This window comes from Mesoplodon densirostris, chromosome 8 (assembly GCF_025265405.1).
Source record: "Mesoplodon densirostris isolate mMesDen1 chromosome 8, mMesDen1 primary haplotype, whole genome shotgun sequence".
NCBI classification, from domain to species: Eukaryota; Metazoa; Chordata; class Mammalia; order Artiodactyla; family Ziphiidae; genus Mesoplodon; species Mesoplodon densirostris.
In genome coordinates this window covers 33283277-33355365 of record NC_082668.1, presented here as the reverse complement: position 1 = coordinate 33355365, position 72089 = coordinate 33283277, and the positions used below count along the sequence as shown (strand labels likewise).

The 72089-nt window shown below is 40.7% G+C and overlaps 1 protein-coding gene across 1 annotated transcript; it reads left to right on the top strand.

Annotated features, from left to right (window-relative positions):
• Positions 1–33517: 33517 nt before the first annotated feature.
• On the top strand, positions 33518–61530 carry CD28 (CD28 molecule). Its single transcript, XM_060107132.1, is given in 5 exon segments — positions 33518–33578; positions 33581–33703; positions 55097–55450; positions 55702–55826; positions 61402–61530. Coding segments are annotated over 5 exon segments (792 nt in total).
• Positions 61531–72089: the final 10559 nt, after the last annotated feature.

Sequence of the window (72089 nt, the reverse complement as noted above, 5' to 3'; positions counted from 1 at the left end):
CACCAGAATCTTCTGGATGACTTGTTAAAACGACTGCTGGGTCTCACCTGCAGAGTTTCTGCTTCAGCAGGTCTTAGGTTGGGCCCGATAATTTACATTTCTAACCAGCTCGCAGGTGATGCTGATGCTGCTGATCTGGGAACTTCACACTTTGAGAACCACTGATCCAGAAAACAGAAGATTGTTTTACTTGGAGAGTAAATTACTTTGCTATGCTACAGAAAACAGGAATTGGGGGCTTGAGACTTAGATTCTGACTCTTAGATTTTAGTTCTGGTACCTAAACACATTTAGCATTATTTTTAAACAATAATTGACACTAGTGTGTCCTTATGGCTTTGTGTTGTCTAAGGCCTGCTACAGCTGTAGCTGTAATAATCTAATCCTAACCTAGGACCCCTGATAAGGATCGCCATGAGAGCCAGTGAGATTTTGGCTCTTGATCAATTGTCCTCTTTCTCAGATGAGGGTGGAAATGAGAGGAAAATATTTCAGTAAAGTTCTCATTAGGCTTTGTGAACACTGGCCCATGTTTTGATAGCCTTTGCTGTAGGAAATGAATCACTCAGGTAATGGATTCTCTTTATGGACTTAACGGGAGGGTTGGTACATTTGGAGGACACACATGGTTTAAAGTATTCTCCAGGGAATTATTCCCAGCAAATCATTAAAAAAGGGGTGGGGTTCATCATACATGAGTGCTGAATTTTGTCAAAAGCTGTATTTTTTTACAGACACCCTTTCTGTTTATTTGTCAGACTAAGCCAGATTGTACATATATCTAAAAGTCTTCCTTCCTCCTCTATCCTTGCCATGGCTGAATGATGGGCAGAGTGTAATTCTCCCACTCTATTAACAGGTTTGGCCATGTTACTTACCTTTGTCCAGTGGAAAGTTAAAAGATGTGATGGGAACACAGGCTTTAAATCACTTGCATGGTTTGGCTTGACCTCCTGTGTTCCTGTCATCTACATTTTTACCTAGAATTCCACTCTGGGGAATTGATCCTACAGAAATACACATGTACACAAAAATTATACAGAGTGATGGTCATCATAGAATTGATTGTAAAGGCAAAACACTGGGAGGAACCTAATGGAAGAATGGGTAAATAAGTTATAGTATATTCTTACTGTGAAATTTTATGCAGTATGTCTTTAAAGGGAAAGATGTGAATGGTATATAAAATAGGAAAAGCAAATTGCAGAACTCTATATAATACTATTTTTGTAATAACAAAAATTATAATTGTGCATATGCAAAGATGCATATTTGCATCTTTATTATATACATATAGAAAAAACCCGAAAAGTATCTCTGGGTACTGCAATTGGGAGAAATAGAGAAAAGGAAACTGCTGCTGACAGTTTTTTAAATGTCATATATAAAACATGTATAAGATAAAAAATTTAATGAGTAAAAGATACAAAATGAAAGTGAGAGCTTCTTTCCTTCTCTTAACACCAGCTCCCATCCCACTGATCATAGTTTCCTGTAACTCATTCCAGAAAATGTTTTAATGCATATATTCACATAATATATGCATCTATTTATTTGTTCTAATAAACATGTTACACATTGTACTGCTACTTTTCTTTTGCTTTTGATGACACAGAACTACCTTATTCTTTCACAGAGGCATCCTTATTCCATCATATGGAATTACAGTCATTTAGTTAACATGTCCCCCCCATTTTTTTAATAGATCTTTATTGGAGTATAATTGCTTCACAATATTGTATTAGTTTCTGTTGCACAACAAAGCGAATCAGCCGTATGCATACACATGTCTCCATATCCCCTGCTCTTGAGCCTCCCTCCCATCCTCTCTGTCCCACCCCTCTAGGTCATCACAAAGCACCGAGCCGATCTCCCTGTGCTATGCTGCTGCTTCCCACCAGCCAACTGTTTTGCATTTGGTAGTGTATCTATGTTGATGTTACTCTCACTTCGCCCCAGCTTCGAGCCGTACTGCCCCATGTCCTCAAGTCCATTCTCTATGTCTACCTCTTTATTCCTGCCCAGCAACTAGGTTCATCAGTACCATTTGTTTTTTGTTGTTTTTAGATTCCACACATATGTGTTAGGATACGGTATTTGTTTTTCGCTTTCTGACTTACTTCACTCTGTATGACAGACTCTAGGTCCATCCACCTCACTAAAAATAACTCAATTTCATTTCTTTTTATGGCTGAGTAAAATTCCATTGTATATATGTGCCACATCTTCTTTATCCATTCATCTGTCGATGGACATTTAAGTTGGTTCCATGTCCTGGCTATTGTAAATAGTGCTGCAATGAACGTTGTGGTACATGACTTTTTGAGTTATGGTTTTCTCAGGGTATACTCCCAGTGGTGGGATTGCTGGGTCAAATAGTAGTTCTATTTTTAGTTTTTTAAGGAGCCTCCATACTGTTTCCCATAGTGGTTGTATCAATTTACATTCCCACCAACAGTGCAGGAGGGTTCCCTTTTCACCACACACTTTCCAACATTTATTGTTTGTAGATTTTTTGACAAAGGCCATCCTGACTGGCGTGAGGTGATACCTCATAGTAGTTTTGGTTTGCATTTCTCTAATGATTAGTGATGTTGAGCATCCTTTCATGTATTTGTTGGCAGTCTGTGTATCTTCTTTGGAGAAGTGTCTATTTAGGTCTTCTGCCCATTTTTGGACTGGGTTGTTTGTTTTATTGAGATTGAGCTGCATGAGTTGCTTGTATGTTTTGGAGATTAATCTTTTGTCAGTTGCTTCATTTGAAAATAGCTGCTGCCATCTCAGGACCTAATAATGTGGTACTCTTCCCCTAAATCTGAGTTAGTTTAAGGATATCAAGAGAAATCCCTGTTTCTATATAGACAGAATAATAACTAATAGGTGATCCCAGGAGATTTCAGTTATATTAGTTGTTACAACTGGTTTATAATAATATAACATCTCATATGTTGAAACTTAAATAGCAATATATATATGTGTGTGTGTGCGAAAAAGACACTAGTAAGAGAAACTTTGAAACTTTTTACTCTAATCATATGCCTACTTTTAGCCAGTATTTATGAAGGCCAACATTATTCCTCTTCAGTAACTGTATTTCCCTATTTTCTCCAAGGGTCATGTGAAAGACTGTGTATAATTCAGAAGAGTTATTTCTACACTGAGAAAAAAAAACCTCATATTTAAATCAATTCAAGTCTCTGCCTGACATCTAGGCTGTATCTAGGACACATCTGGACCTTTGGAAACATCCAAATTTGACTGAGTTTTCTAGTTTTCAACAGAATATTTAGTAAATAAAAGAATGAGGAACTTATACTAATCATTGTTTTTTTAAAGGCAAGAGCCTGTCCGTGGAGCCTCTATCACTAGAGCGCAGCCGTTATTTCTTGTCATACATCAGACTTCCCCCACGTTAGTGGAGGAGGCTTACATTCAACGGGTGTGGTTTTTGAGGTTGCCACATGCCTTGCCATGTCTTAAAATATCTCTCTCTGGTTGCCAGATGGCCTGGGGAAGCACCAAGCACAAGCCTCATTGACCGTAGAACTTGGTGTCTTAGGACTGAAAGCTCTTTCAGGATACCTCTTCAGTTTCTGTTTTTAAATATCTGGAGCATTTCAAGCCCTAAACCAAGATCTGGCTCCTCTTCCCCTCCTACCTTTAGTGCAAGCAGAGAGTAAGAATTGATTTAGGGCACAGAAAGTGAATGCTGACGTTGCACCATTCCCCTGAGAATACATTATTAGTCATTAACTACTTTCCGGAAGAAAGTCTCCCTTCTTCAGCCTAAATCCTTTGGAAATTGTGTGAATAAGAGATGTGGAGAAACCTCATGGGGCACCTCTTCTGAGAGTCTGCAATATGTATCTTAAGGTACCTGGCAGGGGTGGAGGAAGCAGCCTCATATATACTCTTCAGGTCCAATTCCCCATTGTGTGTAGACACATAAAATGCCATTTACTTCCAGTTATTGAATGATAATGTCTTGAAAATGAGAAAGACAACTGTCTTGAAGGCAAAGTCAAAGAGCATTATTTAGGGAGGGGAATTACTTTTCCTACTTATAGAATGGAAAAATGAGATAAATTGGTTTGAAAAGAGAAAAATAAATATATTGCAAGGAAGATTTTATTTATCAAACATTTATTGAGTACCTGCTACATGCCAGGGAGAGTTCTAGACTCTGGATATAAAATAGTCAGTGAGTGGACTAGGCCTCATGGGCTTCCCACTCTAGTGGAAGGGATGGCAGGAGACCTAACCCTGTGTGTGTGTGTTTGTGTGTGTGTGAAGAAGAATCAAAGGACATTCCCCTAAAGAGGTGATGTTTAAGCCAAGACCTGAAAGAGGTTAGATGGACAAAGTCCTCAGTTTAGTTCAGCTTCATTTTCAATGATCCTGTTACAAAACAAGACAAAAATTCAGTTCTAGATCTTTTATTTTTCTTACCCTTTGATGGTTGCCTCCCAGAGATACAATTCTAATTTCAACAGGAGATAATTGGATTGATATCTCTTTTCCTAACCCTTGCATAGATATTTATTATTTCTTGTATCCCCCTTGGCAACCACAAGTCTGTTCTCTATGAGGGGTGATGTCTTAATAGTCTCTGTTCAGGTACAATATAGCTCTATGATAAGTAAACAAAGAAGTCAAGATGGATGAAGAAAAGAAATAGCTGCTTTCACAGCATCATCTTGCACTGAGAAAAGTATATCAAAATATCCTTCTTCCCATACAACTTATTCAATCCTTAACAAACTTATTGAGCATCTACCATGTGCAGGCCCTGTGTTTGTCATGAAGATCCGATGGTGAGCAAAATAGACATTGTACTGGCTCTTGTGGAGTGTATAGTCTGATGGAGGAAGACAGATTCATATAAATAATCACTCAGGTATCTAGTTCTTAAGTCTATCAAAAGAGACAATGTAGGTAAAAGCATTGAAATAAAAGGTTTTAGCTGGGACTTCGCTGGTGGTGCTGTGGTTAAGAATCCGCCTGCCAATGCATGGGACATGGGTTTGATCCCTGGTCTGGGAAGATACCACATGCCTCAGAGCAACTAAGCCCGCGAGCCACAGCTACTGAGCCTGCGTGCTGCAATTACTGAAGCCCGTGTGCCTAGACCCCATGCTCTACAACAAGAGAAGCCCTCGCTCTCACAACTAGAGAAAGCCTGTGCACAGCAATGAAGACCCAACGCGACCAAAAAAAAAAAAAAAAAAAAAGATTTTAGCTAAATATAGCAGGAAAGTTTAAAGTTTTGTTCAATTTTTGTCTGTAACTCAGATTTTCTTCCTCTCTTCCCCTCATCCTCCTGCAATAATTATTTAAACTTAAGACTTCTATACTAAAAATATCATAAATTATTGTTTATTTTGGTTGCTTTATTACTTGACTTGCCTCGATGGCCAATGGCAAAATGCATTTTGGGGTAAACACCAGTCTGATTTACCCCCAAGTTGTTTTCCAATATTTAGTGAGTCAGAATTCTATTTTTGCATGGAAGTTTTGGAGCTCTGAAAAATTACCAACATCCATAATCAGGGGTGTATATTCTTGCACATTAAGAATATGAAAGGACAAATAGCTACAGAGGTATAAAATATGAGTAACAGTCATTTGCACTGCTATCCACATGTCAGGAAGACTACTCTTAGAAGCTTACGAAGTAATTATACATAGCCCAACATATTTTTTTCTGGCTCCAGATCTAAGAAAATAACTTAAAACAACTTTTAATTTTTTTAGTATTAGAAGGTAGACACTGGAGGAGAAAACTAACCTCTTTAATATGGCAAGACAACATACTACTAGTCAGTTGATGTTTCATAGTCTCCTTTGAAATTTGTGGACATAAATTAGAAAAAAAATCCCAGAATTAATTTATTTTCTTTCTATTTTTTTCTTGATTGCCTTCCTTCGTTTTCCTTCTTTTTCCTTCCTTTGCCTTCACTCCCCTCTCCTGCCCTCCCTTCTCCCTGCTTTCCCTTCCCTTCCTTTCCCTTCTCTTTCTTTTTTCCTGAATGCTGTCATGTGGACCTCTGAGCTGTGTTGCTAATATTCATGATACATATGATATTGATAGATAGTAAAGTATGGGGGTGAGAGGGCACACGAAATGGTGTGATGATATTGGAGAATACTTTCCACAGATATTTGATTTCTCAGGTCAAGGAAACTGCTAATAATCTGAAAAGGAAGGACTTATTTACTACTTTTGCTTAATGCTGTGAAAATATGATCTTTAGTCCTAGTCTGTTGTTAAATTGCCTACTGTTTTAATAAAAATACTAGAGCTGGATTGGTAAGAATAAAGATAGCAAGTTAAGAAAGATGGAATAAAAGAAATGAAAAAATAAAAGAGTGAAACACCACTGACATCATCACCACTAAAGTAGATACTTCCCCCAAATCAATGTCCCACCTCTGTTCATCTTCCTGGCCACAGATAGCAGCCAGATAAGAACTGTTTAAAGAAGCAGCGAATAGAACAGTGGTTACCACAGGCGGGGAGGTAGAGGAAGTGGGGAGATGTTGGTCAAAGTATACAAATGTGCAGTTATGTCAGATGCATAAGTCTAGAGATCTAATGCATGGCATGATGGCTGTAGTTGATCATACTGTAACGAATACTGAAAATTTGCTAAACGGTCTTGCCACATGTACACAAAAGGTGACTACATGAGGTGATGGCATGTTCATTAGCTTGACAGTAGTAATCATTTCACTATGTATGTGTATATCAAATCATGCCGTATGCCTTAAATATACATAATTTTTATTAAAAAACATATATAAGATGCACTTCTTATGCTCTAAATCATGCATTCTCTGCAGGTTGATATCATCGCCAAGGAGTTGACAATTAATTTATACACAGTATATCTATCACATTAACATTTCATGGAGGAGGGGAGTGATTTTAAAAAATGTCTAAAAGGTTCTTCAGGGGAAGGAAATAATGAAAACAAATGCTTGAGAAACACCGCCCTTGATGGTATGTTTGTGCTGTGTAGAGGAGATAACTTACTTCTGGTGAAATTACTTAAATCATTTTTTTTATTCTGCTGTAAGATTAGTCACTTATTCTTTTTTTTTTACTTACTTAATTCTTAAAGAATTTGATATTTATGTTACAACATCAACTAGGAAATGACCATGGTAGGATGAAGTCAAAATAGTAGCACAGCTAATAAATGACAGACAAGCCTGAGACAAATTGATAGGCTTCTCAGTAGCCTTACTATAAATCTAACAAAGCAGGGCCCAAACAGACTCGTTATATTGGCAATAAAGAAGGGGAAGGACGTAAATCCTTCTTTGCTTATTTACAGAATCTATAGTTTTCATGTGTACATGTACAGTAGCCATTCTCTAACTTGCCAGATTAACAGAGGTTCTCCATACTCTCTGTAATGCATCCTGGCTGAGGTCCATGGCACTTGGAAAACTCCAGGCTAGTAGGCTACTTGCTAGTACAGCTCATGCTTCTGTTCTTCCCAGTTAAGTCATATGCTTACCAAGAGTGAACTTGGTTTGTTCCCAAACCTGTTAATGCCATTTGCATTTGTTACCATCTTAGTTATTATTCAAGAAAATAGCAGGCAAGTGTAGGGAATCAAAAAGAAAGAGGATTATTGTTTCTACAAACACTGAGTTGAATGCTTTAGAAAGAACCAATAAAGAGAGTCACAAATTTAAATTGAGAGGAGTCAAGGTGGTTGTACACTTGTGCCCAGCCACGTTCAAGTTCAGGTATGGAGAAGGTAGAGCTTTGGATTTAGCCAATTTGGGGGTTTTACCAGAGGAGTCTGAAGGAGGAAAAGAAGACCTAGGGAGTTAAAGGTATATGTGAGTTAGTGAGTATAGTGATGGATATTGGACTTTAAGATGGCTAAGGAGGAAAATGAGAACATAAAGGTTGTGAGAGACAGTGAAAAGAGGGTAGGCTTGGTCAAATGGAAGGGGTTGGGGGTAAGAGAGTCATCTGATATATTGGAGGTTGTAACTGGAGAATGGAATGCTTGAAATTGAGATTACAGAGGGGGTGCAGTTAATGGTAATGACAAGGTAGGATTGGGTGATTGTAGTGGACAACTCAATGGGGGTGAATAAAAAGGATATGAGAGGCCAGGTTATATTGGCTGGATATTGAAACCACCAAGAACTATTCCAGGAATAGGGTTGGAGGGAGACAGTAAAGTGGCTCAAGGAAGAAAGAGTGACATGTGATTTAGTAAGTGGCAAATATATAAAAGACGGAGAAGGTTGTGGGCTGCCATAGCTGGGAAAAGCGTTGTGGAGGAATGGGGTTACCTCTGGGTGTTGAAGGCTGAAGAGTCAGGTTGGGATGGACAGAGAGAACAGAGGAAGGTGTTTCAAGCTGTGGGTCACAGAATAAGCAAAAACCAAATGGCAGGAAGGAGCATAGTATGATTTTGAGGTCGGTGAGTTTACCAGGTGTCACAGCTTCAGATTGTGAAACGTTTGGAATGTTGGATTGAGGATTCTTGTTTTTGTGCTTTTAACTTTTTCTGTAGAAAAGTAATGATCGTTTGGCTGCTGCCTTTTTCAAATTCTCTCAAAGCGCTAATCTTTACTGATGTTATCATGTGAGTCAGATTCACTCTTGCATTGAAGCATTGAAGCTGTGAGAAATTGCCTATACTTGTAAACAGAGGTAAATAGTCAAACACATTAAAATATAAAAGGACAGGTGGAAACAGATTAGAAAACAAAAATTTAGTGTACACTCAATAGGCTATATTTTCAGATGCTTGTGTCTGGTAAACCTCAGAGTCTTTACGTTTGAACCCTGATCTTAGAACTCTTTATCTTAGAATGCCACACCTTCAAATTAGTGGGGTTTTTTTCCACAGAACTAAAAGTAAACTAAGTTAATTCTGCCATTTCTACTTCCCTTTGGCTTTCCATTCACTATTTTTATAAAACACGATAACAATTTACTGATTTGAGAAGAGATATTGAACTTTCATGAGAACTTATATATAGGGATAGTCTGACCAGGGTCTTCTATTTCTTTAGCTAGAACAACATGGAAAGGCAAGTTACCAGAAAGCTTCTACTTGAGGTGTAATCAGAATAAAGGTAATTTTTTGACAAGACAAATATCTGGTGACATCAGGCTATGTGTTCCCAATGTGTCCATCTCCAAAAGGGTCTTTCATCACTTATTTCAATCAGGGTCCTGGTGGGAAAGAGATGGAACACTCAAAAGTTTCATTGAAGAGACTTTACCAAAGGGACTCTTTACAGGGGTGTGAACAGAGTTAAGGGAACTAACCAACATGAAGAAGCACCTAGGGGAGTAGCATATTTGGGATGCTGTTACTGTCCCTCAGCCTGAAGGGACAGGGAGAGTGAGTGGCATTAGGAAACCCAGCATGAGTTGTAGCCACAGAGAGGGGCAACCAACAGGTTCTGTGGCCCTAAGCAGAGGAATGCACCACTGCCAAAACCTTGCCAGTCAGGGGAGGTGCAGACAGAACAAATACCCTGGTCTCTCTCTTCTCACCCTCTAGTCTCATTCAGTTGGTGGAATCCAACTGGAAGCCAGAAGGCAAGAGAGCCTAGATGATGTAGCCAAAGTGGTCAGCCTCTTACAGCAAGAAAGAGAAAAGCCAAGAATAGATCTGGAGAGAAAAAAGAGAATGACCAACACCTTATTTTTTCAACCCTTTGATTCAACTAAAAATCTGAAAAAATAATTTTTGTTATTAAGCCACTGATGGGTTTAGAACTGGGCTCAATAAGTAGAACATACTGGGGAATAATCCAAATGAATGGCAGGTAGAAACCAAAATACCATGTTTGTGACTGGTCAAGTTAGGTTGAAGGGAACAGCTTGGTGGGAAGACCTATGAATCCACAGCTGAGCCCCAAATTTGTCAGTCTTCTCCACCCTGTCTCAGATGGCACCAAAGCGTGTGGGAGAGAAAGCAGAAATTTATGCTTTCTGTGGGCAATTTGCCTCCCCTCCTCAAAGGAAGATGGGGAACAAAGGGGCAGGCCCACCCACCGGGGAAAGCTGGAAGTGTAAAGCCCAGTGTATGGCCTCTGAGGGCAGCTCATGCCCAGGAGGAAAATGGGTGAGGCTGGACCACTTGTGCCTGGTTACTCTTCTCAAACTTACCAGGCAGAGATGTCTCTCCACTGCCTAGGAGCAGAGTGAAGGAAGGGCATTGGAGGGGACTGCCTTTTCTCCACCACAGTTTCTCATTCACTGACTCATTCAACTTAGATGCTTTCAGGAGTTAGGCATCCTACAGATTCAGGGAATGCAACAATGAAGAGGATACGATTTATCCCTAGATGGTAATAATAAGAACTGCTAATGGTTACTGAGGATGCTCCTTAAGGCAGGATGTATTTTTTATTCCTATCTCATGAAATATTCACAGCCACCATATTAGACAGATACTATTACTAACTTTATTTTACAATTTGAAGAAACTGAGGCTTAGCAAAGTTAAGGGACTTGCTTAAAGTCACAAATTAGTTAGGGGCAGAGCTAGGATTTAAATCCTGCAGTCTGGCTCCAGAGCTAGTGTTCCTAACTCCATCCCATGTCACAGGTCAGTGCTGGAAACAGGCTTATGAACAAATAATTACAGTGTAATGAATGAGGTAAGTGCAAAGGGAGGGATGTACAACGTGTGAAGGGAGAGAGGAAGGACTGACTACACAGGTCTATGTGTACGACATTTGTGCGATTTCCCTTGTCCATTGCCAGAAATGAACATAGTGGTGTCTTTATTGTTACTATACACGAAGTCAGATACAGAGCTCAATTCATGCTGCCCTGCTGTCCCTCCCAAGCATAACAGCACTTAAAATAATTTCTTCCTGACATCTTGGACCCCTTCCAAGAGTTCTCTTCCAGATTTTGGATAAGGCAGAAACAGGAAGAGGATTTCCTAATGTTCCCCGACTAGAGACCTAGGTTGGAATTCGGAATCATTTTGTAATTAAAATCATTGTTAAGATTCTGTTATCCTATAATATGTATATGTGTGTGTCAACTATATTATATAACAGCCGTGATACATGTGCTACAAAAATATCACTAAAATCAGCTGTGAGATTGGTGAAATTCCTATACCTCTCTCTCTATAGGTCTTATGTCAAATGAAGATGATTTTCTCTTTATAAAGTGGAATTCTCTCAAACGTTTATTTTTGCTATGAATTTATCATAATTTAGTAGTCATATATCACAACGTCTGCTAATAATGGAAGACAAATCTACTTTTCTATTTCATACCTCTGGGTAGAAATTTTTTCCACTTGGCCCCCTTTGGTGAATCATCTCACAGCTCATCTTTGACATACTGACCATCCATACCTTTGGTTTTTATATCCCTTGATCCTAGAGGAGGTTTCATGAGGTTTGTATGACCAGACTGGATACTGTAAACAGGTGCTGCCTGCTGCCGCCAAGTGATGGCCTATTCATGCCAGGATATTAAGCACATCCTGTAGTTCAGTGTAAACACCAGGTGGGATTCTAATCCACTCAGCACAGAGTCCCTTACTCTTTCCTCCTGAATGAATGAAAATCTCTGGAAAGTACCTGCTCAGAAATTCTCTAAAACTTTTGAAGTCAGTGAGTCTCACTCTAAAAGGATCCCAAAAGAGGGCTGGATCCATGACTCCCATGCCTCCCCTATTCACCGCATATTTCTTGGAGTGACATCAGAAACACACAGGAAAGTTCCAAGTTAACATGTAGCCCTCTTTTTTTGTACTAGGTTATACAGGGTTTCAGGGTTTCAAGGTTGGAGAACTCCTCCCTCCTTTCCAAAGGTGAAATTGCCTGGGAGTTTTGCACTCCTGACTCATTACTACTTTTTTCTCCTTTTAGGACTAGAGAGAAGACAAAGTGAGACAAGCTAATCCTTACAACAATGGGATAAACTCTGGTCTTAAAGCAGGGTCTTTGGTCTGTAGAATAAATGGTGACACTACTTAGACCCACCCAGATCCATCATCAAGGAAGTTTCCCAGGAGGAGGTACAGCCTAGCTTACTGATTGGCCAAATGTCAGCACACAAAGGTGCGTGGACACTGTAGCTCTCTTCTCATGGCCTTTTCTTCCTTAAGCATACCAGTATATCATACAGGCATAGGTGGTCTGATAAATGGAATAATTTTGGAGGGGGGCACAGTGCAATAGCTTTGAAGGAAAAGAGGCTAGGTCTTCTGATAACTTATCCATTGTCAAAGGAATAATCTGAAAATTGACCTTTGTGGCAAACCACTGGCTGTCTCCCAATATTGATTCTCCCCCTTTTTTTCTATGGTAACAGAATCCCCAATATGTAGCTGGGAACAACCTTGAAGTTCTATTGGTCATATGACTAAGTTTTGGCTAATGGAATATAAGCAGAAGTGATGCCATTTCTGAGTTGTGTCCTTAAAGGAAGGGGCAGGCCATCCTTTTCTCCATCTTACCCTCCAGTTGGCTGGAATGTGAGTGTGAAGGTGATCCATCTTGGATCATGTGGGTCCAAGGATGGCAAAGTTACATGATAGAAAGCACCTGGATCTCTGAGCCTCGAGCCACCACACCAGACCTGGGCTACTTACCCCCCAGACTGTTAGATGAGAAAGGAAAAATCATCTATTGTGTTTAAACCCTTATTATCTTGGGTCTCAGGACTATCCTAAGTCGATGACTTTGGATTTCAATAGAATAGAGTCTTTTAGTTGAGAACATTGCCTTGTTAATTTAACTCATCTGTTTCAACAGGTAGCCTTCCTCTTCTCAGAGCTCTGTAGCTTCCAATTAGGGTGCTGCCTTTGGGGGGGGTGGTTACACAGAAAAAGAAAGGGCTATGAAATTAGGCCTCAGGTAGAATAGGGAGTGGAGATATAGACTTTTCACTTAGACCCCCAAATCCTGTTTGATCCTGTTGTTAGGACATCTATGAAATTTCCATATTCTATCCCAGGAAAAGAAATTTAATTTTTCTTTGATGCCACATTCTTCTTTAGCCAGCAATACAAGAAAACCACTGTTTGCTGTGGCTTTTTGGCAGAACTCTGAAGTGTGGCCTGGATCTGGGAACCCACAATCCAAGAATAAGGCACCATTTACATACAAAATTGTTGAATTTGGGTAGAAACTAATTCCAGCTATGCTTGTGAAGCCACTGCCTTGCAGGGTTAAAAAAAGAGCTTATTTTTTAAAGTAAGTGTGTTTCACTGTTTACTGGTGACTACCAAAATAATTATTTCCTGTGTGGGTCACAGGGAGTGAGGTAATCCCAAGGAAAATGTTCCATTGTGCTTACTGGGCTGGGCAGTGCAGCAGCTCCAGACATTCCCTTAAAGGAAACGTAATTGTGCTGAATGATAAAGTCTGATTCATATGCCCCTTGGAGGGAGATCCATTTTCTACTTGATACTTTCAGGATCTTATGAGAGATGGCAAATGTGACCATACACATACACATACACATACACATAGAGTAGCATGTCTGTGGGTGCCCTTATCATGTTGGTTCATTTAAATAGTTTTATAGATGTTTTAGAAGGAGAATGTCTTTAGGAGCCAAGATAATGCTCTCTGCCCCTATCAATGTAAAAGAAGAAACTTACCTTGTACAAGTTGTTACTGGTTTACTTCTCTGTCTTGAGCCACTTGAGGGCATGCTTCATTTGCCTTTGTCTACCCAGCCCATACTAATGGGCCCATCACTGAATGCAATGCTCATTAACCATCTGTGGATGAAAGTATAGCTTGTAAAGGAAGTGAATTCCAGGGAGGGGACTACTACTCCAAAACGGATTTCCTTGGTACCATGACAATAAGATGAGAGAGTCTGCCAGAAGGTACGTCTGGCCAGCCAAGATTGGAGCATCCCTGAGCTATCAAACTCCATGGTTCCAGTGGTTAAACAGTTCTGTGCTTCCAAACTCCATCTTCCCTGGAGTGATAGGCATAGAATTTTCTACACAAATGTGTTACATACTGGCACAGCAAGTAGAGTGAACTGTGGCAGCTGGATCAACAGGGGACAGACAATCAAACGAGGCCACATGGGATACTACTTCTGGTCCTAAAGCAGAGGAATGCTTTTTAATATATACTACCTGGTACTTTACCCTGCCTTACCTTCCATTGCTGCTCTGGTTTAAGAGTATAACACGTATGTTACAGATTACAGAGCTGCATATCATAAAAGGCAATGTTCACCACTGATTAATCCACTCACCCAATTTTTATTGAGTGCCTGCTATGTGCTAGGCATTGTATTGGTGCTAGGGTTTGGGGGTGAACAAACCAGATGTGGTCCCTGCCCTTAAGATTTTAGCATCTAATAGAAGAGATAGACAAAAAACACACACCCAAAATAGAGAAAAATTACAAATTGTGGCAATTTAAGAAAAAGAAACTGGATTTTGAGATAGGGAATAAAAGAAGTACCCAATTTACATAAAGCGCTCGGAAATGACTATCAGCGGGAGGAGTGAGCCCTGGGAAGAGTGTGAAGGGGAAGAACTTTCCAGGCAGAGGAAAGAGTTCATATTAAGGAACTGACACCTAAAAGAAATTGGTGTTTCAGAGGATAAAAATAAACAATGCTCATGGGTTTGCAGCAGAGTGAGTGACAGGGAGAGGCTGCCCTAACTGGCAGAAGTCCTCCAAGGATTTTTTGATCTACTGTTGAGGACAGGATATCAGGTTGAGGATGTGGAGTATTTACAAGGCAGTCAGGGGACTTGACATCATTATCCAGAGGAAGAGGTCTGAGCTTGAGTGTGGTCCTTCCACTACATGTTCAAAGTCTTGTCTCAGCAACTCTATGTCCCATTCTGTCAAGTAATGGTGAGCAAAATGGAAAGTTGGGATTCATCTGAAATGTAGGAGAAAAGCAAGTGCAGGTAGAACTGTAGAGCTTAGTATTGTCACCCAAGTTTCAGGCTAAAATGAGCAAACCATGGTTGGGAGTGGCCATCCACACCTGGTTAGTGTTTGGAACTGGAGGCTAAAGAGAATACTGACATTCAGGTCTACACTGTTATGTACACTTTCTGTTCCTTGATCTTCCAGGATATAGACATGTGGGAAGTGTCTTTTATAGGTGTCATTAAGATGCTGTCAGATTCCAGTACTGAGATTATAAGGTGTGCAGTGCTGTGTGTGTGTGTGTGTGTGTGTGTGATCCATGTGTAGATTGATGAGATGCTGACGGCAGCCAGATGTACTGACTTAAGCAGGGGCTCTTGACCAGGGGTCTGATATAATCTTGGGCAGGAAAAAAATTACATCTTTATTTTCATTAACCTCTCTAACTGAAACTTAGCATTTCAGCAATGTATTTAGGCAACAAACCACAGTAATTTTAGCAGTACTGGTGACTTTGCCATCAATAGAAATTACAGATATTTTCATATCACATAGTTGTTGCAGGTATCTCAAAATATGACTAATGCTAACCACTACTTCAAAATTACAGTAGTTACCACACCATAGCTAGATCTTGTCATTTAATGCATTAATAAAGCAAATTTTTATGATATCACATTTTAAAAAATATTTAAAAACTGCATTTCAATCCTTCTGCTTTTTTTGAAATCTTATGTGGGCTTTTTTTTTTTTTTTTTTTTTTTTTTTTTTGCATTTCAGAATAAGATTGTGAGAAGGGGCTTTTAGGCTCCCAGACTCCCAAAGGGGTCCCTGACACAAAAAAGATTAAGAATTGCCAGACTGAAGATGGTGTTTTGGGAACCCTAGTCCACCTTCTTCTCAGTCTGCTGGTTTTCCAAATAAGGTTGTATTCCTTGCCTCATCTCCCAATTTATTGGCCTGTAACAAATTTGGCTTAGCCAGTCAGGAACCTCATTGCTTGTGGCTAGCTGGCCCCAGTCAGGTGATATTGGGGCAAGGCCCTAGCAACTGCTGGGACCATTTGTACTGATGATCTTCCCTTCAAAATTCCCTGAAGCATCACTGGCTACCCCAGCACTTGGCAGTTGGAGCAAGGAATCAACAAACTTCTGCGAGTGGATGGACTCGATTTTGGAGGGCTCTTCGCTGCTATGAATCTTTTTTTTTTTTTTTTTTTTTTTTTGCGGTACGCGGGGCTCTCACTGTTGTGGCCTCTCCTGCTGCGGAGCACAGGCTCCGGACGCACAGGCTCAGCGGCCATGGCTCACGGGCCCAGCCGCTCTGTGGCATGTGGGATCTTCCCGGACCGGGGCACGAACCCGTGTCCCCTGCATCGGCAGGTGGACTCTCAACCACTGCGCCACCAGGGAAGCCCTGCTATGAATCTTTAATCTTAAAAGCTGAAGGAAAAGTGGAGTCTGAATTCTTTTGTCAGGTCACTTCAACCTCTTATTGGAAGATTATCCAAAAGCATTATCTGCTTATCAGAGATACTAGTTTACAGTCTGACTATTGGAAGAGCAATTAAAGCCTTTCAAGAGGTGCTTTATGTTGATCCCAGCTTTTGTCGAGCCAAGGAATTTCATTTACGACTTGGGCTTATGTTCAAAGTGAACACAGACTATGAATCTAGTTTAAAGCATTTTCAGTTAGCTTTGATTGACTCTAAGCCCTGTACTTTGTCCAGTGTTGAAATTCAGTTTCATATTGCCCACTTGTATGAAACCCAGGGTGAAAGTAAATATTAAAACTCAAGCTGCCGTGGACACCCACCTCTCAAGTGCCAGCGCAGCCTGGAGACTCCGACCCCCCAAGTTCGCCTGCAGTCGCACAAGCTTGAATGCATCCCGTAGCTGGTGGACAACGAGTTGCCATGTGGCTGACAGGGTCTTGGTGCTCTGGCCGGGTGTCAGGCCTGAGCCTCTGAGGTGGGAGAGCCGAGTGTAGGACATTGGTCCACCAGAGACCTACAGGTCCCACATAATATCAAATGGTGAAAGCTCTCCCAGAGATCTCCATCCCAATGCTAAGACCCAGCTCCACTCAATGCCCAGCAAACTACAGTGCTAGACACCCTATGCAAAACAACTAGCAAGACAGGAACACAACCCCACCCATTAGCAAGAGGCTGCCTAAAATCATAATGAGTTCACAGACACCCCAAAACACACCACTGGACGTGGTCCTGCTCACCAGAAAGATAAGATCCAGCCTCATCCACCAGAACACAGGCACCCGTCCCCTCCACCAGGAAGCCTACACAACCCACTGAACCAACCTTACCCACTGGGAGCAGACACAAAACACAATGGGAACTACGAACCTGCAGCCTGTGAAAAGGAGACCCCAAAGACAGTAAGTTAAGCAAAATGAGAAGACAGAGAAACACACAGCAGATGAAGGAGTAAGGCAAAAACCCATCGGACCAAACAAATGAAGAGAAAATAGGCAGTCTACCTGAAAAAGAATTCAGAGTAATGATAGTAAAGATGATCCAAAATCTTGGAAATAGAATGGAGAAAATACAAGAAACATTTAACAAGGACCTAGAAGAAGTAAAGAGCAAACAAACAATGATGAACAACACAATAAATGAAATTAAAAATTCTCTAGAAGGAATCAGTAGCAGAATAACTGAGGCAGAAGAACGGATAAAGTGACCTGGAAGATAAAACAGTGGAAATAACTACCGTAGAGCAGAATAAAGAAAAAAGAATGAAAAGAATTGAGGATAGTCTCAGAGACCTCTGGGACAACATTAAACGCACCAACATTTGAATTATAGGGGTCCCAGAAGAAGAAGAGAAAAAAAAAAGGGACTGAGAAAATATTTGAAGAGATTATAGTTGAAAACTTCCCTAACATGGGAAAGGAAATAGTCAACCAAGTCCAGGAAGAAGAGAGATTCCTATACAGGATAAATCCAAGGAGAAACATGCTAAGATACATATTAATCAAACTATCAAAAATTAAATAAGAAGAAAAAATATTAAAAGCAACAAGGGAAAAGCAACAATTAACATACAAAGGAATCCCCACAAGGTTAACAGCTGATCTTTCAGCAGAAACTTTGCAAGACAGAAGGGAGTGGCAGGACATATTTAAAGTGATGAAAGGGAAAAACCTACACCCAAGATTACTCTACCCAGCAAGGATATCATTAAGGTTTGATGGAGAAATTAAAACCTTTACAGACAAGCAAAATCTAAGAGAATTGAGCACCACCAAACGAGCTCTACAACAAATGCTAAAGGAACTTCTCTAGGCAGGAAACACAAGAGAAGGAAAAGGCTTACAATAACATACACAAAACAATTAAGAAAATGATAATAGGAACATACATATCAATAAATACCTTAAATGTAAATGGATTAAATGCTCCAACCAAAAGACATAGCCTGGCTGAATGTATACAAAAACAAGACCTGTATATATGCTGTCTACAAGAGACCCACTTCAGACCTAGGGACACATACAGACTGAAAGTGAGAGGATGGAAAAAGATATGCCATGCAAATGGAAATCAAAAGGAACCTGGAGTAGCAATTCTCATATCAGACAAAATAGACTTTAAAATAAAGACTATTACAAGAGACAAAGAAGGACACTATATAATGATCAAGGGATCAATCCAAGAAGAAGATATAACAACTATAAATATTTATGCACCCAACATAGGAGCACCTTAATATATAAGGCAGATGCTAAAAACCATTAAAGCCGAAATTGACAGTAACACAATCATAGTAGGGGACTTTAACACCCCACTTTCACCAATAGACAGATCAACGAAAATGAAAATAAATAAGGAAACACAAGCTTTAAATGATACATTAAACAAGATGGACTTAATTGATATTTATAGGCCATTCCATCCAAAAACAGCATATTACACTTTCTTCTCAAGTGCTCATGGAAATTTCTCCAGGATCAATCATATCTTAGTTCACAAATCAAGCCTTCGTAAATTTAAGAAAATTGAGATCATATCAAGTACGATCTTTTCTGACCACAACACTATGAGACTAGATATCAATTACAGGAAAAAAATCTGTAAAAAATACAAACGCATGGAGGCTAAACAATACATGACTAAATAACGAAGAGATCACTGAAGAAATCAAAGAGGAAATCAAAAAATACCTAGAAAATGACAATGAAAACATGACAACCCAAAACATATGGGATGCAGCAAAAGCAGTCCTAAGAGGGAAGTTTATAGCAATACAATCCTACCTCAAGAAACAAGAAGCATCTCAAATAAACAGCCTAACCTTACACCTAAAGCAATTAGAGAAAGAGGAACAAGACAACCCCAAAGTTAGCAGAGGGAAAGAAATCATAAAGATCAGATCAGTAATAAATGAAAAAGAAATGAAGGAAATGATAGAAAAGAGCAATAAATCTAAATGCTGGTTCTTTGAGAAGATAAACAAAATTGATAAACCATTAGCAAGACTCATCAAGAAAAAAAGGAAGAAGACTCAAATCAATAGAATTAGAAATGAAAAAGGAGAAGTAACAACTGACACTGCAGAAATACAAAGGATCATGAGAGATTATGACAAGCAATGATATGCCAATAAAATGGACAACCTGGAAGAAATGGACAAACCCTTAGAAAAGCACAACCAACCGAGACTGAACCAGGAAGAAATAGAAAATATAAACAGACCAATCACAAGCACTGAAATTGAGATGGTGACTAAGTATCTTCCAAGAAACAAAAGCCCAGGATCAGACGGCTTCACAGGTGAATTCTATCAAACATTTAGAGAAGAGCTAACACCTATCCTCCTCAAACTCTTCCGAAGTATAACAGAGGGAGGAACACTCTCAAACTCATTTTATGAGGCCACCATCACCCTGATACCAAAACCAGGCAAAGATGCCACAAAAAAAGAAAACTACAGGCCAATATCACTGATGAACATAGATGCAAAAATACTAGCAAACAGAATCCAACAGCACATTAAAAGGATCATACACCATGATCGGTTGGGGTTTATCCCAGGAATGCAAGGATTCTTCAATATATGGAAATCAATCAATGTGATAAACCATATTAACAAAATGAAGGATAAAAACCATATGATAATCTCAATAAATGCAGAAAAAGCTTTTGAAAAAATTCAACACCCATTTATGATAAAAAACCCTCCACAAAGTAGGCATAGACGGAAGTTACTTCAACATAATAAAGGCCATATATAACAAACCCACAGCCAACATAGTTCTCAATGGTGAAAAACTGAAACCATTTCCACTAAGATCAGGAACAAGAAAAAGTTGCCCACTCTCACCAGTATTATTCAACATAGTTTTGGAAGGTTTAACCACAGTAATCAGAGAAGAAAAAGAAATAAAAGGAATCCAAAGCAGAAAAGAAGAAGTAAAACTGTCACTGTTTGCAGATGACATGATACTCTACATAGAGAATCCTAAAGATGCTATTAGAAAACTGCTAGAGCTAATCAATGGACTTGGTAAAGTTGCAGGATACAAAATTAATGCACAGAAATCTCTTGCACTCCTATACACTAATGATGAAAAATCTGAAAGAGAGATTAAGGAAACACTCTCATTTACCATTGAAACAAAAGAGAATAAAATACCTAGGAATAAACCTACCTAAAGAGACAAAAGACCTGTATGCAGAAAACTATAAGACACTGATGAAAGAAATTAAAGATGATACAAACAGATACAGAGATATACCATGTTCTTGGATAGGAAGAAGCAACACTGTGAAAATGACTGTACTACCCAAAGCAATCTACAAATTCATTGCAATCCCTATCAAACTACCAATGGTATTTTTCATAGAACTAGAACAAAAAATTTCACAATTAGTATGGAAACACAAGAGACCCTGAATAGCCAAAGCAATCTTGAGAAAGAAACACAGAGCTGGAGGAATCAGGCTCCCTGACTTCAGACTATACTACAAAGCTACGGTAATCAAGACAGTATTTTACTGGCACAAAAACAGAAATATAGATCAGTGGAACAGGATAGAAAGCCCAGAGATAAACCCACGCACATATGGTCACCTTATCTTCAATAAACGAGGCAAGAATATACAGTGGAGAAAAGACAGCCTCTGCAATAAGTGGTGCTGCGGAAACTGGACAGCTACATGTAAAAGAATGAAATTAGAACACTCCCTAACACCATACACAAAAATAAACTCAAAATGGATTGAATACCTAAATGTAAGGCCAGACACCATCATACTCTTAGAGGAAAACATAGGCAGAACACTCTATGACGTAAATCACAGCAAGATCCTTTTTGACCCACCTCCTAGAGAAATGGAAATAAAAACAAAAATAAACAAATGGGACCTAATGAAACTTAAAAGGTTTTGCCCAGCAAAGGAAACCATAAACAAGACGAAAAGACAACTCTCAGAACGTGACAAAATATTTGCAAATGAAGCAACTGACAAAGGATTAATCTCCAAAGCATACAAGGAACTCATGCAGCTCAATATCAAAAAAACAAAAAACCCAATCCAAAAATGGGCAGAAGACCTAAATAGACATTTCTCCAAAGAAGATATACAGATTGCCAGCAAACACATGAAAGGATGCTCAACATCACTAATCATTAGAGAAATGCAAATCAAAACTACAATGAGGTATCACCTCACACTGGTCAGAACGGCCATCATCAAAAAATCTACAAACAATAAATGCTGGAGAGGGTGTGGAGAAAAGGGAACCCTCTTGCACTGTTGGTGGGAATGTAATGCACTATAGAGAACAGTATGGAGAGTCCTTAAAAAACTAAAAATAGACCTACCATACGACCCAGCAATCCCACTATTGGGCATATACCCTGAGAAAACCATAATTCAAAAAGAGTCATGTACCACAATGTTCATTGCAGCTCTATTTACAATAGTCAGGACATGGAACCAACCTAAGTGTCCATCGACAGATGAATGGATAAAGAAGGTGTGACACATATATACAACGGAATATTACTCAGCCATAAAAAGAAACGAAATTGAGTTATTAGTAGTGAGGTGAATGGAGTTAGAGATCATACAGAGTGACGTTAAGTTAGAAAGAGAAAAACAAATACCGTATACTAACACATATATACGAAATCTAAAAAAAAAAAAAAAAGGTCATGAAGGACTTAGGGGCAGGACAGGAATAAAGGCGCAGACATAGAGAATGGACTTGAGGACACAGCAGGGGGAAAGGTAAGCTGGGACAAAGTGAGAGAGTGGCATGGACATATATACCCTAACAAATGTAAAATAGATAGCTAGTGGGAAGCAACCGCATAGCACAGGGATATCAGCTTGGGCTTTGAGTCCACCTAGAGGGGTGGTGTAGGGAGGGTGGGAGGGAGATTCAAGAGGGAGGAGATATGGGGATTTATGTATACGTATAGCTGATTCACTTTGTTATACAGCAGAAACTAACACCATTGTAAAGCAATTATACTCCAATAAAGATGTTAAAGTATATATATATATATATATATATATATATATATATATATATATATATATATATAAACTCAAAAAAAAAAGAATTTCCAGACTTATTATATACAGTCTTGTCAGTTGGACTATGTAATAGGAATGTTGGGGACAAAAAAGCTGCACATCCACTTTCATATGAGGCAATTTTTGTATTTGGACCGAGTAGAAAAGGGAAAGAGGTAATAGGTACTTGCCAACCCCATATCTGTGCAGAAACACATACATATTTTTATGCAGCTTGTAGACTACCTCAGAGACTGAATTTCCGAGAAACAAAAAGAGAGTGATAGGTCCAGGGAGACTAGAGATAGATCTGCTAGAACATGCCTACCATCTTGGCTATGAAGGGTACATTTCTACAAACCTTTCCTAACTAAAGATGTGGGAAAACAGACGTCATTTTCATGAGACTCTGACCTGCAGGACCTGGTGACAGTCCAGCCAGCCAGCCTGAGCCTTCCCCATTCCCTTGGGCTGAAGCCTCCGGTACTCAGAGATGACCGAAGCAAGCCCAGCACAAATCAGCAGCCAGCTGCCACCTCCCACTGCTCTCCCACTTGATGGAGGCTATTTTTGGGAAGTCTAATTTCTCAGCAGACACAGAGTACCAGCAGCAAAGCCCTGAGAAGTCAGCCCGGTTTCCCAAAAGTCTGAGGTGGCATCCAGAGAAATGAAAATGCTGAAATTAAAATGCTTCTACTGAGATTACATGCTTCTACTTCTGCATCTTGAAAGGAGGGAGAGGAGGAGAGGGAAGAAGAGATGTTTGTTCACTTCTTCAGAGATTTTGGAAATTGAATCGAAAGCTTAAGAGGCTATTCACTCACACCGACCCTCCAGCCTCCACCTCACGAACTGAAGGATCATTTCTGAAGATGCCTCACCTGTTGATTCACCCTGTCTAGAGGAAGCTCCTCCTGAAGCGGTGGTTTAATGGCAGAGTAAGGAGTCATACTCAAGGAGTTTGTCACCTTTCCCAAGATCAGTCTCATAGCTGGAAGAAGAGTATTTCAGTCCTTTTTTCTTACTTACCAGGTCTTCTCACCCATAAAATGGACCTACAATAATGGTTCCTACACAGGGATTTTTTTTTTTTTTTTTTTTTTTTTTTGCGGTACGCGGGCCGCTCACTGTTGTGGCCTCTCCCGCTGCGGAGCACAGGCTCCGGACGCACAGGCTCAGCGGCCATGGCTTACGGGCCCAGCTGCTCCGCGGCATGTGGGATCTTCCCGGACCAGGGCACGAACCCGTGTCCCCTGCATCGGCAGGCAGACTCTCAACCACTGCGCCACCAGGGAAGCCCTACACAGGGATTTTATGAGATAATGTGCGTGTGTTGAAACGTGCACAGTCCACGTTAGTTAATCTCTAACTCCTGTAACTTCCATTCTGCTAGACAAACGTGATGGTCTCAAAGTAGTTTTCTCCTTTTTCATTAATGCTAAGGTGTTAGCTTATGTCCTAGGCCTATCTCCTATCATCTCCATTTTTCCCCCACAGATTATCCTCTCTCTCCTATTTCTTCAGTCTTTCTCTCTGCAATGTCTTCCACATCTGAGCATGAAAACATGCTTCCCTCTGTCTCTCCACTCCAAGCAAACCTTCCCCTGACCTCTCCTCTCCCCCTGGCTCCTGCTGCCTCCTGTCCCCACTTTTGGGACCTGCCTTCCTGCAGGGAGCCTGTGTTCTGCTCTGGGCGTCACGGTAGCTGAATGGTAAAGACTCCGCCCCTGCAGGCAGGGCCTGTGGTTTTCTAGCAATGCCTATGACTGGTGGGTAAGTCTGTGTGAGTCTGGGATGCTCGTTGTGGCTGCACACTTAGCCACATCCTCCAGTGGTACTTTATCAGTGATATATGCATCTCCACCGCTGTGACTCCTTTGTCTTCCTTAGCCCCTCTTATTTGATTTAGAACTGAATTAGCTGGGTCATTTGTAGAGACGTGGATGAATCTAGAGACTGTCATACAGAGTGAAGTAAGTCAGAAAGAGAAAAACAAATATCGTATATTAACGCATATATGTGGAATCTAGAAAAATGGTACAGATGAACCGGTTTGCAGGGCAGAAATAGAGACACAGATGTAGAGAACAAACGTAGGGACACCAAGGGGGGCCACTGGCGGAGTGGGGCGGGGCGTGGTGGTGGTGGTGGGATGAATTGGGAGATTGGGATTGACATATATACACTAATATGTATAAAATAGATAACTAATAAGAACCTGCTGTATAAAAAATAAAATAAAATTCAAAAAAAAAGAACTGAATTAGTAAGTAGAAGGGCATAATTTATTAGCCACCTCAAACCCCCAAAATGGAAAAGTGCCAAGATTTAGGGGACAGGTGGGGAAGAGCAGCCTGCAATTTGATCTGCGGTCATAGCTTTATTATAATTCTGGTCAGGGAGTCAGAGAGCCTTTTCCATCCTCCCCCGTGTCCTTCCCATGCTCCCATCCATCTGGTATGAGGTCTCAGAAATCCCATTCAGCTGTGATTCAGGCAGTTGAGAACGATCAGTTGGAGTTAATGTAAGAGATTAAACCTATTTGAAAACCTGGATCCAATATTCTGATGCCTCCTAAACTGGTAACAGCATCCCTGACCTGCACACTGACCCATATGGTGATGTCTCCTCATCGTACTCAGTACAGAGAGCAAACTTCTCACCATGGCCTGACCAGCCCTGACTGCCTGTCACCTCCCTTGCCCTTCCTCAGTGTTCTTCTTGCTGCGGCCGCACTGAGCTCCTTGGTTCCCCCAGCAAGCCATGCACCATAGGCTTTTGCAAATAGTGTATACGTTGCCTGGAAGGGAAGTCCCATTCTTCTCCTTTGCTGCTCTGTCCAATTTTGCTTATCCTCCATGTCATAGCATCTCTTCCCTGAAAGCCTCTCCTGGTAAGTTAGGGGCTTCTTCCTCAGTATTTTTCCAGACTTGAGTTCCCTGGGAACATGGGTACCACTTTCATCTCCCCTGGCTCCCCAGGTTGTAGAACAAAGCCTTCCCTATTGTTGGCCCTGAATCCAGGTTTCTTGGAAGAATGAGTGCATTTTCAAGGTCATTCTAGATTTTCCTACTCTTGTTTGTTCTGCTTTGAAGCCCTCTAAACAATTCCAATTTTTCTAGAAAAGTCCTTTGTAACAATTTGGTATAGCAAAACTGGGCACATTTCATACAATGAGCAACAGCATGAAAAAGCAGAGTACGTTAGATTCCTGACATGGATGAGATTTCCCCATGTTTCCAATGTTGATTCTAACCCCTCAATGACGAGAATGATGAGGTTTTAGTCACCTCAATTCTAAGCAGCCTATAATACAACAGAAGCTAAATGCTGTGAGAACAAGTTCAGTCTGGAATTTTCCTTAAGATCATGTATAAAAGACATCATATGTACCGTAGTGTTAATGGATGTCTCTGGATGGATTTTTAGACAAATCCTAGATTTGTCCAGAACTTGCCTTGGACCATAGCCTCTGTATTCGTGCTCCTTACTCTTACTCCTGGGCTTTTGTAACATCCCAGTTACAGCTTTCTTTAAAAAAATTTATTTATTTATTTATTTATTTTTGGCTGCGTTGGGGTTTCGTTGCTGCGCACAGGCTTTTCTTTAGTTGCAGTGAGCAGGGGCTACTCTTCATTGCGATCTGCGGGCTTCTCATTGTGGTGGCTTCTCTTGTTGAGGAGCACGGGCTCTAGGTGCACGGGCTTCAGTAGTTGTGGCACGTGGGCTCAGTGGTTGTGGCCTGTGGGCTCAGTAGTTGTGGCTCACGGGCTTAGTTGCTCCACAGCACGTGGGATCTTCCCGGACCAGGGCTTGAACCCGTGTCCCCTGCATTGGCAGGCGGATATTAACCACTGCACCACCAGGGAAGTCCAAAGCTTTTTTTTTTTTCTCTTCAACTTCCTTTTTTTCCCCTCCAATATTTCTAGAAGAAAACACAAAATCTTCAATCTTATTGCCTGTACACACAGGAGGTTAGCAAAGGTTTTCAGTGTGTGTGTGTGTGTCTGTGTATTAAGATATGGAAGTACAGAAAGAAAGAAAAGTACTGCTTTTTTCCAAAACTTAAAGGAAAAATTAAGGCTTAAAAATTTGGGATGCTTCTGACTTTGTACTATATCTGGCATATAGCAAATGCTTAAAAAATTTTAGGTACAATTCTATTTATAATTATTAATATTACTCTTAGTAGGCATAGGATCCAGTACTTGAAAGTAGGTTGTCTTTATAATAAAGCAAGTGTGGGGAATATACTCTCCTGGCCCTACATTCCCCATAGGAAGTGGAGATTGTATATATTATCTGGAGTTCACCCAAGCTACTTTTGGGACAAACAGGATCATGTGTTCCGAACAGAGGTCAACAGCTGTTAATCCTCTGTGGCATTCCAGAGATGGGGACAGATGTATTCAGATTGACCTTCCTTATTCAATGAGTGTGGGAATGGTTGGAAAGGGTACGGGGGAGGAAGATACAAGAAGGGGGAGGGTGGGAAGGTTCCCATGGGCGCCCAGTAACACGAGAAACCATTGAAAACAATGTTGAAGTTAACAGTCCTATTTCCTGTAGGTTCTGTGGTAAAAAACATGTGAGGGGACAAAGGCCCTTACATTTTTTCCAAAAGGAGGAAAGGCAGGCATGATGGTTTTCCCAAGGCCTGGACAAGATTGTACTTCCTGAAGAGGTCAGAGGTTGCCTCCTTACCATTCCACCGATTGCAAAGCCAGGTTATAGAAGAGGGTCAAATCAGGTTCAAGACAAGCTGTGGAGTGAAATACATTCCTTACCTTGCCCTCCCAACCTCAGTCATATTTAATTAACATTCCTCTTTCTAGAAAATATCCAAAATGTCCCAGCAGCTTCAAAAACTTAAAAACTCAGCCAACTCAGGGCCCTTGGTACCTTTGTTTAATGCCGACAATAAGGCAGGGGGTGGTCTTCTATGAGACTGAAGGAACGTGGCTCCATGAGACCATTAGATTTCCAGAATAATAGGACTGGAGAGCAGCACAGTAGACTTCTTTGAGGACAACATTTTTGGGTCCTAAGACTGTCCCTTGTCACACTGTCCTAATGGTTTTGCCCAAGTCTGATTGGCAATTGTCTTTCTCAATCTTTAACGACAGTGATCGAGGTTTTCTGTAACTACCACTCCCCTTCTGCTTTTTTTCAGATTACCAAGTGGATGAACTTGTTGTCATAGAACCGTCCTAAAGCTCAGATCAGCATTGTCCGGGCTCGTGATGTATCCTTGCTGACAGCACACAAATTCCTGGTCTCGTCAGGATTCATTCCTCTAGGATGATGTCAGGAATACACAAAATTTGTTTTTTCCTCTTGACTGGGTCTCCATGAATATAGGGTCAGCAGGGGAGTATGAGAATCCCATGCTCCTGACTGAGGAAGATTTTGCAAGTCCTATGGAATTCTTGCTGAATTTGTATGAAGTTGGTGCTGAATCATAGATGTGTCTATCAAGAGGATACATGCCTCTTTAGAAACAATGCTCCTACCCACAGCACTATCAGTCACAGATTCAAGCTGTTGGTTGATTTGATTGAGATGGTGTCTACTTCTCCCATGACGTTGGACTCCAGTTTAAAACCCTGCTTTGCTACTTACTGTGTGATTGTGGGTAGATTACTCAACCTCTCTAAGCTTCTGTTTCCTTACCTATAAAATGGAGATATTAATAGTAGCAACCTCTTATGGTTGTTGTGGAGATTGAAGGAGATAACGCATGCCTGACGCTTAGCACATACCTGCTAGCTGGCAGCCCCCAGGAAATGTTAACAACTGCTTTTACCATATGGAGAGATAGGCCTGCCTCTGTTAGTGGTCAAAAGATTTTTAGGTAATTGTTTTAAGCTACTTTTCACCATATTCTTTCATGTAATCCTTGGTAAAGCCTCCCAGATTGTTCCTGCGAATATATCTTTCTGTAATATTTCTTTACTTGGTGGGCTTAGTCAATCAGTATGGCAGTTATTTCTTGTTTTTTGGTTTTTTTAGTGGTAGCCTAATTTTTTTCAGGCTTTGGTCCTGCAGGCCTGTGATAATATGCACGACTTTTTAGACTTCATTTTTGTCTATTTTTTGAATTAGATTTTCATACAAACACCTGGGGTAGAATCAAAGCTCAAAGGGAGAATCTAAGGCCTCATTATTTTCCCACAATCGCCATGTGAGCATTTGAACCTCTGTGAGACAGAGGTTTGGGAAAACTTAGAAACTAAAATGAAAGGCAAGCTTCTAGCTGGAATTTAGATCAAAGAAGATATTATCCTGGTAGGCTTGCTCTATATGAGTTAGAGATTGCCAAGGGCTTCCCACTGACTAGCTTGGCCACTCTGATTCTTGAAGACTCTTCAGTGATACTTTGTAGTTTATACTGGTTTGTGTAATTATTAAAGGATTGTCCGGCAAGGAGGAATACTGGACTAATTTCTAAAATGATTCTGATGGCACCCTTGCTGTGAAGTAAAATCGATCCACAGAAATAGATGGAACACATATTCAGTGGTCTATTTTGGTTGATCCAACAAACATTTATTCAGCCCCTTATAATAAGAATGACGTGGAGATTCATTAAATCTTATCAGGGAGATTCACACATTGTGTGACATGTGAACAACTTATTGAGTGAGGCATTTTGATCCCCATTTTACACATGAGGAGTTGATATTATGACTTTCTAAGATTATATGGCTACAAGGTGACCCAACTGGGATTTGACTCCTAAGCCCATGGGACTTCAAGTCCCGTGCTTTTAGCCACTGGAATTCCCAAATGTGTGATTCCCCGCCCCCCACCACCACCACATCAGCTGGCTGTCCTACAATTCAATTCAGTTCTGACACTATTTACCTGGAGTTAGTGTCAGATCCCACAGGTTAAGGGCTCAGTCCCATAAGACCACCCCCATTTCAGAAGCCAACTGCATGTCCCAGGTTATCACCTGTATTTCTGACCAACTGGCTACAAGTTGGGTTCCCACAACCCCCTCCTCAGGTTCAATAATTTGCTAGAGTGGCTCACAGAACTCAGGAAAACACTTAGACTTACCAGTTTATTATGCAATAAAGGAAATGATAAATGAGCAGTCAGATGAAGAGGTATGTAGGGTGAGTTCTAGATTCCAAGTGCAGGAGCTTCTGTCCCTGTGAAATTGGGGTGCACTACCCTCCCAGGTTGTGATGTGTTCACCAACCCAGAAACTCCCTAGAACCTGTAGTTCAGGGATTTTTTATGAAGTTTTCATCACTTAGGCATGATTAATTTTTTTTTTTTTTTCTTTTTGCGGTATGCGGGCCTCTCACTGTTGTGGCCTCTCCCGTTGCGGAGCACAGGCTCCGGATGCGCAGGCCCAGCGGCCATGGCTCACGGGCCCAGCCGCTCCGCGGCATATGGGATCCTCCCAGATCGGGGCACGAACCCGTATCCCCTGCATCGGCAGGCGGACTCTCAACCACTGCGCCACCAGGGAGGCCCGGCATGATTAATTTTTAACTCAATCTCCCTCCCTTCTCTCCTCCCCGGAGAATAGGGGGTGAAGCTAAAAGTTCCAAGCTTCTAATCATGGCTTGATCTTTTTGTGTCCAGCTCCCATCCTAAAGCTCTCCAGGAGCCCACCAAGAGTCCCTTCGTTAGGACAAAAAAAAAAAAAAAAAAGTTCCTGTCACACAGGAAATGCCAAGGGATTTAGGAGCTCTGTGTCAGGAACTGGGGTCAAAACCCAACTATTAGAACAAAAGATACTCTTAGCATCTTTATCGATTAGGGAATTTCACAGGTTTTAGGAGCTTTTGCTAGGAGCCAAGGATGAAGACCAAAATACATATTTCTTAATATATCACAAAAAAGAGTCTTTTTCTTTTTTTTTCTCTTTTTTAAGGCTCTTACCCCTAGGCTTAATTCCTATTATGTTTCAAACAGCCTATAGAATTTGGTCATGTGTATTATATTTTTCTCTGATGAGCCATGTATTATAGGTGGGACTTCAGTATATGTGTTGATTTATTAAGGTCATTTGTTTCACCACAGAGCATCTGTCCTTGAATTTCAAGAGCACGTGTGGATGGGAAATGTAGGAGGGTCTCAGTACTCCATGCATTGATAGATTTAAGGTCCCTTACTTCATCTCTATCATTTCTACTTCTTAGTATAAGTGAATGCCATTGAATTTCAAGAGCAAATGTGAAATGATTTGTTTCTTTAGTGTGTTAAAAAAAGGAAGGCAGGCTTCCCTGGTGGCGCAGTGGTTGAGAGTTCGCCTGCCGATGCAGGGGACACAGGTTTGTGCCCCGGTCCGGGAAGATCCCACATGCTGCGGAGCAGCTGGGCCCGTGAACCATGGCCGCCGAGCCTGCGCGTCCGGAGCCTGTGCTCCACAACGGGAGAGGCCACAACAGTGAAAGGCCCACGTACCGCTAAAAAAAAAAAAAAAAAAAAAAAAAAAAAAAAAAAAAAAAAAAAAAAGGAAGGTTAATGCCAAAGTTTATGTTTCTTTTTATTCTAAAGAGTGAAAACCAAATACGGTTAGTCAATTAATAAAATCAGGTATACTTAATTATTGTTTGTGCGTTTGTGTAAATCAACTAACCTCTCTGGTCTTCAGGATCCTCCTTTGCAAAATAAAGGAGCTGGACCAGATAATTGCACTCCTTCTTTCCAGCTAATGTTGATTCAATTAAGCATTACCATATACATATTATTAACTACATGCTACATGCTTGTAGCATATTTCTTTTATATGCTTCACAACAGCTATTAATTTGCTCCTTAGCCTTTTGTTATCAATCAGAGGAAATTTGGGGGAGTCTTTGTTTCTACTGTACATATTCTTCATATCTGTGATGAATTTCAGAGCTTGTTCTAGCTCTTGCTGGTCTAGGGACTCCTGAATAAGGGTAACCTTTTAGAGAAGGGCATACTGCTTTCTATAAATTGTCCTTAGAAAGACATCAGGCCCTGGGTAAGATATAACTTCCCCTATATCTTAGAGAGTCAGAGCTAGGAATACTGGGTCAAATTCTAGAAGTGAATCTTCTCTCAGACTGGAGACATGACTTCATCATTTACCTTTAGTTCAGAAGTGTAAGTGAAACATAGCCAAGGACAAATTGCTCCAAAGGCAGAAAGATATATTGGTATGGGTGGGGGTCACAAAGAATGTGTTTGTGAGAACATTGAAATATGGACAAAGAGGGTCTATTAGGAGGGGAAATACTTTTGATCTGTCATTTATCAGACAAAGAGGGAGGGACATGAAACCTTCTTTCACTTCAGCTAAATCATGAGAGATGTTCAACGTAACATTTGAAAATAGCAAAAATTTGGTGACAACACCAGGGGATTGTTAGACAACTTGTGAGGTGATTATAGGATGAAATATTATGCATCAATTTCAAACAATGTTTATAAAGAATACTTACAGGTCATGGAAAAATATTCAAGATAAAACAGACAATAATATAGATCTGTTGAAAATGATAAGTAAAACCTCATATTAAATATGTAAAAATCTTAATAGGAAAACACATGGAAGGTAATGGACCAGAATGTTAACAGTATTTATATCAGAGCAGTAAGATCATGGGTAAGTTTTGTTTTATTGATTATTTTTGACATTTAAAAAAGTAAAATGTATCTTTTTTTATTCTAAATTTTCTATATGTAATATATCCTACTTTTATAGTCAGAATAAAAATCAAGGGCTTACCTGGTGGTGCAGTGGTTGAGAGTCCGCCTGCCGATGCAGGGGACACGGGTTCGTGCCCCAGTCCAGGAGGATGGCACATGCCGCGGAGCGGCTGGGCCCGTGAGCCATGGCTGCTGAGCCTGCGCGTCCGGAGCCTGTGCTCTGCAACGGGAGAGACCACAGCAGTGACAGGCCCGTGTACTGCAAAAAAAAAAAAGCCAAACAAACAAACAAACAAAAATCAATACAAATTGTGTTTTTTTTTTAAAAAACCACATACACGAACCCCAAACTAGGGTAATCATATAAAGCTTAGGTTTTTCAGGAAAGCAGAAAAAAGTTACTGGAAAGTTTTTGAGAAAGCCATGGAGTACAAGATCCTGACCCAGGTGCCAGAAGAGGAGAGTGGAGCTGGCCATGCCAGGGGGATGACCCTAAATGCAGAAGGCTTGGCCAGAGGGCAAGGTCCCAGCCTTGGGGAGGCTGCTACGGAGCCTCCTTTCGTGCCTGTCACTTAGCCTGAATGATTCCTTGAGGGACATGGAGACCATGAGGTACCAATGGGCTTTTGGTTACCTTACTGTCCTCCTAAGGACATGTGAATTTTTTTTTGCTGTACGTGGGCCTCTCACTGTTGTGGCCTCTCCCGTCACGGAGCACAGGCTCCGGACGCATAGGCTCAGTGGCCATGGCTCACGGGCCCAGCTGCTCTGCGGCATGTGGGATCTTCCCGGACTGGGGCACGAACCCATGTCCCCTGCATCGGCAGGCAGACTCTCAACCACTGTGCCATCAGGGAAGCCCGATACTTTTGACTCTCCCTTTGCTTAGGGGACCTCCTCCAGACAGTCAGTAGGCGGGGTACTTGCAAATGTGTTTCTCAAAGTTCCTAGAAGTGAGATGGGAAAGGCTTGGCATAAACTAAGCAGTGTGTGTGCTAAATGTTCCATGGGGCCGCTTACATCCAACACAAACGTTCAATCCCTAATGTTCATAACTCCTTTCAACACTGATAACAAATATTTCTCAAATCCTCAATGTAATTCTTACTGGTGCCTTTTGGACACAGTCTATCTCCATCCTATGAAAATTTCTCCCCTTTTAGAACACCTTGCTTTTCTACCCTTACATTCCTGCTGGATTTCAAGCACCCATTTTTCACAGCTCTGACACCGGTCCACAGAGAATGATTTCCATGAGCCCATCATAGAGTGACTGACATTGTCTTTCAGTGACGAGAAAAGACTTGCCTTTAAAAGAAGAGGAAAAGTCAAAAGTCATCAAAACAATGTAATATCCTGTGTGAAATGTTGCAGTCACAAAAGTTTGAGGTTTGAGTCCCTTGATCATGTGCCCCGAGGGAAGTAAGTGGTTTGAGTCCCTTAATCATGTGCCCTGAGAGAAGTAAGTCGGTGGTGGTGGCTGCGGATGACGAGTCAGGTTGCTCAGGTGTCCAGCTCACCTCACACTTGGGCTTCTCAGGGAGGAGGGGCGGGAGCCCTGGCCCACCGTTAGCACGATGATCCTCAGGCTGCTCCTGGCTCTCAACTTCTTCCCCTCAATTCAAGTAGCAGGTAAACAATTTTGATTTCTTTCCTCCCCCAACGTTTTCGTTTGAGGTCTTTGGTTCATTTTCAAATTTCAAAGAACTCATGAAATTTGGACATTTGAAGTGTAGTTTTTGCTATGAATGGCAAATTGTTATTTAGAAACTCACTGATTCTCAGACTATGGCCAGCAAAATATTTTAATGAACTGCCTTTGGAATTAAATCAGATTTATTTAGCTATCAGTTGACAGTGTCCCAAGAATTGTTAGCTTTTGTCTATACATATATATTTTGAAATGTAAGAAAATTGCTGTAAGCAGGTTGGTTCTGAAAGCTCTGGTCTTGGACTGCCTGGATTCGCAGCACAGATCCATTTCTTGCTAGCTGAGCTTAGGCTAGTATTTAAACCCTCTAAGCCTCAGTTTCCTTGCCTGTAAAATGGGGATGATAATAACCTCATCTCAAGGTCATTGTGAGGATAAAAGGAAACAATCCATGTGAAATGTTTAGCACAGTCAGTGCTTGGCTAGCTAGATAAATGTTGGTTGTAATTACCATGTCTACCTGAACTGAATGAGTGCCAGAATGAATTCTGGAGTTGTCACAGAAGCTGGTACAATACAGATGCTAATAAATTAGTTTTTTTTTTTTTAACAGTTGGCTGAAATCTGTTTTCTTAGGTTGAAATTCTTTTACGTTTCCAGTGGTGATGGGGCGAGACTAAAAACTTGACACTATCACAGTTAACCGCATTTCAGATGAAGAGATGGGGGTAGGAATGTTAATTTGGCTAAGGATATACATATAGGAGTTATTGGAACCAGGGTCTGAACTACTTTAGTCTGACTCTAGAGCCTGTGCTACTCCACCTAACATGATGTGCTTTATAATTTCTTAGCTCCAGATATGTCCAAGGTTAAATCATCTTTGGAAAATTACAATTCCAAACAGAAAGAGTTTGTTGCTTATGTGGGCTGGAGTCAGATGTTTGTTCAACTCGTTCTCAGAGTTAGAAAAGGGTCCCACTTGGCTCAAAAATTGGACTGTTAGGGGTTAATTGGCATATTGAAATAAGGCTAGTTATTTTCCCCTTGAAGATACATTGAAAAGCCAGTATCTTCCATTTTCTTTCTCACTTATTTTGGTAGTGTGGGGACTGCATGATTTTTTGTTGTTCTTAAATATCATGTACATGACCTCCAAAGAATATAATTACCCAACCTGCATAAGTACGCTAGCTACATATATACCCATCCATTTTGTTGTCTGAGGTGCCAGTAAGCGCGTTTACAAATTGTGTGTATTTATAAAAGGTGTTGATATAATAACAGACATGAACAGGTGATGAGACAGGTTATGCTCCAGTATCTCGTACCCACTATTGAGAGTTACCAAGTATATTTTAAAAGAATCTTCAACATCGATTTAAAAAAACTTTGTTTTTAAGGGATCTCTAAAATTTATTTTTAAAGAGTATTTAAAATTTCTTAATTTATTCGGCAGTAAAGAATGGGCAGAAAAGAGAGAGAAGCCTCACTCTGACAGAAAACTTTAAAATTGATAATTGTATACAAAATACTTTTCTTTGTGGAGAGCCATCCATCATCATTTCATACACTCTCCTTTAAAGATATTTTTTGTAAGACTCAAAGCTTTATATTCGTCCTTTAGAACATTTATTAAAAGGGGGATAGCTAGAAAAGCAGTGAAGAGTTCACACACATGGAAACTGTTATTGACTTTGAGGTACTTCTACTTTTCAAATACCAACTCAGCCCCATAAAAACTTTTAAGATTTGATGCTGAGAGGCCATCTAATGAAGTAGGAAAGGGGTAGAGAAGGCACTTTCAAAATGTCACTTCCAGTAAGAAAACTTATGAGAAAAAATAATTACAACATACAAAAATGTCTAATGATCCATTCTAATCAGTGGTGCAAAATCTTCCATGTGCTTTTTTTTTTTTTTTTTTTTTTTGGTACGCGGGCCTGTCACTGTTGTGGCCTCTCCTGCTCCGGAGCACAGGCTCCGGACGCGCAGGCTCAGCGACCATGGCTCACGGGCCCAGCCGCTCCGCGGCATGTGGGATCCTCCCGGACCGCGGCACAAACCCGCGTCCCCTGCATCGGCAGGTAGACTCTCAACCACTGCGCCACCAGGGAAGACCCCACGTGATTTTTGTTTCTGTCTTTACCCTCCATGAAGAAGTTACAGTTAAGGAAATTTGCTGGTCAAAGTGTACTTGTCCTCCCTAGGATTGTGAGAGACTACTTCTATGTCTGTGTTGAGATATGTGTGTGCATGTGTTTGTGTGTGTATGAAGAACAGTTTTTCCCCCGACTAATTTAATGTCTAACTCATTGCCTCACAACATAGCTTAAAATACTTATTCTATGAAGTATTTTAAACCTAACCTGATGCTTCATGATTAATAACACTATAGAAAGATCTTTACGGCTAAATTAAAGAAGTATGATTTAGGAAGCATGAGAAAACCTTAACTTACACAGTTTCTTTACTAACATGACATGTTTTCTACCAGATAATTGTGCAATTGAGATCCACAATAGAGGATTTTGTTGGATTTTGGAATATGAATCCAGCTTAGAACTGCAGGCCCTTGAAAGGGAATCAATTCGTGGTTGATGATAGAAGGGTGCCTATAATATATAGCACTGTTCATAGGTTTTTCAGCCAATATTGGTTATTTTTCAGCAAGCTAATCATCCATGACGAAGGCAAAAATCAGGACAACACATTTTTGTTTTCACGAGAGCATTTCTTTTCATTTCTTCCCAAACCTTAGCAAAGAAACTGTCAAAAACGGCCAATTCGAACACGACTGGTTTCTCCAGTGCTGCTGCATTCCCCTCAGCACTTCTTTTTTCTGAGAGAGGCACAGAAGGCAGGAAAATGATTGGTATTTAATAAAAAAAACATCAACAAAGCAAGGTAATTAAAAATCTTATTTTTAGTTCAGCAAATGACCCCTCTGAGGTAGCTGTACACAAAAAGAATCATTTACCTCTCTCAGGAAAGTGTTGCTCCAAGGCGGGGCTTGGGAAAGTAAGGTAGAAAGATGGACATAGAAAATGCAGTGTAACCAGCAGCTTGCTGTGTCTACATGACACCCCATACACAGTAGCCAGTTCTTCTGACTGTTAAAAAATTGACTGGGTGTTTTGTCAGTTCCAGTAAATTTGATGGACATTTCAAAAGTGTAGCCTTTGCTTAAGAATTGGTTTTACTCTGCTTTCACACCCTAAGATACTTTTTTTTTTTTTTTAAAAAAGAGGCAACCATCCAGAAAGAACTTTTACAGCAAGGAATGTAAAATTAATACCAATATACCAATACCAGGAAATAGAATGAGTCATTTTCACAGATAGATTAGAAAAAGAAATGAATCTGTGATCCTTACTCTGAATCTCTCACATTCAAACCTTTACTATGGGGAGTGGGGGAGGATCTCGCTGCCTTTTCTTTTCTTTTTTTTTTTTTTTTGCGGTATGCAGGCCTCTCACTGTTGTGGCCTCCCCCGTCGCGGAGCACAGGCTCCGGACGCGCAGGCTCAGCGGCCATGGCTCACGGGCCCAGCCGCTCCGCGGCATATGGGATCCTCCCAGACCGGGGCACGAACCCGTATCCCCTGCATCGGCAGGCGGACTCTCAACCACTTGCGCCACCAGGGAGGCCCTCGCTGCCTTTTCTTTAAACATAAACCTTCCTCCTTTTTAATATCCTTACTCTATTTTCATGAGTATCAAAATGCCATGTGACTACCATTCACCTTTTATCATGGGTGGCTATCTTCCTCCAAGTATTTCCTGCATGCAGTGTGTTGACATTTACAAAATGCAAATTATTATGCCACCAACATGCCAGAAGAAAATTCCGTTTGTGGTTTATCATCTCTAAAACAATAGCTCTTTATTAGTGCATATAGGCATTGATAAGGATACATGGTTCATTGCAGACTTTCTTGTCTGAAAATCAGAGGGCAGGCCCTCCTTCAGAGCACAGTTATTTATCCTTTTTCCTTTTCATCTTGGTTAAAGCTTTGTTTGCCTTTTTCTTCAAGACATTTCTTATTTATAAAGGTTCACAGAGTCTGGGACTTTTCTTCCCAGTAGATAGTTTAGCTGAATTCCAGGAAAAAAATGATATCTGGGTGGCTTTGTGACAGACTGAAGCGGTCTCTGGTTTTCTAAGGCTTGTTGAGGAATCTATGTCTCTTTTATGTTAACTTCTTTGACACTTTTTGGTCAGTGACATGATGTTGGCATCCAAAAGTGTACCCAGAACTTTTGGTCTGAGAATGGTTTCATGAGAATTGGTCCCAGAAGCTGGAGGGAATGTAACCCAAGCCCTACGGAAAGTAGGTGTCTAATTTCTTGCTTATTACTCTCATTTTAATGACTCTCAACACTAGAAGAGAGGTGTCCTGGATGGGTTTGAGGGCTACTCAGCCCTTTATTAGAGGATGTGAAAAAGAGAGTTTAGACTTCTTGGGCCTTAGGATTTCAATGCTGATTTCATAGGCATCTTAATTCTGTGTGTGACCATTCAGGTTGTGTGAGTTTATATTTTCATTCTTGGAAGACGAACGCATGGTGGTGGTGAATTTCTTACTTAACTCTGAGCTGCAACTTTATCTCTGCATCACCATTACCATCATCTTTTTCATTTGTCATCATCTTTGTTATCTTGGGGACTCTGGTTGCCACGGTAACCAGGTTAATGGTTCCTGATGATGTCATAAGAGTCACCCACTCACCATTCACTCTGACCTCTAATCTAATTGTGAGCCCCTTTCTGCAGTATCTGAGTCACCTCTCTGGCTCACCATCCACCACTTAATGTATTCATTATAACAGTAACTCCTAGTCATTACCCACTCTCTCACACAAGAATCTAAATTAGTGACATGTCTTACATTTTTAACAATGACATGGATTCCTCTGTTAAGGACTTAGGTGGGTGTTTCTTTTTTTTAAACTTGAGAAGATAGAGGGCTGTGCTTTTCATTTCTTAGGGATACTTGACATGTGATAAAGTGTCAGAACATCACTGTGGCTGTATTTGCAGCTTCCATGTGACCTGACGACTTGTGTTGAAATTCAACAGTACTACTAATAAGGGTACATAATTTAAGACCAGCTTCAGCAATGTTGAGTCCAGGAGGGTTCCATTTCCAATTCACAGACTCTATCCCATAGAAGGTGGATGAGAATGGGCACATAGGAGGAAGAGAATGTTTCGTCCCACCATGAGGCTCCTGTGGGAACTAAAACAGGGTGTTAGTAAGTTACTGTTCTCAAAAGTTCCTGCTCCTTCTTATGCTTTGGGAAGACAGATCTTCTTTCATGTTCTCATTCCATAGGTATTTATTAACATCTTCTACGTGCTATTTTACGTTCTGTAACTGATACAAAAACCCAGTTTGAGCTACAATGAAGTTAAAAATGAGAACTGCGAAAACTTTCCAGAATTTTTTTTCTCTTTCAATTTAGGACCACTGTGAATGATGTCCTATCAATGCTAATTTATTTTATGGAAAACAGTGATAACCCAAAGCATCCACAGAACTGTTGAATTCAACCACAGACATTTTTTACAGATGGGAGGGAACTTAGACATCTCTCAATTTATAGAAAAGGAAGTTGTGTTGATGGTTCCTCGAAGATGTTAATAGAAAGATGGCATTGCAATGTTTCCTGACATTTTGGGATGCTTTTAGGCTGGACCCATTTTACTTATCCAATCTATCTCCTTTTATACCCTAATACAAGATCCTTAACCTAAATACTGAAGTTTCTTCAATGTCTCACACACCTGCACTTTATGACCTTTCTGATGCTGTTTCCCTTTTGGAATTCCCTCTCCCTTTCCACACATCCAAATCCTCTTGACTTTCACTTTATGTCTTTCGTGCAAGATCCATCTCCCTGAGGAAGCTTTCCCTGGGTATTCAGCCTTTACTACGGTCTTATAAGAGGAGCCCCAATGGGAGTGTAACACAATTTAACAAATATTTATTAAACCTCTGTTATATTTTAGTCTCTATTGGGATCTGAAGGAATATAAAAAGAGGAAAAGAAATATAAAGACTTCATTAGCACACAAGAACTGCTTGTGTAATTAATCAACTTCTCTGTGCTTTTACAGACTTCAGATCTAGTTGAGAAGACTATATGTGACAGGATATAACAGCTGGAAACAGATAAATAAAACTTGGCAGTTTACTACCTCATCATGCTATTTGATGCCTTAATGGCTTTGCATATATTATTCTTGTAATCTGTTATGTCCCCTAGTCCTATCATCTGAAGAAGTCTTCTGAGACCCTACATGGCAAAGTGAGGGACTTCTTTCCTCATCAGGGTTCCTAAAATTATTATTGTGTGTTGATACATCTGCTTTTTCCCCCTAGACTGTGAGCTTCTTGCAGACAGGATCATGTCATATCCATCCTTATAACCTCAGTACTATGTACAGTGCAGGAATCATTGTAGGCGTTGGACAAATATTTGTTGAAGGAAATGAATGAATTAGTACTAACTACAATGAGGCAGCATAAAATAAATAGTAAGCTTTTACAGAAAGCTGGGAATTAAGCTGGACTTTAAAGCTAGATAGGTTGTGAATGCATGATGTTATTAATAATAATTGCCAGCTAATATTTATTTTGCACTTATAATGTGCCAGACACTGTTCTATGTGGCTTTCCCTGTATTAAATCATTTATTCTTTTCTTAAATCCTTTGAGGTAGTTACTATGATTACCTTGTCTGTAAGATGGGAAAACTGAGGCATGAAACAGACAGAACAACTTGCCTGTGGTCACACAGTAATTGAGCCAATCCATACACGCTTGCTCCAGGGTTCATGTTCTTACCAATGCCATGTTGCCACAGGAAGGAGAAGAAATCCAAATGAAGAAATTAAGCCAGGAATATCATTTCATGTTCTTGGAACAGTTGACCAGTCTGAATGTATAGAGGCTTGGAGAGGCAGGGTAGAGTCAGGTCCAACAAAGGATTGAATACTGATAATAGAAATTCAAACTTCATTTTCAAGATATTGGGAAACAGCTGAAGGTTTGTGGAAGCAGGATGGTCTAGAGTGTATGGAGACTAGTGACCAGGAGGTCATGTTAGAACACTCTGTCACTTTGTCAGGAAGAAGGTCATAGGATTTGGGTGGCAAAGGTAGGAATAGAAAGGAGTGAGTATTCTGAGAGATGTTTTGAAAGCAGAAATTTCAGGACTTAGTGCCTAGTTTGTGAAAGAGAGGGAGGGTTAAAGAATGATGCCAAGATTTTTGGCTTAAGAGGAATGGTGGTGTCTCCGCCTGAAATCAAGATGTTGTGTAACTGAGTTCTGGAGGAAACTAGTGTTTAACTTTAGACACACTGGGTCCGAAGTAAGGACTTGAGGTATCAGAAGGATGTCTGGTACAAAGCTGAAGACATGGGAACTGGGTAAGAATAAAATATTTAAGCATCCTCAACTTTGGAATAAAATTGAAGCCATGGAAATGGATAGCTAATAGAAAGAAGAGGGTATAACTGTAGAAAAGCAGAGTGTTGAACGGAGTCTGGAAAATAGGCCTGGTTTGGAGTCAGCTGAAGAGGAGGATGAGCTAGTGAAGGAGACAGAGAATGTGTTTGGGAAGGGAAGAGGAGAATGAGGCTCGTGGAATGTCACTAGAGCCAAAAGAGGAAAGAGTTTCCAAAGAGACAGTGGTTAATGGCTTTGACTGCATAAGGGAAAGAGAAGTGAGTAATGACTTGGAAAGGCCATTGGTTTTGGCTAAAAGGAAGCCATTTGGGGCTTCGGAGTTTAGGCAAGTGACGGGGAAGGAAGATAACACTTCAAAGGTTTAAGAAAAGGTGGAGGGGGACAAAATTGAGAGAGTGAAAAGGAGAGGAAATTGCCAGATAAAGTGAAGACAATCAGGAACTTATAACACTTATAATGTTTACCATGGTATTTTGTACATAGTAGGTGTATAATAAATGTTTCAACTGAGTGACTTAATTATATTCGACAGGTGGAAGGAGCCAAGTGTTGGTTTTGAGTGTGTGTGTGTGTGTTGCATGGGTGGAGGAGAGAGAGGGCTATTAGGAAAGACAAGAGGAAGAGGGAGAGAAAAACAAGAGAACGGAGGCAGTTTTCTTGAGGAGATGGGGATGGAGATTTGGAGAATGGGAGTATTAGCGAGAGGAGGACAAATGTCTAAGAAGAACAGGAGGAAGGGAAGAGATTTATAGGGGTAGAGATGAGTTAGGATGAAGCCAGGGTAGATGAGTGGTTCCATACTGGCATATATATATATATATATATATATATATATATATATATATATATATATATGTTTGATTCTCTCAAGACAGGTCATAGTGTTAAACCTGTCTCCACAAGGGCCACTGGGATAGAATATACCTCAACTTTGAAGAGGTAACCTGTTTGTACTGTAAATTTGCTTGAGTCTTCAAAACTGCACCCTGTGGCTGGGCTTGGCCTCAGCTCACAGCTGTGATAACAGGGTCACAAGGTTCAGGCCAAGCCTGCCCAGCATCACAGGCAGGGCTCCCGTTTCCAGTCAGGGATGTTAATCTTAGCAACTCTCTGTGCTTTTCAGAGAAAGGACATGGTGGCTTGCCCTTGACTTTAGGGAGGCCACGTCTATTATTCTTTTTCCAAACTCAAAATCTAAAACCCCTGATTTATCAAGGTAGGGGGAAGTAATGAAGAGTTTTAGTTTGTTACGCTCTGACTTAACTTTTCTAGGCCTTCATTTCCTCATCTGGTATATGAGGGGGTTGGATGAGAAGGCATCTCAGGTCCATATCTGGCTCAAAAATGCTTCTTAAGTGGGATAAAAGCTCTAGCTTTTACCAGCTCTAGCAAGGCAACCCCACCCCTTTGTGGATGCTCTTATGATATGATAGAGAAAATACAAGAACTGCAACCAGCCATCTTGGAAATTGTTTGGAGAGATTGTGAACCAGGATCTTAGACGCTAATGTGCTTAGAAATGACTGCAGAGTTTTGGGGGACAATATTGCCTTTGTTCTCCCCTATCTTCCGACATAATGTTAAAGTTTAACACAGTAATTATTTTCAAACTTCCAGGCCATGACTCTTATGTAGAAGAATCTGAATATGCTTAGGTGGCCCTAAGCAGACTTTGCAAAGGTATAAGATTTAGGGAGAATGAAACAGACAGGAAAAATGTACTGTTGTCTTCTTTACAGAGTTGTTTTGAATGAGGGTTTAGAATGATGGTGGCTCAGGAGGAAAATATGGTTCCCAAATTTGGGTACCAGATTAAAATATGTATTTAGGATATAATATATTAATACATGAGGTCTCTAGATACCTGTGGGTATTTGTTAACTGGATTCCTGTCATAATATTTATGTAGAAAGCTATAAAGCCCTGATTACCTGCTATCTGAACTACAGGTAACCTTTAAAGGTAATAAAATTGGATTTTTGGCATGGTCTGGTAGCTTTTGGTACAGGTAGCACTTTCATATAAATTAAGGTGCCCTGTCATGTTGTCCTCTCAGAGGGTTCTTCCAGCATTAGGAGCTGAGAGGACAACACAGACCCTTGAATGGTAGGGCCTGGGTTACATCACACCCAAGTTTATGTTGCTTTGTGTTTAGGAAGTTTTGGTCCTAGAGTGCTCATACCCTGCACTGCTGGGTAGCGTCTCTGAGTGGTAGGGATGGGTTGTAGTACAGGTCGTGGTTTTTTAGCAAGTTTAATAATAACTGTCACCCTAATACAGATGACATCCCAATGTACATGTCTATCTCTGATTTTCTTGAGCTCTAGTCCGACTCATCAAACTCCTGGACCTTTCCTCCAAGATGCCTTACCTACCCCTCAGACCCAACATATCTAAAACCCAACAGCTTTTTTTCCAAACAGATTTCCTCTCTTCATGTAGCTAATTTTGTTAATAGTCCCTTACCCAGTCCATGAACTCCACGTCCTTTTGATTCCTGTTCACCATCACCAAGCATAAGCCAGCACCAACACCTTGTCCATCCTTTCTATCCCAGCTGCTACCTCCACAGCTCAGGCCCTAGGAGCTCACACTGATGCTATTGGCCCGGCCTCCTGACCAGTCTCTGCCTCAGCCCTGCCCTCGCTCCAAGCAAATGCACGTGACCCTCTGTGCTAATCTTGCCAAAGCGGTGCTTACCATCCCAGTCTCAGCTCAGGTGTTTTCAATGTCTCCCATTGCCTTTCTAGTAAAATCCATGTGCCTTTTTCTTGGCATTATAAAGGTTCTCCATGATTGGTATCAGCCATCTTCACTTACTTCCCCCCTATGTAAATGGAATGCTCAGCTTGTTCCCAATAAACCCTTACACTAAAGGGCATTTCCTTTACCTTAGCCTGTCTAAATTTACTCCAAAGTTCATGGCCCAGTTAAAGGCCAGTCTGTACAGAAGCAGACTCATCTTGTCTGGAAACAAGGGGTCTTCCCTGTGACTGTCAGTGAGCCTCTACAGGGCTCACACACCAAACCTGGTTTTGGAGTGTAGCTAATTGTGAACCTGCTTTAGGATTTCTCCTAGAAGGAAGAGGCTGCAGCTTCTTTTACATCTTCCCATCTCCCAAGAACCTAGTACTATAGGCCCCATTATTTATTTGCTGAGTGAATGCTTGACTTTGTCAAGGCAGAAGTCAGAATACCAGAACAATTTTCTGACACACTGAAATTTCTTTTCAGAAAGAATTCATTGATTATATTGATAATTTTTCTCTCTCAATAATTAGTGCCTTAGGTCTAGGTGCTTGGATGGGACTTTTTGCTACTATCTGACCTCTGAGTTACTTTCTGACAGTTGCCTGGAGCACAATAATTTTTTAAAAGGCCAAGGATGATGGTCCTCTACATTACAGTGTCTGCCTGTCTGGAAACACAGACCAAGGCTAAAGGTGGTGCTTACACTGGTGCTGGCCAATAGCAACTTCTATTTCTATTATCATCTGTAATCGTATGTACTTGTTTGAACTAAGGTCTCTTTAGATTTTGTTTGAAAGTCACACTTACTCTTGGTAAGAGTTAATGTGCTTGATATAACTTGCTAGTTGTGCATATGCAATCTTGGGCAGGGCTGGTTGCTTGGCCTGACTGTTTTTCCCTACAGAAGTCATTGCTTCCATCATGGTGGCCTCCTCTACACAACTCTCTTTTCCTTCTGATTCTGGAACCTCTTCCTCCCCTTGCCCCTTTAGATCTGAGCATGGTTATAACTCTGCTGCTAGGAGCTACAGGTTCTAGTACTATCCCCTGTGGTTCCAAACCACTGCCAAGAGTCTTTTTATAAATAAACCCACCTCCCATCGCCCAGTTTTGAGTGTGCCATCTGTTTTCTGCTAAGATCCTGAACGAGACCATGTATACGTATATGGACCACGCTTCTACAAAGACTTTTTTTTTTTTTTTTTTTTTTGGAGAGGCTTTCCTTAAATCTCTATTCCTTGTGAAAATAAGGAGAGTTTCAAGATGACAGTCAACAGAAAACTAGGTGAAATGACCACAAAGTTATTTTGAAAACATAATCTGAATTACCTTCCCCCCCCCATTTTGACATGGATTTCAGAGAGTCTGGAGCCATTCAAAGTTTGATAGCTTTGTTTTTCTCTTTGTTTTCACTGAGGAGGATGGTGAAAGATGCTGTAGTCTGAGTGTCTTGTGTTCCTCTTTCTCACATCTCTATGAATCCAAGCCACAAGCTAGAGTTACCAGAGCCACAGATGGTTCAGCATCCCTGTCCTCCCAGAAAGCACAGTTCGCCTTACAAGTTCCTGAGCAAACACTGTGTTGGCCTATGGTCAGCCTGCCCCTTATGGAGTCTGCAAAAGGAGGAAGTAGTCAGATGGCCATGTGTTGAAAGGTATCCTGGGCCTGAACAGGAAACGTGCTCAGAGGAAAGTTACGGTAACTTCACCAGCTCTGTGGTCAGGAGGGAGGTGTTCTGTGCCAGGGAAACCAGTGTCACCTTCACAATGCATTCACAAACATCACAGGGCAAGATGGTTGAAAAGAGAAAGCTTCATTTTCTTTGGTTCCTGCCTAACATGCTAAATTCTGTTCAGTCAGAATTTTAAAAAGGAAGCAACGTGATTAGGATCTTTACAACCTGGTTGTTAAACTGCAGAAGAAGAAACTCTGATCATGGTGTGCAGAGATAGAACCCAATAAAGTTCTTAAGAGGTCAATGGACATTGACAAGGTCAAGAGGGCAAAGGACAATGACATTGCTAAAGAAACATGTACTCTATCTTTTTTAGGGCTTCCTTAACTTTAGTTAAGGAATGCGGTTTTCAGTCTTGAGTGCTGCGTATTCCACTCTCGGGTTCACCAGCCTCTGTGTGCCATTTGATTTCTCTATGGTGTTATGACAAGGAAAAGGAAAGATGGAATATCGTAAATTAATCATGACAAATAAAGTAATTCACAAAGGCCCTGAAGTTAAGGGTTTGCCCAATGAGGTTTAGATTGAAAGTGATTTTATGTATTGACTAATGTTTGTGTTCAAACTCTTTTGGACACGTGGGCAAGCTGAAAAGGAATTGCTGCAATGGTGTAATTATTGCGTGTGGATCTGAAATAATTTATAAGAGGCATTTCATGGGACCATATTTTCTGTAGGCTTTGTCTGGAATCCATCTATGACCTTCAGGAAGTCTCTGCAATTGTAAACAAAATCTTTTGTGTAGAGACAAAGCAAGTTTGGTAACAGACTTTTTCTAAATATGAAAAAGTCAAGATTGACATGAAATCAAGTCAAACTTGCTGAATGTACAAAACTGGTTTTCTATTCATTCATGATTTAAAATATTACTCCTAGAATCATAAATAAATAATATCTTAGCTCTTCCACAATTTCTGTGACCTTGTTTAGAAAGCCATTTACTTCTTTGGTTTTCAGTTGCCTCTTGTGTAAAATAAGGGATTGGCTGAGATCATCTCCAACTTCCCTTCCAGCTGAGCACTTTTTGCAGGATGGTATTCCAGCAAAACAGGGTAGAAAATGAAATTTATCTTGGTCCTGTCCTCTTCCCACTCCATTTACTCCCTTGCTCAATGGTATTCTCCTCCCTAAGTCTCACTTCTGTGCCATTCAACTGTCAAGTCCAACTTTGAGAAGGTCTAGAAACAATCACCAAAATTGATTGAAATTTTGATGCAACCTGGCAGAGGGAAAAGAACACTAGATTAGAACTCATGAGGCTTGAGCCAAGTCCTAAGCATCATGTACTTGTCCTGTAACCTTGAGCAAAGAATTAGACCTTTTTGACCTCAGTTTCCTTGTCTATAAAATGGGCATAAAGATGACTGTCCTGCTTATTTATTTCACAGGTTAATGTGGAGTTTATATGAGATAAAATAGGAGAAAGCACTTTGTAGCTCTATGAATATAGGCCATAGTTACTAATTTGTCAATGTATTTCCCACACTGCATTTTAGGCTTCACCTTATTTTGAAATCAAAGCATTAACTGAGCTGGTGGGGAGTGTCCTTTTAGGGTCAGGGTTCCTTTTCTGGTGTTTGGAGCCACACCTTAGAGATGGTTAGCCACTCCACCTGTGCAGAGAGTTGTTTATTATTATAGTAATTGACCTATTTACCAGAGGCAAAAGGGGAAAGTTTTGTTTTGTTTTTGGTAACCAAGCTCCCTTCCCCCCTTTCTCATGGAAGCACAAGCAACTTTCAATTTTCCAGAAGTCAACTATATCACAAAATTCACAGATTATCTGTGGGAAATCTTTCAGCTCTCACTGCCGTGCTCATAAGTAGCAGATAAGTACCTTCTCACCTCCAATCTTACTCTTCACATTGGCTGTTGTCAAGGAGGAGTTGTGAGGGAAAGAGGTTTGAGGTTACTGCTTCCTGTCTCCACACCTTTAGCTAGTTTAGCTGCTAGGAAAGGCTTTGAAAAGCAAAGCACTAAATTCATCATCAAAACAACTTGCCAATTCAATTAGAGTCATGTCAGTCAAGCCAATCTTTTGACACCAGAAGCGAATTCAACTGATAGATTGACAATGTCTCTCTTTTAACCTAGTAGGTTTGACCTAGGCAGACCTTGCCTAACTACTCACAAGAGGGAAAACTGAATATTTACAGGGAAAGGGGTAGGTCTGCTAAGAAAAAAATTAACATGAGAAGGATGCTTCCCACTCCTAGCACTAACTGGAAGGCAAAAAGGAATCAAACAGAAGTTAGTATGGGGAAGCTAAATATTTCTCTTATTTCTTCTTCTGAGTCTAGATGTGTCCTTAAATTTTACAATATGTCCTTAAATCATTTGAAGTACTGTAGATTCCCTGAAACTCAGAGAACCAAAATACATATCAAAGCCAAATGTCATTTGGTGTTCTGGTTATTTGTTGCTTTGACTGATCCATGTTATTACTTGACTCTCACAGAGTAAGGGGTATGCATTTTCACACATGCTCCATTTTTAAGAAAAAATAAGAGCAATCAGAATTACTGTTTCTATGGGAAGTCATAATGATCACAAATATTCAATATCACTTAGAGCAATTGATTATCTTTTCCTACCACCCAAAGTGAATTTCCTTCCTTTAGTGTCTCTCCAAAGCAGATGTGGATTTTGAAGTCCTATGAGATGGCTTCTCACTTAGGTTTCTCTGAATGACTGACATGAATCAAGGCGGAAGCAAGTAATATAAGGAGATACATGTTAAAAAAAACAAGAGGTTTTGGGGCTTCCCTGGTGGCTCAGTGGTTGAGGGTCCGCCTGCCGATGCAGGGGACACGGGTTCGTGCCCCGGTCCAGGAAGATCCCATGTGCCGTGGAGCGGCTGGGCCTGTGAGCCATGGCCGCTGAGCCTGCACGTCCGGAACATGTGCTCCACAACGGGAGAGGCCACAATAGTGAGAGGCCTGCGTACTGCAAAAAAAAAAAAAAAAGAAACAAAAAAACCCAAGAGGTTCTATCAGTCAAACTTGAATGCAAGTTGAACCCTCAGCTAGGAGGCTGTTGCCACACACTAGCACATATTAAGAGAACTATTGATACTTCAAGCATAGTACCTAATTTTAAAATGATCTGTGCTGACATAGAAGAGGGAGGAAAGTAAACCTTGACAGATAAATTGGACATCTCTTTTCCCTCAAATGACCATGTAACCAATATTTTTCAAGCTCTTTCCCAACAAAATATTAGTACATAGGGTCACACAGGAAGTGACTTTTCCTTCCCTTGCTCAACTGTTGGATAGGCCATCAACCAGGGGAATACTGAATAGGTAATAGCCAGCCTAGATCTTAGGACCTCAGATTGCTCTTCCCTAAGAAGTTTCTCACTTTGTAGTGCTGAGGGAGAACGGGCTCAGGAGAAATGTGATCAGTTTTAACAATGCTGAGGTTTGAATTTGGAGGCCCCATGATGAACAGAAGGGAAATCTATCTTCCAGTTATCTCATTATATCATGCTCTGTGAAGGAAAGCAGAGGAAGACCACTGCTTTTCCCTCTTCTGAAAAACAGCAAACACTGACTAAGATCCAGGGAGTCAACTATGTGACCAGGAACCTTTGAGGTGATTTCCTTTTCCTTTGCAATGATCCCCTAGGCTGGAAGAATGTCTTCTTCACAGCCCAGATGTCCAAAGTTCACCTCAGTTTCTGAGCTGTCTGTTCCAGTCATGTAATGAATGAAGAAAAGACATAGGCAAAAGGAAAACAGTGTTACTTACTGGTTGGCCTGTGTGGCCTGAGGACAGCATTTTTAACTCCCTCACTCATCACATCTAAACCCACGCTGAGTTCTGCCAACTTCAGTCTGGAAATATTTCTTGAGTTCATCCACCTCTTTCTAACCATAGTTCAGACCCTTATCACCTCTTGCCTAGACTACTACAATTGCATCCTAACTGGTCTCCACGTTTTCACTCTTGGTCTCTTCAAATTCACCTTCCACCTTTGTGCTAAAGGGATCTGTATAAAATGAAAAGTTGTACGTATGACTCTTCTGTTTAAAATCTTTCAAAAGGTTCTCATTACCTGCAGGAGAGAGTCCAACCTATGAACTATGCTTACCTTGCCAACCTTGTCTTTTACAACTCAGGTCCAGCAAATTCAGGAAGGTGCAATTCCCAACACCTGCCATACTCTTTCTCCCCTCCTCATCTGCTCTGCCTAGACTATTCTTTTCTTTCTCTTTGTCTTTATCTTCCCCACAGTCCCCTACCTCACCCCTACCCCAACACACATTCTCCTACCTCCCCCGCACACCCTAACACAAAGACTCATCTTAGCTAGGATAACTTTTACTTCATAAAAACCTGTTGAATCAGTGTGTGCATAATCCTTATAAGACTCAGGTCAGCAGTCACCTCCTCCAGAAATCCTTAGTTGATTCCCCAGTTGCCCTCACAAACACTTGCAGATCACTCTGCCACTCTTTTTAAAGTTGCTGTCTGTTTTTGTATCTTTCTTCTCCCACTAGATTGTGAGCTGCCCAAGGATAGACACTGAGCCCTGCTTACCTTTGGGAAATCAATTTCTCTCTCCCAGTGCCTCTTGGGACAGTGTCTCACCCTGAGTTATGCAAGAGGCACTAAGCAAACTACTGGAATGTAGATGCTTGAGCTTCTCTGGCCCCCCTCCCTCTCCAGCTTGCTGTGGGTGCTGGGAGAAGGAGGCCAAACTGAGCAACTGTCCAGGATTGCTCTTCAGCCTTACTCAGTTTCCTTGCCCAGGCTTCCCCTTCCCGCTTTTTAAAAATCCCTGCAAAGGAGTCCTATTCTCATCTTTTTTCTTACATCAGCTCTCAGAGGAAGATCAGGAAGAATTCGAATGCCCATTAGAACAGAATTCAAGTAATTAATAACAGAAACACACTTCTTGGAGTCCTCAATAGGCAGAAGCACAGATACCTAAGCTGAAAAGGAACGCAGATGTTGGCATTTCTTGCTGGGGTTGGCTCTTCCAATCAGAACCGGCCCGGTGATTCTTGCTAAGTAAGCAAAGAAAAAGGCCAAGCAAGATTCAACAAAACAGAAAATGAGTTGGATTTTCCTATCAAGACAGGCTGAAACTTTTGAGTCTTTATGTGTTTATTTTTCAGTGCTTTTAGAGAGTATTTGTTATAATGAATAATAAATGAAGCTAAAGTTGTTGTTGAGAGCGATTTTGAATGAGGACTTAATGAGATGCAAGGCAGAGCTAGCTACTGCTAAGAATGGTACAGTCTGATCACCATCTTTCACTTATTATTTAATGAGATGCTATTGTTTGCACAGTATCATGCAAAGAAGCATAACCTCTTGTCCTTGATCAAAACAGACTTGGAAACTAGGGGTGTAGAGGAAATACACACAAATCAAAAATTAAACAAATGGAAGCCTATGAAACAAGAGGTGTTCAAAATGTAGAACAGAGAGTAATTATTTTGAGACCTGAGAAGGGAGAGACATTGTAAGCCATGGAGTTGGTGAACAAAGTACAGAGAGATGAGTACTCACAGTGTGTCCCTAAATGATCTGGCTAACGGGGAGGGTTTTGCTTCAAGGAAATGAGATTGGAAATGCTAGTGGAAGCCTGTGAATTGAGGATTAAAAGTGAGTTTCAACTGTTAAGCCACTGCTTCGCAAACTTGACTGCAAATTAGAATCTCCTGAGAAACTTTAAAAATTTTGATGTCTGGGTTCTACATGCAAGAATTCTGATTTAATTGGCCTGGGAATCAAGGTTTTTTTTTAAAGTTTCCAGATGACTCTGATATGCTGTCAGCTTGAGAACTCTGTTAGGCTATAGTGGTTTTCAACCCTGACTGAATATTAGAATCAAACAGGGGAATTGTTAAACCAAAGCCAAACACAACATATAAAATAGGAGAAAATATTTGCAAATCACATATCTTGATAAGGAACTTGTATCAAAAATATTGGGCTTCCCTGGTGGCACAGTGGTGGAGAGTACGCCTGCCGATGCAGGGGACACGGGTTCGTGCCCCGGTCCGGGAGGATCCCACATGCCGTGGAGTGGCTGGGCCCGTGAGCCATGGCCGCTGAGCCTGTGCATCCGGAGCCTGTGCTCTGCAGCGGGAGAGGCCACAACAGTGAGAGGCCCGCATACTGCAAAAAAAAAAAAATTATATATATATATATATGTAAAGAACTCTGATAACACTAACAAGACAACCCAGGTAAGTGGGCAAATGATCTAAATAGACATTTCTCTAAAAAGGATATAAAATAGCTAATAAGTACATGAAAAAAATGCTCAAATCATTAGTCATTAGGGAAATGCAAATCAAACCACAATGATATACCACTTCATAACCCTAGGATGGCTATAATAAAAAAGATGGACAACAACAAGTGTTGGCAAGAATGGGGAGAAATTGGAACCCTTATACACCGCTGGTGGGGCTGTAAAATGGTGCAGTTGTCTTTTTTTTTTTTTTTCTTTTTCTTTTTTGCTGTATGCGGGCCTCTCACTGTTGTGGCCTCTCCCGTTGCGGTGCACAGGCTCCGGATGCGCAGGCCCAGCGGCCATGGCTCACGGGCCCAGCCGCTCCGCGGCATATGGGATCCTCCCAGACCGGGGCACGAACCCGTATCCCCTGCATCGGCAGGCGGACTCTTAACCACTGCGCCACCAGGGAGGCCCGGTGCAGTTGTTTTAGGAAGCAGTTTGGCAGTTCCTTAACAAGTTAAATACAAAGTTACCATAATGACCCAGCAATGCCACTCCAGGTGTACACCCAAGAGAATTGAGAACATTCACCCACACAAAAACTTGTACATGAATATTCATAGCAGCATTATTCACAATAGCCAACAAGTGAAAGCAACTAATGAATGAAGAAACAAAATGTGGTATATCCGTACAATGGGTTATTATTTGGCCATGAAAAGGAATGAAGTTCTGATACATTTACAACATAGATGAACCTTGACAACATTCTGCTAAGTGAAAGAAGCTAGATACAAAAGGCAACAAAAAACTAAAAATAGAACTACCATATGACCCAGCAATCCCACTACTGGGCATATACCCTGAGAAAACCATAATCCAAAAAGAGTCATGTACCAAACTGTTCATTGCAGCTCTATTTACAATAGCCAGGACATGGAAGCAACCTAAGTGTCCATCGACAGATGAATGGATAAAGAAGATGTGGCCCATATATACAATGGAATATTACTCAGCTATAAAAAGAAATGAAATTGAGTTATCTGTAGTGAGGTGGGTGGACCTAGAGTCTGTCATACAGAGTGAAGTAAGTTAGAAAGAGAAAAATAAATACCGTATGCTAACGCATATATATGGAATCAAAAAAAAAAAAAGGTCATGAAGAACCTAGGGGCAAGACAGGAATAAAGACGCAGACCTACTAGAGAAAGGACTTGAGGACACGGGGAGGGGGAAGGGTAAGCTGGGACAAAGTGGGAGAGTGGCATGGACATATATACACTACCAAACGTAAAACCGATAGCTAGTGTGAAGCAGCCGCATAGCACAGGGAGATCAGCTTGGTGCTTTGTGACCACCTAGAGGGTTGGGATAGGGAGGGTGGGAGGGAGGGAGATGCCAGAGGGAGGAGATATGGGAATATATGTATATGTATAGCTGGTTCACTTTGTTATAAAGCAGAAACTAGCATACGATTGTAAAGCAATTATACTCCAATGAAGATGTTAAAAAAAAAAGGCAACATATTGATGATCCCATTTATATGAAATGTCCAGAATAGGCAAATCCATAGATGTAGAAAATAGATTAGTGATTGACAGGGGCTGGAAAAAAGAAGGAATGGGGAGGGGGCTGCTAATGGTTATGGGATTTCTTTTGGGGGGTAATGAAATATTCTGGAATCAGAGAGTGGTGATCCATTCACAGCTTTGTGAATGTAATAAAAAGCCACTAAACTTTTAAAGTTTACTTTAAAAGGGTGAACTTTAAAAAAAGGGTGAGCTTTATGGTGCATGAATTATATCTTAATAAGTTGTTATAAAAAATGAAAAGAATCGATCCCTCTCTCCACCAGCATAGACCAGTTAAATCAGAATTTTTGGGAATGGGACCCAAGCACAGGTTCTTGATGTACAGCTAGCATTGAGAACTATGTAAGGGATGAAAAGCTATTAGTGATTTAGTTCTATGCAGCTCCATTTTCTCCAAAGCAAAAACAAAATACTTGAGTACATGGATTCAAATCCGGATTCAAACCCAGGTTAAATTGTAAATTTCATTTTAATAGATTATTTGACCCTTTAGTATGGGTATGGGGGGTATTGCTTCAAATAACCCTTTAAAAAAATGTGAACAGGCAGACAATTGTTAGTATACCTAAAAATAATAGCAAAAATGTTTTTTGTTTGTATTGAATTTTGAATCAAATACACAAAGTGATTTATTGTTTTAAAGAAATTTTGGAGAGTGTTGGTTGCAAAGTCGATTCTCAGTGCTTAAGTGGCCCATTGCTCAGGTGGTTGTAGTTTACTTGGGTTTTAGTCCTTGCTTTGCTCACCATCTGCTCAGTGATATTAGACAGATCATCCAATGTTTCTAGGCCTCATACAGTCACTACAAGAAAAGGGAATATATCGTCATGTGCTAGGGAATGGGGTATAGTGGGAAAAAAACAAGATAGAATAGATATGTTCTCTTCCATCATTCAGATTTCAGGTTCTTTGCTTTAAAAGTGAAGAGATTGAACTAGGTGGTCTCCAGATTCTTTGATCGTTTACTAGGATAGTATAAAGGTATTAGATGGACTAGAGAAAGAACTCTTGTGGGCCTCTTGGGCCTCTTCCATCTTCTGTGATTTAAAGAAACAAATATGCACACTTCCTGACAAGGCTGTTTTCAGAATTTGCTATGGAGGATAAATTAAATTCTTTGGGTTACATTTTTCTTACCTCTTTATCCTACTCTTGGAACAGCCAATAAAAAAAGTCAAAATGTTTCAAAACATATAAATTCCTTCCCAACAGGCTGAATCACAAATTCAAATACAAATCTATTTGTTTATGTCAGGTGTTAAAAGCCATTTCCAAGTAAAACACTCAATTAGAAAATTAATTGAGCATGATTAACATGTTAGGAACCTCGGCACAGATTCAAAAATTCCCGATGCATAGCTATGATGTTCAATGCCAACAGAAGGCCACATTCTGCCTTCCAAGTGAAATCATGCTCCACTGTCCCATTCAAAGGAGGATGAAAATAATATCAAAGTGTAAACTCTCAGGATAACTATCTTCCAAAGAGCTCCTGCGTCTTCATCTGCCAAGAGAAATCCTTTGCTGGAGATCTGTTTATTTTGTTAATTAATATATCTTGACTTCAGAAAAAACGTCCTTATATTCTTGTTCTAAGCAAATGATTTTTTCCCCATCCAGAAAACAAGATTTTGGTGAATCAGTCGCCCATGCTTGTGGTAAACAACAATGAGGTCAACCTCAGCTGCAAGTATACCTACAACCTCTTCTCGAAGGAGTTCCGGGCATCCCTTTATAAGGGAGTAGATAGTGCTGTGGAGGTCTGTGCTGTGAATGGAAATCACTCCAAGTCACTTCAGTCTACAAATAAGGAATTCAACTGCACTGTGAACTTGGGCAACGAAACAGTGACATTCTACCTCCAGGATTTGTACGTTAACCAAACGGATATTTATTTCTGCAAAATCGAGGTTCTGTATCCTCCTCCTTACATAGACAATGAGAAGAGTAATGGGACCATTATCCATGTGAAAGGTAACGCACGGCTCGACCAGTGTCCACTCTCAAGTAATGGTTTTCAACAGCAGTCTTGAAAACTAGGTCGTGATCAGTGGTGGGGTTGGCTAACTCCCAAAGAGGACAGACCAATGAGGAAGTCTACACCTCTTAAGCCAGTGATATTTTGCATATTTTGATTCCTCTCACATTCTCCTCTAGGAAGAAGGAAGGAAATGTACTCAAGTACCATTCCCATATCATTTAATCTAATCTATTCTCTTTTTCAGAGAAACATCTTTGTCCAGCTCTCCGGTCTCCTGAGTCCTCTAAGCCATTTTGGGCACTTGTGGTGGTAAACGGAGTCCTAGCTTTCTATAGCTTGCTAGCAACAGTGGCTCTTTCTAACTGCTGGGTAAGAGAAGCAACACTGTTTTCATGTGACTTTTCCACTGCATATGCAATTGGACATATTCAATAATTTTGCCTATGTGGCTTATTTTCTGTTGAACATGTGATTATTTTCTTTTTCCCTGCTAGGTTTCAGTAGGTTCTCTTTTAGCCTATCCAGCTTGATCTGAGATAAAAATCGGATGTGAGTTTATGTTCCAGAAGGCACTGATTAGGTGGCCAGGCAGAGTAAGAAGCTAAACAGGTAAATAAGTGTGGGAGATAAATTAGGGTAGAAAATTACCTTTCTTCCCCCCACTTTGCAATGTCATTATGACATATAAAATAGCTCTAATATATACATATGTATAAAAATCTAAGCGACTTGGGGATCTAAGAAACTGAAGCCAATGAATAACTTTGGTTCAGGGTCAAAAATCATGAGAAATTTGTCTACTGAAATTATGCATTCAAACCTAGCAAGGAAACTAGGTCTGTTTATCTGAGTCATATTTTTATCTCCTCTGAAGCAGTTGAATTTTGCGAGGCCAAGTATGGTGCTGTCATTATGAAACTATAATGGGAGTTAGACTTTTCTGAGCTCTTACCACTGAATTGGAGTTTACGAACTTTTGCAAATGTTCATGCAATAAACTTGGTGTGTTTTTCTCTACCTTCTTCAACGTTGAAGTTTTGGCCCAGATTTGAATGCATATTGATAACCATATCTAATGGGAGGCAGGGACCTCTTTATTTTCTTTCCTTTCTCTTACTCAGAAACTTCCAGTTCTTATGTACACAGTGTGGCACTGATTCCATATTGTCTTTGAATTTTTTTCTAGAAGTTAGATTCATGTACGGATCATTTCCTCAACAGGATATGTATGCTTCTCAAGGATATAGGACTATTTCTCTTGACATTCACCATCCATCTGGTATTAAGTACATTTAGCTTAGTGCTTAAAGAATGCTTATGAGCTGATGAATTGATAACCCCCATAGAGGCCAAACTAAGGACTTAAATGAGTATGCCTGAAGTATCATACCTATCTTTAAGGCATATTCCATACATCTAACTAATTCATACATGGATCAGTGATTTCTGGAAGCCATACCATGTTGAAGCCATCCTATTTACTATAGCCTTGGTGCTGGGCAGGGTCAGGGTGGAGGAGGAAGGCAGCCCTGGGTTCACAGTCATGCCAAGGATAGATTCAGCCTGGGATCCTTTTAAACTCTTGTCAGCCTATTACCAAAGTTTGCCTCTCCCTCGTTCCCCAAATGCTTCTCCCATTTTGAGAGACTAGGGGGCAGATGGATGCTTGTCAGGCTGCCTGTTGCCTAATCTGTACCTCCAACCAAATCTGTAACCACCAAAGTGGCTGCTTGTTCCTGGAAATCCTTTATATCAGATCATGAGAATTTGCCTATCTTGCCTTCTTCAAGTTGCCCAACTCTGATGGGGGCTTTTTATGTAGTGAAATATTGCCTAAGTTCTTCCTCTGATGTCAGTTGAGTCTGGATCTTGGTGTCTTCATCCTAGTTACCTTTCATCTTTGAACCTCTGTGGAGTTTGCCAATAACATTAGAATTTAGGCTCCGGACGCGCAGGCTCAGCGGCCATGTCTCATGAGCCCAGCCGCTCTGCGGCACGTGGGATCCTCCCGGACCGGGGCACGAACCCATGTCCTCTGCATCGGCAGGTGGACTCTCAACCACTGCGCCACCAGGGAAGCCCTCAGTTCTTGTTTTTATCTTGATCCCCTTGGAATATCAACTTCTTAATCTAAAAGCCAGGTGCAGTGCCTTTTGGGGTACATTTCCAGGACAGGTGCTCCCCTGTAGGTCCCCTGTAGTATGCTGACCTAAGTCAATGTACTTTACTAGCTTTGTAAGAAGTAGTTTTGGAAAACTGTTTTAACTTTCAGTGGCCAGAAGGGTACTGCTCACCATTTAAAACTTATTGTCAATATACACTAGAATATCAGTTACTATAAGCAGGGACTAACTTGCTAAGTGACTCGAATTACCCAAAGGGACAAAAGTAGCTTCTATTTTTAATGAGTTTAAAAAGTTTACTTTTAAATTGGAAACATCATAAATGCAATATGCTTTTCTTTGGCAGCACTACTAATTCCTAGTGAGGTTCATCTTCCTTTGTTTTGAGAAAACTTATTTTGGTCTTATTCTGTCTCATGAGCTCCCTGAAAATTGGGAAGTCCCAGTGCTTGACATACCTTATCTTCTTCTGTGGCCTCTTGTGGTTAATTAGGTTACCCAATAAGAAGTATCCTTTATTTGCAACTCAAACATAGGTCTTTGTACTCTCTGACCAAAAGGGTGTGAAATAAATATATAAGTATATTTCATAGAATAACAGATCATTTTTACCCAGGGCTCATCTTTTCCGGATACTGTTTAAGTGACTTGCTGAGATAGGCAGCCAGGCCATCAGGGATCTCTAGTAGCCATTTCCAGGGTACTTTTCTGGGATCCTATTTTTGGCTGGTCTGCATTGTGCCTTGGTGTAAGATGCCATTTTCTGGAACTTCCTGAGGGTCTGTGATGTACTGCCGTAGGCAGTTCTAAGCTGAGTGCATTTCTGGGAACAGCTGCAGATTCTATCTCAGTTCTTGACCTGTTGCTGACATTTGAATAAAGAAAGAGCTCCCCTCTGCCAGGCAGCCACAGACCAGCACCTGTCACTCTCACTCAATCCTCAATTCACTCAGTTGAGATGGTAAACCCATTCTCCTTCTTAGTCTAAAGGAGCCTTTAAAAAACACAGTTTTCTCCACTATAAATCACACTGTGGGGAATGTGAATAGTGTGTGTACAGGTAGTATCTGCCTTTAAATCCAGTGGGTTCTTGAAGACCATGTCTTTTAAATGAATTACCCTGTGTATGCCTGTGTCTTTCTGCTGCTTCCGAGAAACAAGTTGGTAAGGATGGGAGTAGAAGGAAGAGGAAGGGAAGAGTGGTCCTGAAATCACACATCTTTAGCAGACAGTGAATGTTGAAGGGCTAAATGACTTAGTCACAGAGACATGTAAGGTGAGTACTCTGCACACGTATATGCATATGCTAGATGAACATGGGCACTGTGGGTTCTGTATACTGTTCCCAGCATGTCTCATTTCCATCCCACTGTTGTGTTTACAGTTAGGGTGAAAATGACTAGATCTGCTGTCTGATAACAGCATGAGGGTAAGCATGGGAGCGGATTGCAACAGATCTTTCATAATTTTGGTGCAACCCAGAGAACCTCAGAGCCAAGACATCTTCATTATGGGGGCCCCTCTAACTAGCTATAGTTTAATTTGAGTGTCCAGAAGCAAAGTCTGTCTCTTAGGAGTCTGGCAAGGGAAGTCATCAGAGTTAGAGTAGGTACTCTAATGCCTCCCAGGATATCAGCAGCAGCCTTACCACATTTATTTGGGGGCAGACAATTCCTTGCCTTACTCCTGCCCTGCCATAACCCTGTGCCCAAGAGATCTCTAGTCCTTTATTTATAGAAAGGATGTAGAACCAAGATGTTTGAAGGGCAACTTCCCTCACCCCCTTGGTTTCCATAGCTACCTCTCCCTGAATGCATCCCCCAATTATGTCTGTTTAATGCTGTCCTCTTCTTACTTTCAGCTAGATAACCCCATCCATCGTCTCAAATCCCAAATGACCAAAGCTGAATTGATAGTCTCTTTCAAATCCACTTTTCCTATCATCTTGCCTTATACTTATGGATGGACCATCAACCTCCTGATCACCCAGGCTCAAATCATCAGTCATATTTGAGTATGAGCAAGAAGGAGGACTCAGGCAGTCTAGCAATATTCATTCTAACTTGACGATATATTTTGTATCCATTGCTTCATTTTCATTCCTTTCTTTTTCATGATCAGACTCTTCAGATAAGGATTTCTCGGTCTTGGCACTACTGACATTTGAGCTGGATAATACTTTGTTGTCAGGGGCTGCCCTGTGCATTGTAGGATGTATAGCAGCATCTCTGGCCTCTGCCCACTAGATACCAGTAGCATTCATCCCAGTGTGACAACCCAAAATGTCTTCAGATGTTGTAAAGTGTCCTCTGGGACAGAGGATAAGGGAGTTGGAGGTGTCAAGGATGAGGCTTAGGCGGTCTGGTATGGGCAACTGTGTATATGGTAGTGTCACTCACTGGGATGAGAAACACCGGAAAAGACCATTTTAGGGGAAGATCCTGAGTTTCTTTCTGGACATGTTGAGTTTAAAGTATCTTTGAGGTCTAGTCCAGAGATATAAATTTGGGTGAATAGGTGGCAATTGAAACTGTGAATGTGGATGAGGTTGCCTAGGGAGAGAGGATGGCATGAGTAGAGGAGAAGGCTTAGGACCAAACCGTGAGGAACTCTAACGCTGAACGGCTAGTTAGAGAAGAATGAGCTTGCAGAGGAGGCAAGGAGAGAGTGGCCCCAGAGTGCCAGGATGAGAACTGGGGTGGTAGCACCTCACGGAAGGCAAAGCAGAGCATTTCAGAAGGGAACAGATAATCTCGAATGCTGCTGAGAGCTCAAAAGATGAGGCCTGAAGACATGTTAGTTTTATTCAGTGATATGGAGGCCCATTTTTTACCAACCTTTAACACTCACTCCTGCCCCTTTGATAAGGAAGGTGGGAAGGGCTCAGGTAGGAGTGCATGGAAATAAGGCCAGCCTTTGGCTTATTTATTCTGGTGCTCATGACATTCATGTCCAACGTATCAATATTTACTTATGCATCAGGTCAGGCCTATGTGCCAAGAAATAGACTTTTTTTTCATTCTGGAGAATTCTGAATCCAGAAATCTGGATGGCTTTCTACTTTTAGAATTTTTATGGAACTTTTATCAAACATGTACATTTTACCATCACACTGATTGAGAAAATATGTTCCTAACCCTCAGTCAAAACTTTGCTAAGATTCGTGGTGAGTATAACTCTTATTCTAGGGTTAGTATCACCCCTCATTCCTGGTAGAAAGTCATCCAGAGGGAGCTGTGTCTGAGGGTTGGAGATGAATGACGCTATTGTCTTTATGGAAATATACATACATATAAAGGAACAGGACTGTAACTAGTTGTCTAGAACTGTAACATCCATTTAATTTGGACTCCACTGCTATGAAATTGTGACTATTCTAGACTCTGGAGGGCTGAAGGTCCTCCTTGGTTAATCATGAAAGAAAATGGCTTCTTGAGCAAACGACTAATACAAGAAGATTGCAGTGGGGATGCTTAACCTTTTCAAAGGAGGAAGGGCCTTCAAGAATATTCACATATCATCAGCGGATATGTTAATTAGATATGCTTTTGGAATTCAGTTCAAATGGCTGCATTGAGAGTAACGGGTGCATTTCTCTAAAATACTTTCTTTGATTCAGATTTTTCAGGTTAATTTGGAAGAGTCCAAAGTAGTTGGGTTTGATTGGTCATTATGCAAGTCCAAGGTGCTCAATGAATTCTGGTTTGTTCAGCTTCCTTTGACTGTGTTCTGAAGAGTTGCCCCCAAATCTTAGCACTCCTCCCAGATATCTCCCTCTGTGTCCCTGGCCCCCTTCACAGTGACATTTCTCTTTTCTGCAGATGAAGAGTAAGAGAAACAGGATGCTTCAGAGCGACTACATGAACATGACGCCTCGCAGGCCGGGGCCCACCCGAAAGCACTACCAGCCCTACGCGCCAGCACGGGACTTTGCAGCCTACCGTTCCTGACACGGACGCCTATCCAGATGCAAGCCGGCTGGCCCCTCTTCACCTGCTCAACACCATTGCTCTGGATAGGAAAGGACTGCCTCGTCTTCAGCCAGCCACCTTGGCCTCCTGTTAGGCCACCACTGCTCATTTGTCTTGAACAACTAGACCGAATAACATTATTTTGAGACTCTGAAATGAAGTTAGAGAATATTACTGTGGCAGACTCTTGTAGTGCCATGGCCCAAATTCAAACTCACCATGTATTTATTGACTTGATTGAGAGGTTAGGGTAGAAAACTGAAAGTGAGCGGATTCTGTTAGCCCTGACATCTGCTTCCAGTTCCACTCCTTTCTAACTCACCTGCATATTGCGGTCAAGTGAAGTGTGATATCGAAAGACTTTTTAGATGGAGAAGAAAAGGTTAGGAAATCATTCCCTTTGATTAAATGGGGGTTTTGGGGTGGAGATAAGTTGGAATGGGGGAGGGAGTGGTGAGACATAAACATTTTAAAAACCCTTAAAACACTGTCTCTCACTCATGAAATGAGTCACTTAGTTCCTATTTAATGCTGTTTTATTTTAGTTTGTAAAGATGTAGACATTCTTTTTGATGAATTCTAGTCCTATTTAGTCATTTTGACCAATGGAATCCCTTCAGAGCAATGGGAGGTAAACCAACTTGCTTTCCTTACTCCCTGTGGTGGGAATTCAAGGTAGTCTTCACAATATGATTTCAAAAGAATAAAGTAGTCCTCCCACACCAAGGAAGAATGTGTCAGGAAATAAGGTCACTTGATGTCAAAATTATTTGAATACTATGAAGGGTTATTTGTTTAGCAGCTCATTTCAGTCGAATCATACAGGGGCCTTTTCTGTTCCATGTATTTTAGGTTTGCTCAGTTGGTTTCTTTATTGTCTGCATGGAGATCTACAGCGGGATGCTGAGAGTGCATCTACTGGAGAAGTGATGATACTGTGAAAAAGGGATGTTAGTATCCATTAGAGTATGAGGGATGGGTCTCGAGAAACTTCTGAAGGGAACGACACAATTCTTGCCACGTACCGCAGGGGTGGCAGGCATCTGGTAGGAGTTCTCTAGAAGACAGAAGGCAGAAGGAGAAATGGTGAGAGCTTCTTTCTGGGACTTTCTGTGCTTTAGGGCTCAGAGCTCCAGAACTCTGTGGTTCAGTTGCCTGTTTACCCTGGAGGTCCATTGACATGGAAAAGTGTTTGATGCTTTTGAGATAGCATCAAAGTTCTCCAGATACCAGGCAAGGCCCGACCCTGGAAACACCATGAGTATTTTTCTGGCTCCAGTTTGGGTCAACTGGAGTATGTCTGGGGACCTTGAAGAATGGTTTTACTGCTGCCCTTATAATTTGTTCAGTGCCTCGATTCATTCAGATGTTTGAGAAGTCTAGGTTTTAGAGGCAGATAGGCCTGGCTCAAGTACTATTGCTAGTTGGCCTCAGGCGAGTCACTGCCTTTCTAAGACTCTGATTCTTCAACTATAAAATGAAGATAATGTTCACAAATGTCTGTTCCTATACTATCATTTCTATGAGGGCATGTCTCAAGTTTGTCTTTTATTTTTCTGCTTGTCCCTGGCACATAGTACCATGCCTGACATATGTTAGCTATTATTATTATTGTCATATAGATAAACTATGTATAAAAATTAAACTGGGCAATGACCTGAGAAGCAAGAGACTATTATAACACAAATTTAAATTCACTACCCAGAGATGAGGTGCTACAAAATTTGAAAGCCTCTAAACTCCCTCCCATTTCCTGTTTCAAAATACTTTAGCTTGTAATAAAACGATAGCATTCTGCCTCTCACTTTTATGTACATAAAGAGGTCTTCTCTAATTTTTTTATTTTTTATTTGTAACATGAGGAGGGGTAGAAATCTTATAATTCCATTCAGAGGATATTGTACTTTGGTTGATTTTTAAATGGGCTTCCATTCCATAAATTAAATTATTTCAAAGATACTTGGGTGATGAAAACTGTTGAATTTATACTGACACACGTGCCAAATTGCCAGCCTCTTGGCATACAGAGTTCCTTAATCCAAGTTATCAGATTGAATTTGTAAAGGACAGAGCTGGAGAATTTTTAGAAAGGGCAAAAATGACAAAAAATAAATTAAAAAGTGGAAAGATTTGCTCTTTGGTAATAAATGGTTTTATTTTCTGATGGGAAAAATAGGTTTACTGAAGATGAATCATACTTTAGATTTTTCTTACTCACTCTGAACAGAACCAAAGTAGAAATGTTAACAGGGAAGTCCATTTTCACTATTACTGTGAACCAAGAAATGGTTTAAGAACAGTGGTTGGAGCAATGCTTTTACAGTTTCAGATATGGCAATTATGAAGAAAACAATGCCATTTGCTGCTATTATTGTAAGAGTCTTATAATTAATAGTGGTTCTATAATTTTTGATTGTGAGCTCACTTATTTGGGGATGAGCATACCAATTTAAAGAGACCAAGTATACATTATGTTCTGTGTTCAGTGATAAAATTACTGAACTACCATATGCCTGTTTTAAATTTGTGCTTTAATACTGTTTTTCAGAGCAGGTATGCTTCACTTTTGGTGATGAATCTGGAGAAAACCTGTTATTTAAAAAAGGTATGGGAGGGCTTCCCTGGTGGCGCAGTGGTTGAGAGTCCGCCTGCTGATACAGGGGACACGGGTTCGTGCCCCGATCCGGGAAGATCCCACATGCCATGGAGTGGCTGGGCCCGTGAACCATGGGCGCTGAGCCTGTGCGTCCGGAGCCTGTGCTCCACAACGGGAGAGGCCACAACAGTGAGAGGCCTGCGTACCTCAAAAAAAAAAAAAAAAAAAAAAAAAAAAAAGGTATGGGATAAACCCTTTTTATAAATCTCTAGTTTAGCCTTGAAAAAAAAATCCAGACTTTTAAATATTAGTTTCATTTCAAAGCAAAGTACACTTCTGGTTTGTTTGCTTGGCTTTAGTCACAACTTCTCATCAGACCAATGGATTATATCTCTGAGATGTCAGGCTGGGCTTACCTGTGCATCCTGTGTGATGTAAATGTTCTATCAGAGAGATCAAACTTCAGCCTTGACTCCATCAATCCCTCAGGTTAACTAACTGAGCCACTAGTTCTCATGGCTAATTTAATGGGGATGTTGGTGGTTAAACGGATATCATATCCCTCATCCTGGCCTTTTGTACTGCTGCACAGGAGCAACAGCAGGCCTGGGGATTGATCCCAAAGTGTTAAATTTAACTACATGCTGGAGGTTGGAGATGGTGGCAATGATGAACCTAGAACCAAAATCATCACTGCTATAGACCTGTTACTACCCAGGCTTTGGTATCTGCAAGGGCACTTGAGGCTCAGGAAATCTCTTTCTTATAAGTATATACATACTTTCTGATATATTCCTCCTCAAATATCACAGCCCTGTTCCAACCTCAGGGCCTTTACACATACTGTTTCCACTGTCTGGAATGCTGTTCCCCAGATATCTACCTGGCTTGCTCCTTCATTTCCTTCACATCCCTTCTCAAGTGTCACCTTCTACCCTAGTAAAATCTCCCCAAGCCCCATCTACTTTCCTTGCTTGTTTGTTTTTCCATAGCATTTCACCATTTCTTATACTTGACTTTTAAACTTATTTATTTGTTCACTGTCTAATTCCCCAAACTAGAATGTAAGCTCTAGGACGGATTAAACTTTTCCTTGTTTATTGCCATATCTCCAGTGCCCAGAACAGTGCCTGGCAGGTAACAAATATTTATCGACTGACTGAGTGAATTTCACATGCCTTTATGAATTAATGGTCAGTCTAAATGTACTAATCAGACTCTGAAAAGGAGAGAGTCCGTTCTGTTTTCCACTTTCCTATTAATAAGCTCAAAAATCCATTTTATTAGTGAGACAGGATGTAAAACATACACACAGCCAAGCCTGGTGAAAGAAAACCTGGTAGCTATAAGTTCATTTACATTTTAGAAATGTTTGTGCAGTGATGAAAACCAATACTGTTAGAGTCATCTTAAAAAGTCACGCTAAATAAGCCACAGTTGAAATTAAGTTGATTTCCCATTGAAGTCCCCAACTTCCCTCTTAATGGAGTATTGACTATGTTTTAAACATGCCTTTAGTCTAAGACTTCTGAAAATGTTGCCTTTGTTGTTAAAATCCCACCCGACTACTAAACTGCTGCTCTTTCTTTTTATTTTTTCTCCCCTGGCCCCCAACAAATTCTATAAATGCTTTGCCTGGCTGTGATTCATAAAGAGCTCAAGGATGGGAATGCTGGGGACAGACAATTTCAGATTCTTCACCTGTCATGCTCTTGTCATAACTGAACATGCTAATGGCTTGCAATAGTTTAAAAATAAAAGAACAACAACAAACAAAATTGTGGCATTTGGAGCAAGTTGAAAATTCAAATCAGGCATATAAATCATCACACTCACACACACACACACACGCACACGCACACACACACACACTGCTATCCTCTTGTGGGTAGGGAAAGGCCCTTGAACAAGAGACACAAGAGCTGGTCTGATACTTCACGTAATAACTCCTATTATTTCATTGCAAATTGTGCTTTGAGTGTGGCCTGAAGTCACATAGGTGTGTTATGAGTTCATCTCCAAACGGACTATTTTCTTCGTTGAAATGGAACTCATTAAACTTAATAAAGATAACCAAAACCTGTTACTCCAAGAAAGACTTAGCTCATGAGTTTGACTGGACAAACCAAATCAACTGGAGAAGGATAAGTTGGTAAAAACTCCGGCATTAAATGTATCGGCTCAATAAGCACTCCTTTATTGGGCTAATATAAATAGTGTAACCTGGTTCTGTGAGAAGGTTCTAGCACCTTGAAACTCAAGTGCAAAATGAAATAAAATGCAATCTTCACGACTTCACCTAACAGACCTCCCACCACGTTCTAACTTCATAACTAGGTGAAGAGTGTAATTTGCTGCAGCCCTGAATTCACTTTTTTTGATCCAGTCTGATAAAAGAGATTGATTCCTTTTAAAGCAGTACACTTTCTCCTCTCTCCCCTTTTCTGGAACAGATATAATGGATGAGTGAGAAAAATCAAAGAAAATTCTGGATCCATCATAACGGGGGCCCTGACCACTGCCCTAAGCAGCAGCAAATGGGATGGTCTGGGAGTCACACCAGAAACTTGTTTGTTACCTTATCTGTATCTCCTTAGCTGAGGCACTAACTCTTGGCTTTTCAATAGTGGTGCTCAGAAGAAGTTTGGTTCTTCTGGAATGAGTCTGAGTGGGTGGACCTCCCAACTTTCTCTGATTTGGCATCCCAAAGGAATGAGTGCTTTCCGCGTGAAGATTCCCAGGCTCTCAGCACTTAGAGACCCAGACCACTGTCCAGGGAAGAATGGAGCACACTTCCTCAGTGTGCCTTTCATTCTTTTCAGGGTATGGACACTGGGTTCCACGCTTGAAAAACATTAAGAATTAAATATGGATGATCCAAGAATATTTCATCTGTTCTGAGCTGACCTCATTATTGAGGCCACTCTAAAGGCCAGAATGTGTACTTCCCAAGCCCATTTCCTTATCTTATTTGCCTGTGTAAACTCGGTGAACAGTTTTGGAATGCTGGGAATTCTAGGGGACAAAATGTGACAGAAAGGTGAATTTATCTTCGAGTAGGGGTGGATCGGGTTCTACTTACACTTCAACTGGCAGAGCTATCTCAGTGACAGATTGAAACACTCCTCTGGCTCCAAAGAACACATTGTGAGAGCTGGGTGGAAATGTCAGTTGAGACAGAAGAGCAGCAAACAGCTTTGTTTTCCTATAGTTGTGGTTTTGCTTGGTGATGATGACACACGACGATGAAAATGTGCAGCATGAACTCCAGTTGTTATCTGAGTGAGCATCTCTGCCAACACTGAAGGATATGTGTGGGTGTCACCTGCAAGCACACACACACACACAGAGAGAGAGAGAGAGAGAGAGAGGCCCTGGTTCGGAAAAAAGAGCCAGTTAATCAAAGATCAACAGTGACAAGTGGTGCTGTTTATTTCATGAGGTTCAGATTTGATTTCCTTCCCCTCATTAATCTCCAAGTCTGAAGTTAGTCTCTGGACTAAATAGACGAGTGTCTGGTGACTGAGGAAGGGAGTGGGACAAGGTGGGCTTGAATGGGCATCATGGCAGTCACCGTAGTTATGTAGTCATGTCTTAGTCTCCTGGGCACACACTTAGCATTTGATATGTTAGCTTCCAAAATGTGCATTTCTACTACCTTTTAAGAATCGTGACATATTACACGAGAGTAGACAAGTCGTTGTACTTGGGGTCCCTTTTGCACTCCTAACCCTGTGCAACTCTTGCTTCACTTGTTTTATGTTTCTTCCTACTCCCTTCCTTTTCATTCACTGAATAACTATTTAATGAGCACCTGCCCAGCTCTAAGAAGTGGCCTAGGATAGAGATGTGGCAGCAAGCAACACGGTGTTATTATCTCCACGCTTACCAAGTGCAGAGTGTAGACGTTGCATGTCCCTTCTTTTTTTAATACCCTAATCCTCAGGGTAATCACTTAGTCTTAATTATGGGTTCAGACTTGAATGTAGCTATTTGATAGCCTTTGTCTTACTGGTTTGCCTGAAATTTATTTTTTGAGATGTTCTTATCTACCATCTCTAACATGTTTAATGTCTTGGCTTAGGATTGACAAATTTTTCTGGAAAGGGCCAGATAGTAAATATTTTAGGCTTTGTGACCATACGGTTTCTTGCAGCTACTCAATTCTGCCATTGGAGTGCAAAGGCAGCCACAGACAATATGGAAACAAATGAACATGTCTGTGTTCCCATCAGCCTTTATTTGTGAATATTTGTATTTCATGTAACTTTTACACATCACACAATATTAGTATTCTTTTGACTTTTTTTCCCAACCATTCACAATGTAAAAACCCATTCTTAGCTCATGGGCTGCTCAAAGGCAGATGGTGGGCTGGATTTGGGCTGCAGGCTGCAGTTTGCTAGCTTGGGCTTGGACCTAAGCCACAGTTTTAGCTACAAGCTTGTCTTTGAGTTCCAGGCACTATTTGCACTGGTAGGGCTGGAAGGAATCAGTTGGGTTGTGTGACTATGTGTGAACGTGGGGGTTGGGTACCTGGCTGCCATTTTATGGGTGACCAAGAGTGACCCCTCTGAAATCCAAACTAAGGTTCAGCATTTCCCAGGGTAATTGGTGAAATCACTTTTACTCTAATAAGAAAGGCATTGACCCTACCCTTACCATTCCTTCACTTCCATCCCCCACTCCTGTCTGCAGCTGCTGGTTACACCCAAGGTACAAATAGTCCTTGGAAGTAGCCCAGCCTATGTGGGCACCCTGCGCCACACACCCATTCACACCATCTGGGCAATTTAAAAATAGGGCCAAATGTAGCATTTAGCCTGATCTGTCCAGCCAAGATGAGGAAATTGCCTCTAAAAGGTCAGATGATTAAGATTATTGTGCCAACAGTTGAGGATACCAGTAATGAAAAAAGATTTTGGTAGAGTGGATTTATCCTGACTTTGTACATGGCATTCAGGTTCTGGGTCTGGGTGAACAACCTCAGGAATTCCAAATTTTTCTCCTCCAGCATGCATGGCCACTGTGTACATTTATGTGTTGTGTGCCCTGAGCAAGGACCCCTAGTCAAGGGGACGAGGGGGCTGAAATCCAGTCAGGATCCCCTTATTAAGCTACTCTCCTGGAAAAGCTATGCCCACCTGGAGAGGGTGCCTTTCTCCAATGTCCACACCTATGGGCTATTGAGGTGCTGACAGAATGCTTACCTTTCTACTACTTGATTACTGAGCTCTTTATAGAATAAGTTAGATACCATTTTCAAAACAGGAATTATCCAGGATGAATAATAGTTAAAATAAAATAAAACAAAAACATAGAATCATTCTTAATACCATCACAGTTTCTCTCTGGGTTCCCTTCTTTAGTCTTCTCTTCCCTGCATTTCTGCATATTTTAATTCAGTTAGTTGGTTTTTCCTGATATACATCTGGTGGGGCTGTCTTTTAGGAGTAATGTGAGAAGAAACTTCCTGGTTCAGATCTCCAAGGAAAACAAATAAGTTTTTGTGTCCTGGAGAATACCAGGTTTGGGGTTAGTTCTTAGGATGTCCCTGGAATTTTTCAGTTAATGGCAGAGTCTTCTCTTATTTCATACTTATCAGTACATGGAGGGGCTAGACTAAATAACCTCAAGTCTAGTTCCTATAATAGTTTTCAAATTTGTTATTATAACTCTTCCAGGATAATCTTCCCAAAATAAATGCCATTGTTTTGGGTTTTCTCCCATCATCACATTCCCATATTTTACAGACATAAGTATTTTATGTTTGATATTTGTCAATCAGGATTATTGGAATAAATCTACCATTTCCTATCACTCTTTTTTTTTGTTGTTTATTTTCTTTTTCCTTTTTTTTTTTGGGCTGCACAGCACAGCTTGTGGGATCTTAGTGGGGCTCTGGCAGCGAGAGGGCCAACTCCTAACCACTGGACCATCAGAGAATTCCCCTGTAACTCTTAAATTCAATACTTTATCCAAATTGTTTCCATTACTTTCTCTTAAGAAAATTTTATTTGTACGTTTAGGCTAGAAACCTTGAAAATGTTGTGGAACTTGGGTGAATTTAATTTGAAAGTCACCTTCACATTATAGCATGAGAAACTATTACATCATTTTTAAAGTTTGGAGTTTTCCAAATAATAAATTTAGTGATGACATAAACTTTGCTTTATTGAGTCTTCCATAAGTGAACTATATCTTGAATATGATAGGTACTCAGAACATCTTAACTGAATGAATAAGTGGATGGATGAATGAATATCTTTCTTTAGATAAATATCTGCAAGATGTTTTGGTCTAACTAAGTACTATAAAAGACTTGGGAAAAGTGAGGGCTACTGATAAAGATTTACCATTTCCTAAATTGTTGAAACGGATTGTATGACTACACATTTTAAGACATTGTTCAGACATTCAGAAGCAAAAGTTGTTTACCCTTCCTTGGCAACAAACAGAACTCTAATTGTGTTCACTTATCTACTGCCATGTGCTTCTAAGGAGTCCCAGGGAGCAGATAATGATTGGTTTAAACCAGAAAAGTGGTCCCAGTCTTCTCATTAGTGATTGTTTTAAGTGTGGACATGTTACAAAATTCTGACCAATAGCCCTGACAGTTTGTTCTGAGGGGCCTCTGGAGAAGTTTCTCAGTACTCTTAGAAAGAGATCTATGAAAACAAACAGTTTCTTTTCTTCTCCAGAACGTTGTGTTTTCAGGTGGCATCTGGACAGCCATCTTTGGACCATGAGGGGAGTTAGCCTGAGAAGAACATGCTGGTGTAGGCAGAGCAGAAAGAGGGAAGGAACCTGGGTCTTGAAGACATTGTTGGGCTGCAGATTGTACTAACACTAAAACTGTTCTTCCTTCAACTTCCTGTCCTATGAGACAATGCATAGCTTTATTATTTAAGCCATTTTGAGTTGGATGTTCTATTGCATGAAGCTTAAAGCATTCTAACTGGTAACTCCTTCTTCACATTTATTGATGTGTATAAATACTCATGAATTATATTACTTGAGGACACAAAGAACTTGACTCAATATCTTGTCCTATTGACATGCTCAAATTAGTCTCTGATAACTTGGAATAAATAAGCGCTATAACTATACTTGGAACAGTATCCATAGTTACTGATAACATTGAATCTGGGCCACTGGCTTCTTTGAACACATTGCCTCTTAAGGGTGCTATAGACCATAGAACAGCAGAAAATTCAAGGCCCACGCAAGAGATCATAAAGACTTTACCTTCTTTTCTGGGCTTCCCTGGTGGTGCAGTGGTTGAGAGTCCGTCTGCTGATGCAGGGGACACAGGTTCGTGCCCCGGTCTGGGAAGATCCCACATGCCGCAGAGTGGCTAGGCCCGTGAGCCATGGCCACTGAGCCTGCGCGTCCGGAGTCTGTGCTCCACAACGGGAGGGGCCACAGCAGTGAGAGGCCCGCGTACCGCAAAAAAAAAAAAAAAAAAAAAAGACTTTACCTTCTTTTCCTTCTGTTACATGAATTAATGAGAAGGAACACCTCCTGGAAGGAGACTGGGGACCTTATAGTCATATTTTGAATTAAAATATATATGTGAAAAATGGGAACAATGGCTTACTTCCCTGCAGTACAGGATACCACACACTAATATTCAATATTCAATATTCAATATTCAATATTCTTCTAGCTGAGTCGTCTCTTTTATCCCTGTGTTCCCAAATGCCACCCTAAACTGCAGGGGCCAATAGGAAAGATAGGTTTTAGTAGGTATAAAATAATAAATATTTGAAAAAATACTAAATTTTAAAACTCAAAATATACTTATAATAAAAAATGTAAATTAAAAAAATCACATTGTTAATTTAGATCAGTGACTTAAATTTTTTCTTTAAGTAGCAGAATCCTTCCCCATTTTTCTTCTAATGAAATCTTATCATAAGGTCAAAGTAGGTCTACTGGG